Source organism: Scyliorhinus torazame, chromosome 28 (genome assembly GCF_047496885.1).
Source record: "Scyliorhinus torazame isolate Kashiwa2021f chromosome 28, sScyTor2.1, whole genome shotgun sequence".
Lineage (NCBI taxonomy): Eukaryota > Metazoa > Chordata > Chondrichthyes > Carcharhiniformes > Scyliorhinidae > Scyliorhinus > Scyliorhinus torazame.
In genome coordinates, this window is record NC_092734.1 from 4,588,745 (window position 1) to 4,660,833 (window position 72,089).

The 72,089-nt window shown below is 49.8% G+C and overlaps 1 protein-coding gene across 1 annotated transcript in view; it reads left to right on the forward strand.

The window, feature by feature from the left end:
• The window catches only part of LOC140403431 (glutamate receptor ionotropic, delta-1-like), a 1,359,932-nt gene extending 1,359,020 nt beyond the window's left edge, over positions 1–912 (forward strand). Inside the window, 3 exon segments of the mRNA XM_072491342.1 lie at positions 271–470; positions 472–628; positions 631–912. Coding sequence (XP_072347443.1) covers positions 271–470; positions 472–628; positions 631–702 — 429 coding nt within the window. The 3' untranslated portion in view covers positions 703–912.
• The last annotated feature ends 71,177 nt before the right edge of the window (positions 913–72,089 follow it).

Genomic DNA, 72,089 nt, shown 5'->3' on the forward strand with positions numbered 1-72,089 from the left:
CTCCCCCACCCTCTCTCCCCCTCCCCACCCTCTCTCTCCCCCTCCCCACCCTCTCTCTCCCGCCCTCTCCCCACCCTCTCTCCCCCCCCTCCTCACCCTCTCTCCCCCCCTCCCCACCTTCTCTCCCCCCCTACCCACCCTCTCTCCCCCCCTCCCCACCCTCTCTCTCCCCCTCCCCCACCCTCTCTCTCCCACCCTCTCGTTCCCCACTCTCTCTCCCCCCCTCCCCACCCTCTCCCTCCCCAGTCTAATGCGGTGTTTCTTGTTCAGGATAAGGAGGTGAATCTGGAGCAGGTACATCGGCGGATGAACAGCCTGATGGATGACGACATGGTGCATAAGCAGATCTCAGCCGCTTCCATTGAGATCTCAGCCCTGGATCTAGGCAGCATGCAGAGCAGCCAGGGCCTGGAGCCTGCGCGAGATTACCACAACACCCAGATCTCAGTCAGCACCTTTTTACCTGAACAGGACTCATGGACCAAGCCGGAAGCTGCCCTCTTTGGGCAGCACCAATCTCTCGCTGCCTCTCAGCAGTTCAGCCACTCTGCCATCGATACAGTGCAAACACCGCTCGCCAAATGGAGGACTCTTCCGTCAAAGCCCACTCAAAACTCCCATCTCCATGGTCATTCCAGCCTGCGTCCGGCCCCCGGGGGGCTCCCAGAAGCCATGGAGCCCTCCCACGGGACCTCCATATAATTTCAAAACGCCGCATGGCAACATTTTTAATATAAAAAATTTACAAAAAAATCTAGCATTTTCATGTAAATACTTGTAAATAATTCAAGAATGAAGTGGGGTAAAGTGTATTTTGAATATTCTCAATTTTTGAAGTCAGTAGATGATTGTATGAATGGCTTTGTAAATTCTGTTCTATACAAATAAAGAGCAAATTACTTGTGATCGTTATTGGATGTCTGTGGGAGCACGTTTATTGATCTGAGAATTAAATTATTTTCTGGTTTCGAACGTTTTTCACAGTTGTCCCTGGGACTGCAATCAATTTTAATTCTATCCCTAAAGCAATTAAACTGATTCCATTTCTTTCAATGTTCCGTGTGCACAGTTTGGAATACCGTCAGCCTGTGTCGACACACACACACTGCCCTCCCGCTCCTCCCCCACTTTGCTACATCAGCTGGAACCATTGAATTAAGCAACTCACCTTTGGGCAAGATGAATTCTTTGCACTCCCAGGATCCACGGTGGACAGAAATAGTCCTCAAGGTCAACCACCGTCTTGTTGGGGAGTGGGCAGCTTTGGGGGCAGGAAACGGGTCCAGTGGTTTGTCAGAGGACCTCTACTAACCTCCAACATGTCTGGATGAAGCTCGCTCACTGGTTAAGGTGGCAGTGGGGCCCAGCACACGCCTCTGTCCCGGAGCCATTGTCGATGGGTGGCGATATCTACTTGGTATCTTGTCCAGCAGCCGTGCAAGGCCTCATTTTACCCACCACCCTTGCCCGACTATCAAGCAGGCTGATTCTGGGAAACCCAACAGGGACCAACTTCCCTGCGATGTAGATATGCCAATCGTATTCTGCAGGCAGAGGCTTTTATCCTAACGGTGTTTCTGAGCTGATTGAGAGATGTCCACAATCTTATCCAAGCTCTTTGTGAAGCAGAAAATCATAGTCAGAGAATGGTAGAGTTTTACAGCACAGAAAGAGGCCCCTTGGCCCATCGAGCCTGTGCTGGCCCATCGAGCACCTTTTTTGTTTTATTCATTTGTGGGACGTGGGTGTCTCAGGCTGGGTCAGCATTTGTTGCCCTTGAGGGTCAGTTAGGAGTCACCCACACTCTGGAGTCACATATAGGCCAGACCGGGTAAGGACGGCAGATTTCCTTTGTGAACCAAATGGGTTTTTATGACAAACGACAATGGTTTCATGGTCATCATTAGACTTTTAATTCCAGAATTCATATTTCACCATCTGCACTGGTGGGATTTGAACCTGGGTCCCCCAGAGCATCACTCAGGGTCTCTGGATTACTCGTGACAATAGGTCACTGGTGACAATACCACTATGCAACCACCTCCCCATGTTCGAATCCCCTTTTCTGGCATTACGTCCGTAGCCTTGTGTGCTCTGGCATTTCAAGTGCTCTCTAAATACTTCTTAAATGTTGTGAGGGTTCCCGCCTCCACCACTCTTTCAGGCAGCGAGTTCCAGACTCCCAGCACCCTCTGGATGAAAAAGATTTTCCTCAAATCCCCTCTCAGTCTCCTGCCCATTATCTTCAATCTATGCTCCTGGTTATTGACCTCTCTGTTAATGGGAAAAGCTCCTTCCTATCTCCCCTATCTGTGCCCCTCATGATTTTATCCACCTCGATCAGGTCCCCCCCCACAGCCCTCTCTGCTCCAAGGAGAACAACCCCAGCCTATCCAGCCTCCCTTCACAGCTGAAACGCTCCAGCCCAGGGAACATCCTGGTGAATCTCCTCTGCACCATCTCCAGTGCAATCACATCCTATAGTGTGGTGACCAGAGATGTACACAGTACTCCAGCTGTGACCTGACCAGTGTTTTATACAGCTCCATCATAACCTCCCTGCTCTTATAGTCAATGCCTCGGTTAATAAATGCAGGTATCCCATATTCCTTCTTAACCACCTTATCTACCTGTCCAGCTGCCTTCAGGGATCGATGGACATGCAGCACAAGATCCCCCATATCCTCTGTTCTACCGTTCATTGTATATTCCCTTGTCTTGTTAGTGCAGCCAATATCATCACCTCACACTCTTCAGGGTTCAATTCCATTTGCCATTTTTCTGTCCATCGACCAGCCCGTTTATATCACCCTGTAATCAAGGGCTTTCCTCCTCACTATTTCCCACAACACCATCTTTGTGTCACTGCGAACTTACTGATCATACCTCCTGCATTCACATCCAGATCATTAATGTACACCCCCAAACAGTAAGGGACCCAGCACCGATCCCTGCGGAACTCCGCTGGACACAAGCCTCTCGTCACTAAACAACCTTCAGACAACTCTCTCTGCCTCCCGCAACTACCCCAATTTTGGATCTAATTTTGCCAGATTGCCCTGGATCCCATGGGCTCTTACCTTCTTGATCAGTCTCCCATGGGACCTTGTCAAAAGCCTTACTGAAGTCTATGTAAACTACATCAACTTCACTTCCCTCATCTACACACCTAGTCACCTTCTCGAAAAATTCAATCAAATTTGTTGGACATGGTCGCCCCTTGATAAAGCCGTGCTGACAATCCTTGATTAATCCTGGCCTTTCCAAGTGGAGATTAATTCTGTCCCTCAGAGTTTTTTCCAATAATTTCCCCACCATTGACATTAGACTCACTGGACTGTAACTACCTGGTTCTCCCCTTCTTGAATAATGTCCTCCAGTCCTCTGGCACCTCACCTCTGGCCAGAGAGAGTTTGTAAATTAGCGTCAGAGCCCCTGAAACCTCCTCTCTTGCCTCACACAGCAGCCGAGGATACATCTCATCTGGGCCTGGGGGTTTATCCACTTTTAAACTTGCTAAAACTACTAACGTCTCCTCCCTCTCAATGCTAATCTGTTCAATTATATCACCATCACGCCTCCCTGCTTTGTAACCTACATCATCCTCTCCATAGTGAACACCGATGTGAAATACTCATTTAATACCTCACCCTCACCCACATCTTTCGGCTCCACACTTTAGCTTCTCAGAGGCCTTACTCTTTTTCTGGTTACCCTCTGATAAAACACCTTGGGATTCTCCTTTATTTCCCCCAGTGTTTGTTCATGTCCTCTCTTTGCTCTCCTGATTTATTTTCTAAGTACCCCACCCCCCCTGCACTTTCTATACTCCTCGAAGGCACCCGCTGTTTTCAGCCCTCGGTATCTACCATAAGCCTCACTTTTATTTCCTGATCCAATCCTGTACTTTTGTTGAAATCCAGGGTTTTCTGGATGTTTGGGTCCCACCCTTTATTGTTACAGGAACATGTGGCTCTCTCCAATTCACTCTCCGATGTGAAGTTTCCTCTTAAGTAACTGCTCCTAGTCCACATTGGCCAGACCCTGTTTTATTCTATTAAAATTGGCCCTCCCCCAATTCAAAATCTTTATTTCTGGTTCACCTTTGTCCCTCTCCATAACTACCTTAAAACCTACTGAGTTATGGTCACTATTACCGAAATGCTCCCCCATTGACATTTCTACCACCTGCCTGGCTTCATTCCCTAAACTGTCCAGCACCTGCCCCCGCCCCCCCCCCCCCCCCCTCTTGTAGGACTTTCTACATACTGGCATAAAATGTTCTCCTGGATAAACTTTAAGAATTCCACCCCCTCTAAGCTTTTTACACATTGAATCTCCTAATTAATATTGGGGAAATCCCCGACTATTATTCTCCTATTATTCACACATTTAGGTTAGGTGGGTGTTCTTGACCATTGCTGACGCGAGGACCGGAGGGCTTTTTCTGTGCTGTGGACTTGTATGGCTCTATAACTCTATATCTGCCCTTCGATCTGTCATTGCCTGTCTGTTTGGGGACCTATATTACACTCCCAGCAATGTGATTGCCACCTGTTTTTTTAAGTTCCACCCATATGACTTAATTTAAGGAACCTTTGAAGATATAATCCCTCCTGCTTTCCTGAAGATCCCACACACCAGAATATTGAGCTGCCAGTTCAGCTCCTCCATCAACCATGTTTCTGTGGTAGCAATAATATCATATTGCCATGTGTTAATCAACACCCTCAATACATCAGCCTGACCTGTCAGACCTCGTGCATTAACATAAATGCCATCCAGCCTTGTGCCTGCCACCAGAGGTCTATAATCTCTGGCTTTCAGCCTGACTTGTTTTTTCTTCTATATTTGGCTGTGCATCACCCCTTACTCTCCCTCCACTCCATATCCCATCCCCCTGCTGATCAGCACCAGCAACATTTCCCACAAGGATGTTAGTCCCATTCCGGTTTAGGTACAACCCACCCGGCTTGCATCTTCCCCAGAAACAGATCCAGTGATCCAGGAAACTCAAGCCCTCCCTCCTATACCATCTCCTCAGCCACACATTAATCTGTTCCATTCTCCTATTCCTATATCCACTGGCATGTGGCACTGGGAGTAATCCAGTGATTACAATCTTTGAGGTCCTGCTTTTCAATCTGCGACCGTGCTCCTTAAATTCCTGTTGCAGGACCTGATCCCTCTTTCGACCCACATCATTGGTACTAATGTAAACCACAACCTCTGACTGTTTTAGAACCTTAGTTAGGCCACACTTGGAGTATAGTGTTCAATTCTGGTCGCCACACTACCAGAAGGATGTGGAGGCTTTAGAGAGGGTGCAGAAGAGATTTACCAGAATGTTGCCTGGTGTGGAGGGCATTAGCTATGAGGAGCGGTTGAATAAACTCGGTTTGTTCTCACTGGAACGAAGGAGGTTGAGGGGAGACCTGATAGAGGTATACAAAATTATGAGGGGCATAGACAGAGTGGATAGTCAGAGGCTTTTCCCCAGGGTAGAGGGGTCAATTACTAGGGGGCATAGGTTTAAGGTGAGAGGGGCAAGGTTTAGAGTAGATGTACGAGGCAAGTTTTTTTACGCAGAGGGTAGTGGGTGCCTGGAACTCGCTACCGGAGGAGGTAGTGGAAGCAGGGACGATAGGGACATTTAAGGGGCATCTTGACAAATATATGAATAGGATGGGAATAGAGGGATATGGACCCAGGAAGTGTAGGAGATTGTAGTTTAGTCGGGCAGCGTGGTCGGCACGGGCTTGGAGGGCCGAAGGGCCTGTTCCTGTGCTGTACATTTCTTTGTTCTTTGTTCTTTGTTCACTCTCCCCTTTCAGAAAGGCTTGTAGCTGTCCAGTGACATCCTTGATTCTGGCACCAGGGAGGCAACATACCATTATTATTATTATTATTACTATCCTGGAGTCACGTCTGCAGTCTCACAAATGCCTATCTACACCTCTCACTATCGAGTCTCCAACCACAATTGCTTTTCCACTCTTACTCCTCCCCTTTTGCAGCTGCGCCATCCACGGGGCGTCTAGGATTTCCCACATACGACAGGTTGTGCAAAACACAGGCCTGCGCTCCCCTGTCATATTTTAATGTTAAATTTATTCCAAACAAAAAAATATTTGTTATTTTTAAAAAGCTAGAAGCTTTAAAGCGAATGTAGCTTTAAATTGAAGGAAAACCAAACGTACCCATAGCTGCCCAATTTGCTCTCTCTCGTAGCCTCTACTCCAGGAGGAGGGAAATCAGAGAAATCCAGCAAGACAAAGGTGGGATTTTAAAGCTCTCTCCCATTGTCAAATACACTGAGAGAAATCTGGAAGTCAATCTTCCAGGACGTGGTTCAAGGTAGTAAAGACCAATAAGAGTTGATAAAACAGAGAACATTCCCAATAAACATTGGAAATCCTCAACCCTTCAGAAAGATGCAGCTACAACATTCCTGTATTTTCCAGAATCATTAAATGAAGGTCACAGGAAACTGAAGTTGATGTGAAATTCAAATTACAAACTGCTCATTAAATTAATTGGCTAAATTAATGAAATCAGATAATAATGTGTATTCTAACTGACAGCAGTTAACAATGGTGTGGAGATGCCGGTGTTGGACTGGGGTGAGCACAGTAAGAAGTCTTACAACACCAGGTTAAAGTCCAACAGGTTTGTTTCAAATCACTAGCTTTCGGAGCACTGCTCCTTCCTCAGGTGAGTGAAGGTGAGGAAGGAGCTGCGCTCCGACAGCTAGTGATTCCAAATAAACCTCTTGGACTTTAACCTGGCGTTATGAGACATCTTACTGTAGCCACGTAAAATGGCTGTGTTCCGATTAATCTGGCCAAAACCCAGTTTAAAACGGCTAACCCGAAAGACTGCTGGGAAAAGCAGCCAAGAAGACACAAGCAGGCAGCTGCAGACAGGTTTGCATATTCGGCTCTGGGAAGTTAGCCCAGATCGATACTCAGGGCTATCAACAGCCCATCAACCCAGGTATCCGCAGTTTCATTCAGGACTGTTTACACCTAATCTACTCAGACATCCACAGTTAAATCGGCTATCCCCGGGAACAATTGCAACATATTAGCAATTGAATACCGGGCCAGACCTGTCGGCGCCTGCAGTGGCCGAAACAAAGACAGGTGAACGACCGCCCCCCGATCGGGGAATCGCCTCACCATTGGACACATCGACCCCAGAGACTGGGGACAGAATCCAATCACTTGGGACTCAGGGTCAAGGGCCGCCCCGGGAGGCGGGAAGCCCCTGGGCCCTATAAAAGTAAAGGTCCAAGTTCAGATCTCTCTCTCTCTCCTCTTCGCCTGCTCGAGACCTTCGCAAGACCAGCCACCGGCAGCAGTAAGTTTGAATCCAGCGATCGCTATCCGGTAGAGACACCGAGCCACCGACCTGTAGCAGCCTTTTGAATCCCGCAGGCCAGATTTGATTGGACAAGCCATTCGTTTCCCTGACCTGGTGGGCTCTTCCTAAGTTAAGTATTGGCCAGTAGTGATAGGTTTATTATATAGAAAGTAGTATTAAGGTATTAATATTGCTTGTTGTATATAATAAATGACCGTTGTTTTAATCCTTACTAAGCGGTGTGCTGTGTTATTAATCATAACCTGAACTTGAACCACGTGGCGGTATCATAAAGATACCTGGCGACTCATGAGCAAAGGTGACCGAAACAGAGCAAATAGAATAAAGCTAGAAAGAGCAACATTACTGAGCAATTAACAAAAAACACTATTCAAACTTCAACCTACCTGCCCCCCCCCCCCCAACACTAGCCCACACCCCGGTAACCCCCCCCCCCCAACACTAGCCCACCCCCGGTAACCCACCCCCCAAAACTAGCCCACAGCCCCTGGGAACCTCTCCCCGCCCCCCTGCACCCCAATACCTGCCCACACTCCTGGGAACCCCCCCACCCCCCAGCCGATAGCCCGTGGAACCCCCCCCCCCCCACTAGCCCACACCTCTTCCACCCTCAGCAGCTACGATGCACTATCCTCCATTGTCAGGTCCTGTCTGAGAAATGGGGATGAATAGTTAAAGATATATGAAATTCTGTCTACCCCCTCTCAACCATCCATGATTAAATATGGAACACGGTCTTCTATGTCCAGCCAGGATCACGGGACACTGACTGAGAATAATGTCTATCGCTGCTCAGTGTTTGTATGGATCACCCAGGTACATGACAAATATACCCACAGAATTCCTGCAGTGCAGAAGGAGGTCAATTGGCCGATCGAGTCTGCACTGACCTTCCTAAAGAGCCCCCCCTGGCCTAGGCCCACTCCCCTGCCTTGCTCCCGTAATCCAGCACAATGACCATTGCCAACCCAGCGAACCTGCTCAGGGTATACTGAAATGTTCACATTCAGTGAATGTTGGCTGTGTCCCCCACACTGCCTGTGTTCAAATGTATTCAAATATCGCTTTATAGATTGCTGGAGATTGGGGTCAGGCTTTTCAATTGTGTTCACTTTCTGGAAACAGTCAAACAGAGGGAAAGAATTAGTTGTCACAGACACATTCTCATGAATCAATTTCCACTGTCCCCGTGTCTCAGTGAGGGGCAGGCATTCCCAAAGGGACGTGTCATCAATAAGCTTTACTACATCTGATATATTTGAGATGCCGGTGCAGTTTGCACCGAATTACATTAGCTTCAGGCTCACTAAAGAACTTCTTTAAAAAGAACTGTGCAGCAGGCACATTAAGGAACAAGCTTCAGTCTAGACTTTCCACTAAAGTCAAATTATTCAGCCCCTGAGACTGAAGCGATGGGAACTGGATCTGGAATGTGAGGGGGTGACACCGTGCAGCAGTTAACCTGGATGAGGAGATGAGGCCCTGCTGGGAATTGACTTCACTTTATTGAGTGTTTTAAAAAATCTTCACGCAATCAGAAATCCGGGGGAGCGAAACCTCGCACAATGTGACCAGGATATACCAGCGTTACATTTACTGCTTTGCATTCACGATTCCAATTGGTTGAAATTGTTGGTAGTCAAAGAAATTACTCCAAAGATCAGCAGTGGAACTCTGTCACGTGGTTTATTTCAAGTCTGACTGTGCAAAATCTAATTTAACGTTGAAATAAAATACTCTTTCCTCTTTGTTTTGATCATTGGAAGCTTGCCCTAGCCGACTCTATTCAAAAAGCCGATGGCAAATTTAACAGAGAACTTGCACTCCCCTGGCACCTTCCCCAGCTGCAGAAACACAACAGCCAGTTCACACAGAGCAAACCCAGCAATCACCAGCAGGCAAAAGGACCAATTCCCCTTCGTTAGTAACGCCAGTTAACAGAATAGCCGGGGCATGTTGCTCTTCAAGGTGAGCCACGGGATCTTTCACTTCCAGCTCAGGCGACAGGTGGAGCCTCTTATGGGAAAAATGGGAAAAGTGACAGTCCAGCATCCCAATCAGCACTACACTAAAATGGCAACATCGATTCGATGATCAAGTCTGGCAGGGCAGCATGGTGCACAGTGGTTAGCACTGCTGCCTCACAGCTCCAGGGCCCTGGGTTCGATTCCCAGCTTGGGTCACTTTCAGTGCGGAGTCTGCACGTTCTCCCCGTGTGTGCGTGGGTTTCCTCCGGGTGCTCCGGTTTCCTCCCACAGCCCAAAGCTGTGCAGGTTAGGTGGGGTTACAGGGATGGGATGAGGGATTAGGCATGGGTGCAGTGTTCGTTCAGAGGGTCTGTGTAGACTCGATGGGCCGAACGGCCTCCTTGTGCGCTGTCGGGATTCTCTGAGGTGTGAACTCTCAAGGTGGGACGGCTGTCAGAGCCAACGCTGACTATGTAATTGTGTAAGGCCGAGTGTTAACAATACTGTCGCAGAGTTCGCCAATCAGCACCCTGGAATGAGAGGATGGAATGTTGTCATTTTGGATGCTGACCTGAGAGTAGAGGTGACAGTGAGAGCCCGTCCATAGCAGCACCATTTCCGATCTCAGTCACTGAGCTCTGTCAACTGGAGGGAAGTTTCGGGACCAATTGTTTTGTCAGTTTGGTATTTCTCCAGAACAATTTCAGAAATGACCAATTCTGGACCTAACGCTGGGTGGGATCATCAGGAATGCGGTCAAGTGAGAGGGGGCGGCATGGAAGAGGATGGAGATGGCATCCTGTAAAGGAACGAGCCTGGGGGCGTTGGTGACGGAACCGCTGCCGCTCTCGCCGACAAAGTATACCACGAGCCCGGTGGTGGCGGCAACGCTAAGGACCTGGGGCCAGTGGAGACGGCACCGGGGTGCAATGGGAGCATCGGTGTGGTCCCCGATCAGGGGTAACCACCGGTTTGTCCCGGGGAAGATGGACGGGGGGGTTCCAGAGCTGGCATCGGGCGGGGATTGGAAGAATGGGGGACCTGTTCATCGACGGGACGTTTGCGAGCCTAGGGGCACTGGAGGAGAAGTTCGAGTTACCCCCGGGAAATGCCTTTAGATATATGCAGGTGGGGGGTTTTGTGAGGCGACAGGTGAGGGAATTCCCGTTGCTCCCGGCACAAGAAGTTCAAGATAGGGTGATCTTGGGTGTATGGGTCGGGGAGGGCAAGGTGTTGGAAATACACCAGGAGTTGAAAGAAGAGGGGGAAGCGCTGGTAGAAGAGTTGAAGGGTAAATGGGAGGAGGAGCTGGGGGAGGAGATCGAGGAAGGTCTGTGGGCTGATGCCCTGGGTAGGGTTCATTCCTCCTCCTCATGTGCCAGGCTCAGCCTGATACAATTTAAGGTGGTCCACAGAGCGCACTTGACGGGGGCGAGGTTGAGTAGTTCTTTGGGGTAGAGGACAGATGTGGAAGGTGCTCAGGGAGTCCGGCGAACCATGTTCACATGTTTTGGTCATGCCCGGCACTGGAGGGGTTCTGGAGAGGAGTGGCAGGAGCAATATCTCAGGTGGTGAAAGTCCGGGTCAAGCCAAGCTAGGGGCTAGCAATATTCGGAGTAGTGGACGAACTGGGAGTGCAGGAGGCGAAAGAGGCCGGCATTCTGGCCTTTGCGTCCCTAGTAGCCCGGCGAAGGATCTTGCTAATGTGGAAGGAGGCGAAGCCCCCCAGCCTGGAGGCCTGGATAAATGATATGGCTGGGTTCATAAAGCTGGAGAGGATTAAGTTCGCCTTGAGAGGGTCTGCGCAGGGGTTCTACAGGCGGTGGCAACCGTTCCTAGACTACCTCGCGGAGTGTTAGAGGAAGGTCGGTCAGCAGCAGCAACCTTGGGGGGGTGGGGTGGGGGGGGGGTGGGGGGGTGGAGGGGACGTCCTGGGAGGGGGGGGGGGAAGGGGGGACTGCCTGGGAGGGTGGATGAGCAAGAGATAACATGAAGGGTTGGGGAAACTGGCACGTACGGGTGAGGGCCAGTGTACAAAGCTGTGTAAATATATCATTTTGCCATGTATATATCTTGCTCTGCGCGATTTCCCGTTTTTTTTTGTTACGGGGGGGGGGGGGGTTATTGTTTGTAAGGGAGAAAAATTGTGTTAAAAAACTTTAATAAATATTTTTTTTTTTAAAAAGGAATGCGGTCAAGTAGATTATCTCATACCATAGGCCAGTCAGTGTAACATCAAACTAGATTGATGAGTTAAACATCTGCATGGAGCTTCCAACTGACAAGAGACGACCTCTTACAGGGAGCAAGTACGACCCAGCCATGACATTGTGGTGATGTGCATCAATGTAAATACATGTAGGCTAGCTAGACACTAGAGGGAGTACCAGAAACATCACACACACACACTCAACCAATAGATCAGTTAGATAGGAGACGACCAATGGACATTCACGCTATGCAAGGAGGTGACACGACCACAGGGGGACATTACACCAACCCATATATAAAGGACACCACACACATGATCTGCCTCTTTCCAGTGGAGACAGTCAGAGAGTACAGACACAGGGTTGATTCAATATTACACCCACCACGTGGATTGCAGCAACTGGTTAGTCAGTCTGGGTAGCTATAGTAGGATTAGCAGTAGTGTCAAACCCTAGTAATAGAAGTGTAAATAGTTTAATAAACATGTTGAAGTTATCTCCACGTCTGAACCTTCCTTTGTCAAGTGCACCACAAGGAAGCCGCTTATGTTACACCTACAACATAACAAATCAGACATGGCTCTTATTATTCATCAACTAAGTATTGTTGAGAGCGAGAGAGAGAGAGAGTGGGATCTGGGACTTCCTAAACTCCTGCATATTGGTTTGAGAGTGAAAATAGCCACAACTGCATTCTCAAGATGCTGAAGGTTGACAATTTGAGGCTGGGATTCCGTGTGTCAATAATGCTTTTGCCGTGGGCTTGGGTCCAATGGGACTTCGGCGCTGCCAGCTGTGTAAAAACTGCACCTAAAACCTGACATTGCAAACTGACAGGTGAAGAACACGCCAGCGCTGATTTATTGTGAATCCTCCTTCCACATCACCCTGCCAACGTTTCCATCCATCTTATTGATGGAATTTAATTAAGGAAAATGCTGAATGTCAATATAATTTATCCTTTCAACTGGCAATGTCATATCCCACAGGAACCATCTGAGAGGGTCGGGGGTGGACCTTTGTGAGAAAAGAATATCCCAAATTGCCTGAACCAATCTATACTTTTGATCCCAATCCACCCATTCACTCCTATCGGCTGCTGTGTCTGAAACATATTCCATTTGAACTTGCTGTATTATTAGCATAACTCTGCGAAATGTTCACTAATAAATCTCGCATGGCATAATAGCAATGCTTTTCAACTGAGGAGCTGACAATTCATTTGAAGAAAGTGTGTGTCTGTATGTACAGAGGGTCCCCGGGGAGTGCGGCAGTATTTACAGAGGGTCCCCGGGGAGTGCGGCAGTATTTACAGGGGTCCCCGGGGAGCGTGTCAGTATTTACAGGGATCCCCCGGGAGTGTGTCAGTATCTACAGGGGGTCCCGGGGAGTGTGTCAGTGTTTACAGGGGGACCCCGGGGAGTGTGTCAGTATTTACAAGGGGACCCCGGGGAGTGTGTCAGTATTTACAGGGTGCCCCGGGGAGTGTGTCAGTATTTACAGGGTGCCCCGGGGAGTGTGTCAGTATTTACTGGGGGCCCCGGGGAGTGTGTCAGTATTTACAGGGATCCCCCGGGAGTGTGTCAGTATTTACAGGGGGTCCCCGGGGCGTGTGTCAGTATTTACAGGGGGCCCCGGGGAGTGTGTCAGTATTTACAGAGGGGTCCCCGGGGAGTTTGTCAGTAGTTACAGGGGGTCCCCGGGGAGTGTGTCAGTATTTACAGGGGGCCCCGGTGAGTGTGACAGTATTTACAAGGGGACCCCAGGGAGTGTGTCAGTATTTACAGGGTGCCCCGGGGAGTGTGTCAGTATTTACTGGGGGCCCCGGGGAGTGTGTCAGTATTTACAGGGATCCCCCGGGAGTGTGTCAGTATTTACAGGGGGTCCCCGGGGAGTGTGTCAGTATTTACAGGGGGTCCCTGGGGAGTGTGTCAGTATTTACAGAGGGGTCCCCGGGGAGTTTGTCAGTAGTTACAGGGGGTCCCCGGGGAGTGTGTCAGTATTTACAGGGGGCCCCGGTGAGTGTGTCAGTATTTACAGGGGGCCCCGGGGAGTGTGTCAGTATTTACAGAGGGGTCCCCGGGGAGTTTGTCAGTAGTTACAGGGGGTCCCCGGGGAGTGTGTCAGTATTTACAGGGGGCCCCGGTGAGTGTGTCAGTATTTACAGGGGGCCCCGGGGAGTGTGTCAGTATTTACAGAGGGGTCCCCGGGGAGTTTGTCAGTAGTTACAGGGGGTCCCCGGGGAGTGTGTCAGTATTTACAGGGGGCCCCGGTGAGTGTGTCAGTATTTACAGGGGGCCCCGGGGAGTGTGTCAGTATTTACAGAGGGGTCCCCGGGGAGTTTGTCAGTATTTACAGGGGGTCCCCGGGGAGTGTGTCAGTATTTACAGAGGGGTCCCCGGGGAGTGTGTCAGTATTTACAGGGGGTCCCCGGGGAGTGTGTCAGTATTTACAGAGGGGTCCCCGGGGAGTTTGTCAGTATATACAGAGGGTCCCCGGGGAGTGTGTCAGTATTTACAGGGGGTCTCCGGGGAGTGTGTCAGTATTTACAGGGGGCCCCTGGGGAGTGTGTCAGTATTTACAGGGAGTCCCCGGGGAGTGTGACAGTATTTAAGGGGGGCCCCGGGGAGTGTGACAGTATTTACAGGGGGTCCCCAGGGAGTGTGTCAGTATTTACAGGGGGTCTCCGGGGAGTGTGTCAGTATTTACAGGGTGTCTCCGGGGAGTGTGTCAGTATTTACAGGGGGTCCCCGGGGAGTGTGTCAGTATTTACAGGGGGTCCCCGGGGAGTGTGTCAGTATTTACAGGGAGCACCGGGGAGTGTGTCAGTATTTACAGGGGGTCTCCGGGGAGTGTGTCAGTATTTACAGGGGGCTCCGGGGAGTGTGTCAGTATTTACAGGGGGTCCCCGGGGAGTGTGTCAGTATTTACAGGGGGCCCCGGGGAGTGTGTCACTATTTACAGGGGGTCCCCGGGGTGTGTGTCAGTATTTACAGGGGGTCCCCGGGGAGTGTGTCAGTATTTACAAGGGGACCCCGGGGAGTGTGTCAGTATTTACAGACGGTCCCCGGGGAGTGTGTCAGTATTTACAGGGGGCCCCGGGGAGTGTGTCAGTATTTACAGAGGGGTCCCCGGGGAGTTTGTCAGTATTTACAGGGGGTTCCCGGGGAGTGTGTCAGTATTTACAGGGGGACCCCGGGGAGTGTGTCAGTATTTACAGGGGTCCCCCCGGAGTGTGTCAGTATTTACAGGGGGCCCCGGGGAGTGTGTCAGTATTTACAGGGATCCCCCGGGAGTGTGTCAGTATATACAGAGGGTCCCCGGGGAGTGTGTCTGTATTGACAGCGGGATCCCGGGGAGTGTGTCAGTATTTACAGGGGGCCCCGGGGAGTGTGTCAGTATTTACAGGGTGTTCCCGGGGAGTGTGTCAGTATTTACAGACGGTCCCCGGGAAGTGTGTCAGTATTTACAGGGGGCCCCGGGGAGTGTGTCAGTATTTACAGGGTGTTCCCGGGGAGTGTGTCAGTATTTACAGACGGTCCCCGGGAAGTGTGTCAGTATTTACAGGGGGCCCCGGGGAGTGTGTCAGTATTTACAGGGCATCCCCGGGGAGTTTGTCAGTATTTACAGGGGGTCCCTGGGGAGTGTGACACTATTTACAGGGGGTCCCCAGGGAGTGTGTCAGTATTTACAGGGAGACCCCAGGGAGTGTGTCAGTATTTACAGGGGTTCCCCGGGGAGTTTGTCAGTATTTACAGGGAGTCCCCGGGGAGTGTGACAGTATTTACAGGGGGTCCCCGGGGAGTGTGTCAGTATTTACAGGGGGTCCCCGGGGTGTGTGTCAGTATTTACAGGGGGTCCCCGGGGTGTGTGTCAGTATTTACAGGGGGTCCCCGGGGTGTGTGTCAGTATTTACAGGGGGTCCCCGGGGAGTGTGTCAGTATTTACAGGCAGTCCCCGGGGAGTGTGTCAGTATTTACAGGCGGTTCCTGGAGAGTGTGTCAGTATTTACAGGAGGTCTCCGGGGAGTGTGTCAGTTTTTGCAAGGGGCCCTGGGGAGTTTGTCAGTATTTACAGGGGGTCCCCGGGGAGTGTGTCAGGATTTACAGGGGGTCCCCGGGGAGTGTGTCAGTATTTACAGGCAGTCCCCGGGGAGTGTGTCAGTATTTACAGGCAGTTCCTGGAGAGTGTGTCAGTATTTACAGGAGGTCTCCGGGGAGTGTGTCAGTATTTACTGGGGTCCCCGGGGAGTGTGTCAGTATTTACAGGGATCCCCCGGGAGTGTGTCAGTATTTACAGGGGGCCCCGGGGAGTGTGTCAGTATTTACAGGGGGCCCCGGGGAGTGTGTCAGTATTTACAGGAGGTCTCCGGGGAGTGTGTCAGTATTTACAGGGGGCCCCGGGGAGTGTGTCAGTATTTACAGGGGGCCCCGGGGAGTGTGTCAGTATTTACAGGGTGACCCCGGGGAGTGTGTCAGTATTTACAGGGGTCCCCCGGGAGTGTGTCAGTATTTACAGGGGGCCCCGGGGCGTGTGTCAGTATTTACAGGGATCCCCCGGGAGTGTGTCAGTGTATACAGAGGGTCACCGGGGAGTGTGTCACTATTTACAGAGGGTCCCTGGGGAGTGTGTCAGTATTTACAGGGGGTCCCCAGGGAGTGTGTCAGTATTTACAGGGGGTCCCCGGGGAGTGTGTCAGTATTTACAGGGGGTCTCCGGGGAGTTTGTCAGTATTTACAGGGGGTCCCCGGGGAGTGTGTCAGTATTTACAGAGGGTCCCTGGGGAGTGTGTCAGTATTTACAGGGAGTCCCCGGGGAGTGTGTCAGTATTTACAGGGGGCCCCGGGGAGTGTGTCAGTATTTACAGGGGGTCCCCGGGGAGTGTGTCAGTATTTACAGGGGGCCCCGGGGAGTGTGTCAATATTTACAGGGGGTCCCCGGGGAGTGTGTCAGTATTTACAGGGGGGCCCTGGGGAGTGTGTCTGTATTTACAGGCAGTCCCCGGGGAGTGAGTCAGTATTTACAGGGGGGCCCCGGGGAGTGTGTCTGTATTTACAGGCAGTCCCCGGGAAGTGTGTCAGTATTTACAGGGGGTCCCCGGGGAGTGTGTCAGTATTTACAGAGGGGTCCCCGGGGAGTGTGTCAGTATTTACAGGAGGTCTCCGGGGAGTGTGTCAGTATTTACAGGGATCCCCCGGGAGTGTGTCAGTATTTACAGGAGGTCTCCGGGGAGTGTGTCAGTATTTACAGGGGGTCCCTGGGGTGTGTGTCAGTCTTTACAGAGGGTCCCCGGGGAGTGTTTCAGTATTTACAGGGGGCCCCGGGGAGTGTGTCAGTATTTACAGGGATCCCCCGGGTGTGTGTCAGTATTTACAGGGGGACCCCGGGGAGTGTGTCAGTATTTACTGTGGGCCCCGGGGAGTGTGTCAGTTTTTACAGGGGGTCCCTGGGGTGTGTGTCAGTCTTTACAGAGGGTCCCCGGGGAGTGTTTCAGTATTTACAGGGGGCCCCGGGGAGTGTGTCAGTATTTACAGGGATCCCCCGGGAGTGTGTCAGTATTTACAGGGGGACCCCGGGGAGTGTGTCAGTATTTACTGTGGGCCCCGGGGAGTGTGTCAGTATTTACAGGGGGACCCCGGGGAGTGTGTCAGTATTTACAGGGGGCACCGGGGAGTGTGTGTCAGTTTTTACAGGGGGTCTCCGGGGAGTGTGTCAGTATTTACAGGGGGTCCCTGGGGTGTGTGTCAGTTTTTACAGGGGGCACCGGGGAGTGTGTGTCAGTATTTACAGGGGGACCCCGGGGAGTGTGACAGTATTTACAGGGGGTCCCTGGGGTGTGTGTCAGTTTTTACAGGGGGTCTCCGGGGAGTGTGTCAGTATTTACAGGGGGCCCCAGGGAGTGTGTCATTATTTACAGGGGGTCCCCTGGGAGTTTGTCAGTATTTACAGGGAGTCCCCGGGGAGTGTGTCAGTATTTACAGGGAGTCCCCGGGGAGTGTGTCAGTATTTACAGGGGGCCCCGGTGAGTGTCTCAGTATTTACAGGGGGCCCCGGGGAGTGTGTCAGTATTTACAGGGAGTCCCCGGTGAGTGTGTCAGTATTTACAGGGGGCCCCGGGGAGTGTGACAGTATTTACAGGGGGTCTCCGGGGTGTGTGTCAGTATTTACAGGAGGCCCCGGTGAGTGTGTCAGTATTTACAGGGGGCCCCGGTGAGTGTGTCAGTATTTACAGGGAGTCCCCGGGGAGTGTGTCAGTATTTACAGGGGGCCCCGGTGAGCGTGTCAGTATTTACAGGGGGCCCCGGGGAGTGTGACAGTGTTTACAGGGGGTCTCCGGGGTGTGTGTCAGTATTTACAGGGGGTCCCTGGGGTGTATGTCAGTATTTACAGAGGATCCCCGGGGAGTGTGTCAGTATTTACTGGGGGTCCCCGGGGAGTGTGTCAGTATTTACAGGGGGTCCCCAGGGAGTGTGTCAGTATTTACAGGGAGACCCCGGGGAGTGTGTCAGTATTTACAGGGAGTACCCGGGGAGTGTGTCAGTATTTACAGGGAGTCCCCGGGGAGTGTGTCAGTATTTACAGGGAGACCCCGGGGAGTGTGTCAGTATTTACAGGGAGTACCCGGGTAGTGTGTCAGTATTTACAGGGAGTCCCCGGGGAGTGTGTCAGTATTTACAGGGGGCACCGGGGAGTGTGTGTCAGTTTTTACAGGGGGTCTCCGGGGAGTGTGTCAGTATTTACAGGGGGTCCCTGGGGTGTGTGTCAGTTTTTACAGGGGGCACCGGGGAGTGTGTGTCAGTATTTACAGGGGGACCCCGGGGAGTGTGACAGTATTTACAGGGGGTCCTTGGGGTGTGTGTCAGTTTTTACAGGGGGTCTCCGGGGAGTGTGTCAGTATTTACAGGGGGCCCCAGGGAGTGTGTCATTATTTACAGGGGGTCCCCTGGGAGTTTGTCAGTATTTACAGGGAGTCCCCGGGGAGTGTGTCAGTATTTACAGGGAGTCCCCGGGGAGTGTGTCAGTATTTACAGGGGGCCCCGGTGAGTGTCTCAGTATTTACAGGGGGCCCCGGGGAGTGTGACAGTATTTACAGGGGGTCTCCGGGGTGTGTGTCAGTATTTACAGGGGGCCCCGGTGAGTGTGTCAGTATTTACAGGGGGCCCCGGTGAGTGTGTCAGTATTTACAGGGAGTCCCCGGGGAGTGTGTCAGTATTTACAGGGGGCCCCGGTGAGTGTGTCAGTATTTACAGGGGGCCCCGGGGAGTGTGGCAGTGTTTACAGGGGGTCTCCGGGGTGTGTGTCAGTATTTACAGGGGGGCCCTGGGGTGTGTGTCAGTATTTACAGAGGATCCCCGGGGAGTATGTCAGTATTTACCTGGGGGTCCCCGGGGAGTGTGTCAGTATTTACAGGGGGTCCCCAGGGAGTGTGTCAGTATTTACAGGGAGACCCCGGGGAGTGTGTCAGTATTTACAGGGAGTACCCGGGGAGTGTGTCAGTATTTACAGGGGGCCCCGGGGAGTGTGTCAGTATTTACAGGAGGTCTCCGGGGAGTGTGTCAGTATTTACAGGGGGCCCCGGGGAGTGTGTCAGTATTTACAGGGGGTCCCCCGAGAGTGTGTCAGTATTTACAGGTGGTCCCCGGGGAGCGTGTCAGTATTTACAGGGGTCCCCCGGGAGTGTGTCAGTATTTACAGGGGGCCCCGGGGAGTGTGTCAGTATTTACAGGGATCCCCCGGGAGTGTGTCAGTATTTACAGGGGGCCCCGGGGAGTGTATCAGTATTTACAGGGTGACCCCGGGGAGTGTGTCAGTATTTACAGGGGTCCCCCGGGAGTGTGTCAGTATTTACAGGGGGCCCCGGGGAGTGTGTCAGTATTTACAGGGGGCCCCGGGGAGTGTGTCAGTATTTACAGGGTGACCCCGGGGAGTGTGTCAGTATTTACAGGGGTCCCCCGGGAGTGTGTCAGTATTTACAGGGGGCCTCGGGGAGTGTGTCAGTATTTACAGGGATCCCCCGGGAGTGTGTCAGTATATACAGAGGGTCACCGGGGAGTGTGTCACTATTTACAGAGGGTCCCTGGGGAGTGTGTCAGTGTTTACAGGGGGTCCCCGGGGAGTGTGTCCGTATTTACAGGGGGTCTCCGGGGAGTTTGTCAGTATTTACAGGGTGTCTCCGGGGAGTGTGTCACTATTTACAGAGGGTCCCTGGGGAGTGTGTCAGTATTTACAGGGAGTCCCCGGGGAGTGTGTCAGTATTTACAGGGGGCCCCGGGGAGTGTGTCAGTATTTACAGGGGGTCCCCGGGGAGTGTGTCAGTATTTACAGGGGGCCCCGGGGAGTGTGTCACTATTTACAGGGGGTCCCCGGGGAGTGTGTCAGTATTTACAGGGGGGCCCCGGGGAGTGTGTCTGTATTTACAGGCAGTCCCCGGGGAGTGTGTCAGTATTTACAGGGGGGCCCCAGGGAGTGTGTCTGTATTTACAGGCAGTCCCCGGGAAGTGTGTCAGTATTTACAGGGGGTCCCCGGGGAGTGGGTCAGTATTTACAGAGGGGTCCCTGGGGAGTTTGTCAGTATTTACAGGAGGTCTCCGGGGAGTGTGTCAGTATTTACAGGGATCCCCCGGGAGTGTGTCAGTATTTACAGGAGGTCTCCGGGGAGTGTGTCAGTATTTACAGGGGGTCCCTGGGGTGTGTGTCAGTCTTTACAGAGGGTCCCCGGGGAGTGTTTCAGTATTTACAGGGGGCCCCGGGGAGTGTGTCAGTATTTACAGGGATCCCCCGGGAGTGTGTCAGTATTTACAGGGGGAACCCGGGGAGTGTGTCAGTATTTACTGTGGGCCCCGGGGAGTGTGTCAGTTTTTACAGGGGGTCCCTGGGGTGTGTGTCAGTCTTTACAGAGGGTCCCCGGGGAGTGTTTCAGTATTTACAGGGGGCCCCGGGGAGTGTGTCAGTATTTACAGGGATCCCCCGGGAGTGTGTCAGTATTTACAGGGGGACCCCGGGGAGTGTGTCAGTATTTACTGTGGGCCCCGGGGAGTGTGTCAGTATTTACAGGGGGACCCCGGGGAGTGTGTCAGTATTTACAGGGGGCACCGGGGAGTGTGTGTCAGTTTTTACAGGGGGTCTCCAGGGAGTGTGTCAGTATTTACACGGGGTCCCTGGGGTGTGTGTCAGTTTTTACAGGGGGCACCGGGGAGTGTGTGTCAGTATTTACAGGGGGACCCCGGGGAGTGTGACAGTATTTACAGGGGGTCCCTGGGGTGTGTGTCAGTTTTTACAGGGGGTCTCCGGGGAGTGTGTCAGTATTTACAGGGGGCCCCAGGGAGTGTGTCATTATTTACAGGGGGTCCCCTGGGAGTTTGTCAGTATTTACAGGGAGTCCCCGGGGAGTGTGTCAGTATTTACAGGGAGTCCCCGGGGAGTGTGTCAGTATTTACAGGGGGCCCCGGTGAGTGTGTCAGTATTTACAGGGGGCCCCGGGGAGTGTGACAGTATTTACAGGGGGTCTCCGGGGTGTGTGTCAGTATTTACAGGGGGCCCCGGTGAGTGTGTCAGTATTTACAGGGGGCCCCGGTGAGTGTGTCAGTATTTACAGGGAGTCCCCGGGGAGTGTGTCAGTATTTACAGGGGGCCCCGGGGAGTGTGTCAGTATTTACAGGGGGCCCCGGGGAGTGTGACAGTATTTACAGGGGGTCTCCGGGGTGTGTGTCAGTATTTACAGGGGGTCCCTGGGGTGTGTGTCAGTATTTACAGAGGATCCCCGGGGAGTGTGTCAGTATTTACTGGGGGTCCCCGGGGAGTGTGTCAGTATTTACAGGGGTCCCCAGGGAGTGTGTCAGTATTTACAGGGAGACCCCGGGGAGTGTGTCAGTATTTACAGGGAGTACCCGGGGAGTGTGTCAGTATTTACAGGGAGTCCCCGGGGAGTGTGACAGTATTTACAGGGGGTCCCCGGGGAGTGTGTCAGTATTTACAGGGGTCCCCAGGGAGTGTGTCAGTATTTACAGGGGGTCCCCCGAGAGTGTGTCAGTATTTAAAGGTGGTCCCCGGGGAGCGTGTCAGTATTTACAGGGGTCCCCGGGGAGTTTGTAAGTATTTACAGGGGGTCCCCGGGGAGTGTGTCAGTATTTAAAGGGGGTCCCCGGGGCGTGTGTCACTATTTACAGGGGGTCCCCGGGGAGTGTGTCAGTATTTACAGGGAGTCCCCGGGGAGTGTGTCAGTATTTACAGGGGGTCCCCGGGGAGTGTGTCAGTGTTTACAGGGGGTCCCCGGGGAGAGTGTCAGTATTTAAAGGGGGTCCCCGGGGCGTGTGTCACTACTTACAGAGGGTCCCCGGGGAGTGTGTCAGTATTTACAGGGAGTACCCGGGGAGTGTGTCAGTATTTACAGGGGGCCCCGGGGAGTGTGTCAGTATTTACAGAGGGTCCCCGAGGAGTGTGTCAGTATTTACAGAGGGTCCCCGGGGAGTGTGTCAGTATTTACAGGGGGGTCCCCGGGGAGTGTGTCAGTATTTACAGAGGGTCCCCGGGGAGTGTGTCAGTATTTAGAGGGGTCCCCGGGGAGTGTGTCAGTATTTACAGGGGGTCCCCGCGGAGTGTGTCAGTGTTTACAGGGGGTTCCCGGGGAGTGTGTCAGTATTTACAGAGGGTCCCCGGGGAGTGCGTCAGTATTTACAGGTGTCCCCAGGGAGTGTGTCAGTATTTACAGTGGGTCCCCGGGGAGTGTGTCAGTATTTACAGGGGTCCCCAGGGAGTGTGTCAGTATTTACAGGGGGCCCCGGGGAGTGTGTCAGTATTTACAGTGGGCCCCGGGGAGTGTGTCAGTTATAACAGGGATCCCCCGGGAGTGTGTCAGTATATACAGAGGGTCCCCGGGGAGTGTGTCAGTATTTACAGGGGGTCCCCGGGGAGTGTGTCAGTATTTACAGGGGGTCCCCGGGGAGTGTGTCAGTATTTACAGGGAGCACCGGGGAGTGTGTCAGTATTTACAGAGGGGTCCCCTGGGCGTTTGTCAATATTTACAGGGGGGGTCCCCGGGGAGTGTGTCACTATTTACAGGGGGTCCCCGGGGAGTGTGTCAGTATTTACAGGGGGCCCCGGGGAGTGTGTCAGTATTTACAGGGGGTCCCCAGGGAGTGTGTCAGTATTTACAGGGAGACCCCGGGGAGTGTGTCAGTATTTACAGGGAGTCCCCGGGGAGTGTGACAGTATTTACAGGGGGTCCCCGGGGAGTGTGTCAGGATTTACAGGGGGTCCCCGGGGAGTGTGTCAGTATTTACAGGCAGTCCCCGGGGAGTGTGTCAGTATTTACAGGCGGTTCCTGGGGAGTGTGTCAGTATTTACAGGGAGTACCCGGGGAGTGTGTCAGTATTAACAGGGAGTCCCCGGGGAGTGTGTCAGTATGTACAGGGGGTCCCCGGGGAGTGTGTCAGTATTTACAGGGGGTCCCCGGGGAGTGTGTCAGTATTTACAGGGGGGGTCCCCGGGGAGTGTGTCAGTATTTACAGGTGAGTCCCCGGGGAGTGTGTCAGTATTTACAGGGGGTCCCCGGGGAGTGTGTCAGTATTTACAGGGGGTCCCCGGGGAGTGTGTCAGTATTTACAGGGAGCACCGGGGAGTGTGTCAGTATTTACAGAGGGGTCCCCTGGGCGTTTGTCAGTATTTACAGGGGGGGTCCCCGAGGAGTGTGTCAGTATTTACAGGGAGTCCCCGGGGAGTGTGTCAGTATTTACAGGGATCCTCCGGGAGTGTGTCAGTATTTACAGGGGGCCCCGGGGAGTGTGTCAGTATTTACAGGGGGTCCCCAGGGAGTGTGTCAGTATTTACAGGGAGACCCCGGGGAGTGTGTCAGTATTTACAGGGAGACCCCGGGGAGTGTGTCAGTATTTACAGGGGTTCCCCGGGGAGTTTGTCAGTATTTACAGGGAGTCCCCGGGGAGTGTGACAGTATTTACAGGGGGTCCCCGGGGAGTGTATCAGTATTTACAGGGGGGCCCCGGGGAGTGTGTCTGTATTTACAGGCAGTCCCCGGGGAGTGTGTCAGTATTTACAGGGATCCCCCGGGAGTGTGTCAGTATTTACAGGGGGTCCCTGGGGTGTGTGTCAGTCTTTACAGAGGGTCCCCGGGGAGTGTTTCAGTATTTACAGGGGGACCTCGGGGAGTGTGTCAGTATTTACAAGGGGACCCCGGGGAGTGTGTCAGTATTAACAGGGGGTCCCCGGGGAGTGTGTCAGTATTTACTGTGGGCCCCGGGGAGTGTGTCAGTATTTACAGGGGTCTCCGGGGAGTGTGTCATTATTTACAGGGGGCACCAGGGAATGTGTCATAATTTACAGGGGGTCCCCTGGGAGTATGTCAGTATTTACAGGGAGTCCCCGGGGAGTGTGTCAGTATTTACAGGGAGTCCCCGGGGAGTGTGTCGGTATTTACAGGGGGCCCCGGTGAGTGTGTCAGTATTTACAGGGGGCCCCGGGGTGTGTGTCAGTATTTACAGGGGATCCCCGGGGAGTGTGTCAGTATTTACTGGGGGTCCCCGGGGAGTGTGTCAGTATTTACAGGGGGTCCCCAGGGAGTGTGTCAGTGTTTACAGGGAGACCCCGAGGAGTGTGTCAGTATTTTCAGGGAGTACCCGGGGAGTGTGTCAGTATTTACAGGGAGTCCCCGGGGAGTGTGACAGTATTTACAGGGGGTCCCCGGGGAGTGTGTCAGTATTTACAGGGGTCCCCAGGGAGTGTGTCAGTATTTACAGGGGGCCCCCGAGAGTGTGTCAGTATATACAGAGGGGTCCCCAGGGAGTGTGTCAGTATTTACAGGGGGTCCCCCGAGAGTGTGTCAGTATTTACAGGGGGTCCCCCGAGAGTGTGTCAGTATATTCAGAGGGGTCCCCAAGGAGTGTTTCAGTATTTACAGGGGGTCCCCCGAGAGTGTGTCAGTATTTACAGGTGGTCCCCGGGGAGTGTGTCAGTATTTACAGGGGTCCCCGGGGAGTTTGTAAGTATTTACAGGGGGTCTCCGGGGAGTGTGTCAGTATTTAAAGGGGGTCCCCGGGGCGTGTGTCACTACTTACAGGTGGTCCCCGGGGAGTGTGTCAGTATTTACAGGGAGTACCCGGGGAGTGTGTCAGTATTTACAGGGGGCCCCGGGGAGTGTGTCAGTATTTACAGAGGGTCCCTGGGGAGTGTGTCAGTATTTACAGAGGGTCCCCGGGGAGTGTGTCAGTATTTACAGGGGGGTCCCCGGGGAGTGTGTCAGTATTTACAGAGGGTCCCCGGGGAGTGTGTCAGTATTTAGAGGGGTCCCCGGGGAGTGTGTCAGTATTTACAGGGGGTCCCCGGGGAGTGTGTCAGTGTTTACAGGGGGTCCCCGGTGAGTGTGTCAGTATTTACAGAGGGTCCCCGGGGAGTGTGTCAGTATTTACAGGGGGCCCCGGGGAGTGTGTCAGTATTTACAGGGATCCCCCGGGAGTGTGTCAATATTTACAGGGGGACCCCGTGGAGTGTGTCAGTATTTACAGGGGGATCCTGGGGAGTGTGTCAGTATTTACAGAGGGTCCCCGGGGAGTGTGTCAGTATTTACTGGGGGCCCCGTGGAGTGTGTCAGTATTTACAGGGGGATCCTGGGGAGTGTGTCAGTATTTACAGGGGGTCCCCGGGGAGTGTGTCAGTATTTACTGTGGGCCCCGGGGAGTGTGTCAGTATTTACAGGGGTCTCCGGGGAGTGTGTCATTATTTACAGGGGGCCCCAGTGAGTGTGTCATTATTTACAGGGGGTCCCCTGGGTGTTTGTCAGTATTTACAGGGAGTCCCCGGGGAGTGTGTCAGTATTTACAGCGAGTCCCCGGGGAGTGTGTCAGTATTTACAGGGGGCCCCGGTGAGTGTGTCAGTATTTACAGGGGGTCTCCGGGGTGTGTGTCAGTATTTACAGGGGGTCCCTGGGGTGTGTGTCAGTATTTACAGAGGATCCCCGGGGAGTGTGTCATTATTTACAGGGGGTCCCCGGGGAGTGTGTCAGTATTTACAGGGGGTCCCCAGGGAGTGTGTCAGTATTTACAGGGAGACCCCGGGGAGTGTGTCAGTATTTACAGGGAGTACCCGGGGAGTGTGTCAGTATTTACAGGGAGTCCCCGGGGAGTGTGACAGTATTTACAGGCGGTCCCCGGGGCGTGTGTCAGTATTTACAGGGGTCCCCAGGGAGTGTGTCAGTATTTACAGGGGGCCCCCGAGAGTGTGTCAGTATATACAGAGGGGTCCCCAGGGAGTGTGTCAGTATTTACAGGGGGTCCCCCGACAGTGTGTCAGTATTTACAGGGGTCCCCCGAGAGTGTGTCAGTATATTCAGAGGGGTCCCCAAGGAGTGTTTCAGTATTTACAGGGGGTCCCCCGAGAGTGTGTCAGTATTTACAGGGAGTCCCCGGGGAGTGTGTCAATATTTACATGGGGCCCCGGGGAGTGTGACAGTATTTACAGGGGGTCCCCGGGGAGTGTGTCAGTATTTACAGGGGGACCCCGGGGAGTGTGTCAGTATTTACAGGGAGTCCCCGGGGAGTGTGTCAGTATTTACATGGGGCCCCGGGGAGTGTGACAGTATTTACAGGGGGTCCCCGGGGATTGTGTCAGTATTTACAGGGAGTCCCCGGGGAGTGTGTCAGTAGTTACAGGGGGCCCCGGGGAGTGTGACAGTATTTACAGGGGGTCCCCGGGGAGTGTGTCAGTATTTACAAGGGGGTCCCCCGAGAGTGTGTCAGTATTTACAGGGGGTCCCCCGAGATTATGTCAGTATATATAGAGGGGTCCCCGGGGAGTGTGTCAGTTTTTACAGAGGGTCCCCCGAGAGTGTGTCAGTATTTACAGGGAATCCCCGGGGAGTGTGACACTATTTACAGGGGGTCCCCGGGGAGTGTGTCAGTATTTACAGGGAGTCCCCGGGGAGTGTGACAGTATTTACAGGGGGTCCCCGGGGAGTGTGTCAATATTTACAGGGAGTCCCCGGGGAGTGTTTCAGTATTTACAGGGGTCCCCGGGGAGTGTGTCAGTATTTACATGGGGTCCCCGGGGAGATTCTCAATATTTACAGGGGGCCCCGGGGAGTGTGTCAGTATTTACAGGGATCCCCGGGGAGTGTGCCAGTATTTACAGGGGGCCCCGGGGACTGAGTCAGTATTTACAGGGGGTCCCCGAGGAGTGTGTCAGTATTTACAGGGAGTCCCCGGGGAGTGTGTCAGTGTTTACAGGGGGGTTTCCGGGCAGTGTGTCAGTATTTACAGGGGGTCCCCGGGGAGTGTGTCAGTATTTACATGGGGTCCCCGGGAGTGTGTCAGTATTTACATGGGGTCCCTGGGGAGTGTGACAGTATTTACAGGTGGTACCCGGGGAGTGTGTCAGTATTTACAGGTGGTCCCCGGGGAGTGTGTCAGTATTTACAGGTGGTACCCGGGGAGTGTGTCAGTATTTACAGGTGGTCCCCGGGGAGTGTGTCAGTATTTACAGGTGGTACCCGGGGAGTGTGTCAGTATTTACAGGTGGTCCCCGGGGAGTGTGTCAGTATTTACAGGGGGTCCCCGGGGAGTGTGTCAGTATTTACAGGGGGTCCCCGGGAGTGTGTCAGTATTTACAGGGGGTCCCTGGGGAGTGTGACAGTATTTACAGGTGGTACCCGGGGAGTGTGACAGTATTTACAGGTGGTACCCTGGGAGTGTGTCAGTATTTACAGGTGGTCCCCGGGGAGTGTGTCAGTATTTATGGGCTGGTACCCAGGTGGCACCAAAAGTGCAAGGCAACCCCTGCCCAAAGGATATGAAACTGTGGGCCTCCAATCCCCTTGGGGACATTGCGAATGCCGTTCCGTCTGGTTTCTGTGTGTGGGGACTAGTGCCAAACAGCGCTCGGTTCTGGTTCCCGAGGCGAAGGGATTGAATCCCAAAACTTCTGGTACCTCGGGAATAAACCGATTCGGCCCAGTGTGGGCGGGATTCACCTCGCAATGTCTCGCAAGATAACATTGAATCTCACAAGGCATTGCGAACCGGGTAGATCCCAGGAGCGGGGTCTCGTGGCTTTCACTGGCCACGCTGCGTGGTGGAGAGCTGCTTTTACAGGGCAGCGAGGCTAGAGGGTCACACCCGCTGTCGCATTCCACATTCTAGTAAAACCTATCAAATTATGGGACAGGATTGTTTTTTTTGTTCATTCACAGGATGTGGGGGTCGCTGGCTGGGCAGCATTTATTAACCATACCCTTGAGAACTTGGTGGTGAGCTGCCTTCTTGAACCGCTGCAGTCCACGAGGTGTAGGTACACCCACTGTGCTGCTAGGGAGGGAGTTCCAGGATGTTGCCTCAGCGACAGTGAAGGAGCGGCGATATATTTCCAGGCCAGGGTGGTGAGTGCTTTGGAGGGGACCGTCCAGGTGGTGGGGCTCCCAGGTATCTGCTGCTCTTGTCCTTCTAGATGGTAGTGGTCGTGGTTTTGGAAGGTGCTGTCTAAGGAACCTTGGTGAGTTACTGCAGTGCATCTTGCAGATGGTACACACGGCTGCCACTGTTCATCGGCGGTGGAGCGTTTGAATGTTTGTGGAAGGGGGAGCAATCAAGCGGGGCTGCTTTGTCCTGGATGGTTGAGTTTTGTTTGAGCTGCACTCATCCAGGCAAGTGGAGAGTATTCCATCACACTCCTGACTTGTGCCTTGTAGATGGCGGACAGGCTTTGGGGGGGGGGTCAGGAGGTGAGTTACTCACAGTAAGATTCCTAGATACTGACCTGCCCTGGTAGCCACAGTATTAATATGGCTAGTCCAGTTCAGTTTCTGATCAATGGTAACCCCCGGGATGTTAACAGTGGGCGATTCAGCGATGGTCAATGTGAGAAAGTTAATAATCAGAAAGGTTACATTATCAGGGCTAAAGGAAGGAATTATTGTGGAATTGTATTAACCAGGGAATAAAATGAATCTGATTATTGTGGGAGAGTTTTCACTGCTCCAATAAAAATTGGAAAGAAAGAACTGGGATTATAGACAGAATGCTGAGCTGTTTCCGCATCGTCCAACAATGAAGGAAGACCTGCATTTACATAACACCGATCATAACCTCGCTCCATCTCAAAGTGTTTCCCAGCCAATGAAATGGACTTTTGAATATAGGTATAAGAAACGTCACTACAACTAATATTTAGCAGTGACCCAGGAAAGGACTGCGGGCAGCCTCGTTGGATTCTCTATTGTGGGAATGAAGGACATAAAATTGAATCACTAGATGTAAAAACAACCTATTTCCAAACCATTAAGTGTGAGATGTGTGGGGCGGGGGAGCCTAATACGGATAGAGTGCTTTCCCTTGTTTGTAATAGAGAGATGGCAAGTGGAATATATCTGGAAGAAACACATTAATACTTTAAACCTCAAGCTAAATGAGAAGACAGATGATAATAAAAAAAACACAAACAGATGTTAGGAAACTGAAAAGGGGAAAGAGTGGGAGAAATCGAATTCAAGTTCCAGCGGTCATTGCAAGACTCGGAAAAAGCCAAAGTTAATGCAGCCGCAAATTACATTCAAAACTGAGGTCGGGATAGAGAAGAAAAGAGTTAGAGAGGGAGAGAGAGAGAGAGAGGAGAACAGTACAGCACAGGGACAGGCCATTTGGCCCTCCAGGCCTGCGCCGACTACGCTGCCAGTCTAACCCAGGACCTTCCACACTTCCGGGGTACATAACCCTCTGTTCCCATCCTATTCAGGGGTTTGTCAAGGCGGCCCTTAAATGTCGCTATCGTACCTGAGGGAATGAAACAATAAACGGGCATCTTAAAGGGAAGAGTTGAGATTGGGGCGTAAGAGGCAAGATGGAGAAAGCTGACTGGGCCTGTGGACCTTCGCAGAGATCTGGGGCAGGTCAGTTTCTAGTTGTTGGGAGGAATTTGAAAGAAACGCTTCCACATTTATAAACTAAATATTGTTAAGAGAATGGTTCAAATATTGGAGTGATTGTGTGAATGCTGATGTGACAATTGCCCAAAATGCCATGAATAAAAGTTTCCAAGTATCGGGGGCGGATTGGAAGCATAGGGAATGGTACATAATCCTTCAGTAAATACTGGAAAAAATAGTTAACAGACAACACAGAAACAATCATAAACGGATATCCAAATCGAAAAAGGTCATCATCTTGAATTCATCCCGTCATTTACAAAGTCCAGTTTGGGTGAAAAAAACGTTCCCTTTGAGGAAAGCTGATTGATTGAAGCAGCTTTTGCTTCTCGGAGGGATTGTCAGCTCCAGAATGTGGAGGTGACTGAATCTCGGTTTAGGTTGTTGGCACTGGCCAATCACATTGCGGTGGGTCTGGAGTCACAGATAGGCCAGACCAGGTAAAGGTGACAGATTTCCTTTGCTGAAGGACATTAGTGAATCAGGTGGGTTTTTGCACAATTTTATGATTTCATGGTGACCATTATTGTTCTGAACATTTTATTTCTGATTTACTAAATTAATTGAATTCATATTGTCATTTGGTAGGGCAGAATTTGAGTACAGCTGAAAAGATTCAGGCTGTTGAAGCTTTTTATCTTGTACTTATCAGGACAGCTTCACAAGAATACCAATAGTACAGGGAACGACAATTTAGAGGAGAAAGTGTTGGTTGGTTGGCAAGTGGACTTTGATTGATAGAGATATGCCATGGACAATGCAGCAAGGAACAGTTAACTGCCAAACCTTGTTAAAATTCAAACCAGGCAGGTTGACTGATTGGTCACGGCATTGCCCTGAGGAATGAACCAGAAAATGGCTGTGCCTGCCAACATTCACCCCCCCACTCCCTCTACAGTCTCATCTCTTACACCTTTACCCACCAACAACCTCACCCACTTAACATCCCTCACACATTTAGCTAAATTTAAAGTCACGTTCCTTTTCAGAATCAAGACTGATCCACCAATAATTCATTCTCCAATTGCTCGATCTTTCAAATTAAATCCCCAATATGGGTCCTAACAGTAGTGACAGATTCCTGTGGGACAAGAAACACAGCAAACAGAGACTCGTCTTTCCAAAGTCACACAAGTCGTTCAAGGAATTTCTGTTGACTGAATATTCAATGTGGGATAGAAGGAAAGATTACGACGGCAAATAGAACCTTATCACACCAAGAGAAGTCCATTCTGAACAAACTACTTCAAACTCCTTTACCAGAGAGAATTGTATAAAGTAGTTGGATGAATATTCTCTTAATCGAGAGAAGGAAGGAGCTTATATGAAGGGATTTGAAATTCATACAACAGTACAAGTATTTTGAAATCTGAGATTCTGCTACTGTACACATTCTGAAGCTGGACCAGTGTAATTCTCTGTAAATAAGATAAAGTACCCAGTCTAAATCCTTTAATAAATCAACCTGGTTATGCTGAGTAAAGGTTTGCAGAGTTGATAGTACAGTAACAGTACAAGGCAGTGGTCTGGGAAACAATTAAATATACATTTCTCACGGAGAGTGAAGTTTGGATATGGCTTCAAACATAAATATGACCATTGCGGTGTCCGGGGGTAACGGTGAGATTGAATCTACACTGTCAATCAAATATCTGGGCAAGATAAAGTAGGACTGTGTTCCTTTTATATTAATTTCAACAATTTGTTTCTGTTGTCAATATCAGGCAGTACAAATCCAGAATATAAAAACCGTCTCAGTAATGACAACCATAAACCATTGTCGATTGTTGTAAAAACCCGTCAGGTTCAATAATGTCCTTTGGAAAGGAAATCTGCCGTCCTTACCCGGCCTGGCCTACATGTGACTCCAGACCCACAGCAATGGGGTGGACTCTGAATTGCCACAGCAAACCACCCAATTCAGGACCGTTAGGGATGGGCAATAAATGCTGGCCCAGCAGCGATACCCACACACCATAAAATAATATCTAAAAATAGGGCCTCAGATCCAATGCTTCTGTCCTCACGGGGGCGGGATTCTCAGTGAGACGACTTCGGAATCGTGAAATACGATCAAGCGGAGAACACAGCGTCAGCCGCATTCCGAGGTTGAATGCCACGCATAATTTGTAAATGTTTGGAAATGGGGACGATGAGGAAGTTCAAAACCAGCAAAAATGAACCTGTATAGAAATATCCGACAGTGCGGCACTCCCTCAGTACTGACCCTCTGACAGTGCGGCACTCCCTCAGTACTGACCCTCTGACTGTGCGGCACTCCCTCAGTACTGACCCTCTGACAGTGCGGCACTCCCTCAGTACTGACCCTCTGACAGTGCGGCACTCCCTCAGTACTGACCCTCTGACAGTGCAGCACTCCCTCAGTACTGACCCTCTGACAGTGCGGCACTCTCTCAGTACTGACCCTCTGACAGTGCGGCACTCCCTCAGTACTGACCCTCTGACTGTGCAGCACTCCCTCAGTACTGACCCTCTGACAGTGCGGCACTCCCTCAGTACTGACCCTCTGACAGTGCAGCATTCCCTCAGTACTGACCCTCTGACAGTGCGGCACTCCCTCAGTACTGACCCTCTGACAGTGCGGCACTCCCTCAGTACTGACCCTCTGACAGTGCAGCACTCCCTCAGTACTGAGCCTCTGACAGTGCAGCACTCCCTCAGTACTGACCCTCTGACAGTGCGGCACTCCCTCAGTACTGACCCGGTGACAGTGCAGCACTCCATCATCTTTCATGAAACAAGAACATTCAGTCTGGGTGAGTGAATCACGTTTTCCAATTCTTTATTCCACAGGGATGCTTTGGCTCTTTAAGGGGAGGCACGCAGGTGATTATTTCTGTAGCCAGGCACTGAGCTGGAGAAAGGTTGAGGGAAGTGTTTGGCTGAGTGAGTGTGTTCATCCAGATGGATTAAATTCCCAACCGCGATCACATTACTGAGAGACTAATCGCAATGCACAGTTTGAAGTGTTTTTAATGAAATTCCTGCTGTTCTCCGGCTGTGATTCACTTTCGAGTCTCAGCTAATCAGAGTTGTGTACAACATTTGCCAACATTTGTTCAGTTCAAACCTGGAGGAATGTCATCCAAAGGTGTTGATCCTCAGGAGCAATGGGGAAATACAAGGCAATATCCATCTTGCATTTCGAAAGCACCTTTACTGACCTGCGGTGCTCCAGTGCGACACAACAAACAGGGCACTTTGCAAGACACGAGACTGCAATCATTTGCTGCCAAATTGGGCCCAGCATTGAGATAATGACTGGGTCAATGGGTTAATGATACTGCTTTGCAAATGAAGACCAGAAGAATTAATCCGCTCCAAAATAGTGACTTAAGATTTCCATCCAGTAACCCTGTCGAAGGATTAGTAACGAGGGAGAGCTGCACTGTCAGAGGGTCAGTTCTGAGGGAGTGCTGCACTGTCAGAGGGTCAGTACTGAGGGAGTGCTGCACTGTCAGAGGGTCAGTACTGAGGGAGTGCTGCACTGTCAGAGGGTCAGTACTGAGGGAGCGCTGCACTGTCAGAGGGTCAGTACTGAGGGAGTGCCGCACTGTCAGAGGGTCGGTACTGAGGGTGTGCCGCACTGTCAGAGGGTCAGTACTGAGGGAGTGCTGCACTGTCAGAGGGTCAGTACTGAGGGAATGCTGCACTGTCAGAGGGTCGGTACTGAGGGTGTGCCGCACTGTCAGAGGGCGTGCTCCAGTCCCGGACCGGGAGTTCCCATTAGTCCCGGGCTGGGAGTTCCTGTTAATCCCGGACTGGGAGTTTCCGTAAATCCCAGACTGGGAATTCCTGTTAATCCCAGACTCGGAGTTCCTGCTCGTGCCAGACTGGGAATCCCGTTCCCGGAAGGGGAGTTCCTGTTAGTGCCGGACTGGGAGTTCCCGTTAGTCCCGGACTGGGAGTTCCTGTTAGTCCCAGATTGGGATTTTCGGTTAGTCCCGGACTGGGAGTTCCTGTTAGTCCCGGACTGGAGTTCCTGTTAATCCCGGACTGGGTGTTCCTGGTTAGTCCCGGGCTGGGAGTTCCCGTTATCCCGGACTGGAAGTTTCCATTAGTCCTGGACTGGGAGTTCCTGTTAATCCCAGACTGGGAGTTCCTGTTAGTCCCAACTGGGAGTTCCTGTTAGTCCCGGGCTGGGAGTTCCCGTTATCCCGGACTGGAAGTTTCCATTAGTCCTGGACTGGGAGTGCCTGTTAATCCCGGACTGGGAGTTCCTGTTAGTCCCGGACTGGGAGTTCCGTTAGTCCCGGATTGGGATTTTCCGTTAGTCCCGGACTGGGAATTCCTGTTAGTCCCAGGCCGGACGTTCCTGTTAGTCCCGGACTGGGAGTTCCTGTTAATCCCGGGCTGGGAGTTCCCGTTATCCCAGACTGGGAGTTTCCATTAGTCCCGGGCTGGGAGTTCCCGTTAATCCCAGACTGGGAGCTCCCGTTAATCCCGGATTGGGAATTCCCGTTAATCCCGGATTGGCAATTCCCGTTAATCCCGGATTGGCAATTCCTGTTGTTTGTTGAGGATAAAACTTTACTTTTGAGTTGAAATACATTTGGTCTAACCGTTATCTTCGTGTTTCCTGGATTCCGACGACCAATGAAACTGAATTTAAATATGTCCTGGTGTAAACATGCTCCACATTTACAAGCCCACTTGGTACAATCAAAATAAGAGTGAGGGGTTAAAACCAAATGGGGAGTTCCAGGAAATAATTGGGTGATGTAAGAAGCAAAGTGATAACCACGAATCCTCGAGCACAGGGGACTGAGCATGTGGAGGGTAAACTGTCACCGCGAGCAGTTCAGGAAAACAGCCGGGATCTGTCGCTCCAGATGCGAACAGCCGACATTCTTCTGGTGTCTCTGAGCCAGCCCTGTTTACTCAGCACGTCCTCAGTCCCTCCATCTGGGCCGCTGAATTTCCATTAACCCTCCTGCCACCACATCAGAAGGAAGGTGACATGTTTGGCACAGGGGGGAGATGCACTTTGCCACACATGGCGGGCAACCCATTGACACTCTCCGAGTTACTGCCCAACAGAAGGAGCACTGAACACTCTACAAACATGGCCATCATGGGCAGGTGGACAGCGTGGGGACAGTGAGCCTGAGCATTGGCACAGGGTGACTGGGCATTTTTATACTTAACCCTTTGAGACGCACAGAGCCGAGAGAGGTCAGTGATCTCGCCATGTTTATATCCTAACACTTTGCTCTCTATTGTTTTCCTGTCAATCTGCCAGGTTCGTCACTCAGAACAAGACAGGTTGATGATCACTGACTCTGATCCTTTTTGGCAGCGAATCAGCACCCTGCTAATGTAGAGGAAGCTACATTGGACCCAATGGAGACATGACCCTGGAGGAACAGTCCCTGATGTCCGGCCCACCTTCCAGCTTTTCTGAGGTCAGATGGAGACCTGCGGACCCAGTATCTGCTCATCAGAAACCGCTGAGCGTATTCTGTTTGTACCAGAATTTCCACAAACCATGAAAGATGGCATCAGGCTGTTCCCAATCCCGACACCGAGGTCACTATTGGCCTGTAACCAGTTCCTGCCTCCACAACAATCCGAGATCTCTGTGCCCCTTGAATTCTGGCCTCTTGCACATCCGCCAATTCCCATCGCTCCACCATTGCCGGCCGTGCCTCCAGCTGCCTGGGGTCCTAAACTCTGGAATTCCCTCCCCAAACCGTTCCACCGCTTCTTCTCGACCACACTCCCGAACCCAACCTTCTGCTCACTGATCCTAATATCGTCTTTTGCAGCTTGCTGTACCCACCGGGGTGATCAGTCACGGGCGGGGGTAAATAAAGAACATAGAACAAAGAACAACACAGCACAGGAACAGGCCCTTCGGCCCTCCAAGCCTGTACCGGTCATGATACCAATCTTTGCCAAAACCCTCAGCACTTCCTTGTGCCGTATCCCTCTATACCCATCCTATCCATGTGTCCACTTCCACAACCTCCCCTGGCAACACGTTCCAGGCACTCACCACCCTCTGCGTAAAAATCCTGTCTCGCATATCTCCTCAAAACTTTGCCCCACGGACCTTAAACCTCTGCCCCCTGGTGACTGACCCCTCCACCCTGGGAAAAAGTGCCTGCCCATCCACTCTATCCATGCCCCTCATAATCTTGTAGACCTCTATCAGGTCACCCCTCAACCTATTCAGCCTCTCCGCATAGCTAACGCCCTCCAGACCAGGCAACGTCCTGGTGAACCTCCTCTACACCCTCTCCAAAGCCTCCACATCCTTCTGGTAGTGTGGCGACCAGAATTGTGCGCAATATTCCAAGTGCAGCCTTACCAAGGTTCTATACAACTGCAGCATGACTTGCCAGTTTTTATACTCGATGCCCCGTCCAACGAAGGCAAGCGTTCCGTCCACTTCTGTTGCCACTTTCAAAGATCTGTGGACCTGCACGCCCAGATCGCTCTGATTTTCTATATTCCTCAGAGTTTTGCCATTTCCCCTCTACGTTAGACCTCCAAAATGTAAGCTAAAGGTTTGTAACCTTGGCTGGGCTGCGAACATCTCGCCCACTGTATAAATATAAATAAAAGCTTTTATTGGAGATAAACATAGACCTTTCAACTCATTCTTCAAACTAATGTAATATAATCCTTATGGTCACAAGTAGGCTGACATTAACACCTAATGAAGTTGCTGTGAAAAGCCCCTAGTCGCCACATTCCGGCACCTGTTCGGGTACACAGGGAGAATTCAGAATTTCCAATTCACCGAACGGCACGGTTGGGATTCTCCAAAAATGCGGCTAAATGTTGACGCCGGCGTAAACACCGGAGTGTTTCATGTCGGCATCAAGGGGGCCAAGCGATTCCATGGCCCACAGGGGGCCAGCACGATGCCGGAATGCTCCGCGCTGCTCCAGCTGCCGTACTGCACTGTACCTCCTGCACTGCCGGCGCGGACCAGAATTGTCGGCAATATTCCAAGTGCAGCCTTACCAAGGTTCTATACATCTTGTATAGCATGCACGCGGCGGCCACTTCCCCGCCGGTGCCGCGCAACATGGCGGAGCCACACAGCGGATCGGCGCAGAAGAATGTAGGCCCCCCCAGATCGCGCGGGCCTGCCGATCGGTGGCCCCCGATCACAGACCTGGCTGTCATGGAGGCCCCCATGGAGACTGATTCCCCCCCCCCCCCAACCAGGACGGCCACCGCAGCCGCGACGCCAAGCATCCACTGGGTGGAACCTTACGAGGACCATGCCGGTGGGAACTTGGCCAGTTGACCGCGGAAAATCGGCGCGGGGGCCTCTTTCAATGGCCCCCGACCGGCGGCGCGGCGACCGCGCGCGACTGGCGCCGATTCTCCAGTCGCCAGAGAATCGGGTCCCGGCGTCGGACCCGATCGTGGATCTGAGGCCCCATTCACCGCCCCCGCGCCGAACGCCATTTCGGCACGGAGGCTCGGAGACTCCAGGCCCACATCTTTCGGGGCTTGTGGGAGGAAACCGGAGCACCCGAGGAAACCCACGCAGAGACGGGGTGAATCCCGCACAGACAGACCGTGGGAGCAGTTGAAAAGGAGGTTTCCAGCATGTTACTGCTACGTTCAGTCTAATTATTACCACTCACATTTTTGACATTGCATTAAACCTTGCCAGAATGTTCTTCAACACACAGCTGCTCATTTTGAGATTTTAGGCACTTGTTACTCTGCACAAGATCTGCTCAGTTAAGAGATAATCACAAATCCTTTCTCCACAACACATTGTGCGTTCTTGGCCTGCTGCAGACTGAACTTTGGCTGCATTAATATATTTCTGGGTCAACAGTAATTATTAGTTGTTTATTTTGGTGGATAGTATTTCCACCATCCGTCATATGTCAGCTTTGTTCAGCTGGTATGTTCATCAACGTCACGTTGGAAAGTTATTGATTTAAATCCCGTGCCAGGAGTGAGAGCCAGGGTGCCAACGAGGATGAATGGAGTGAGGCTCTGAGGGAAGGTGGTAAAAGAGGGGGAGGGGTGGCATTGTTAGTCAAGGACAGTATTACGGTGGCAGAAAGGACGTTTGATGAGGACTCGTCTACTGACGTAGTATGGGCTGAGGCTAGAAACAGGAAAGGAGAGGTCACCCAGTGGGGGTGTTCTATAGGCCTCCGAAAAGTTCCAGAGATGTAGAGGAAAGGATTGCAAAGATGATTCTAGATAGGAGCGAAAGCAACAGGGTAGTTGTTATGGGGGACTTCAACTTTCCAAATATTGACTGGAAACGCTATAGTTCGAGTACTTTAGATGGGTCCGTTTTTGTCCAATGTGTGCAGGAGGGTTTCCTGACACAGTATGTAGATAGGCCAACGAGAGGCGAGGCCATATTGGATTTGGTACTGGGTAATGAACCAGGACAGGTGTTAGATTTGGAGGTAGGTGAGCACTTTGGTGATAGTGACCACAATTCGATTACGTTTACTTTAGTGATGGAAAGGGATAGGTATATACTGCAGGGCAAGAGTTATATCTGGGGGAAAGGCAATTATGATGCGATGAGGCAAGACTTAGGATGCATCGGATGGAGAGGAAAACTGCAGGGGATGGGCACAATGGAAATGTGGAGCTTGTTCAAGGAACAGCTACTGCGTGTCCTTGATAAGTATGTACCTGTCAGGCAGGGAGGAAGTGGTCAAGCGAGGGAACGGTGGTTTACTAAAGCATTCGAAACACTTGTCAAGAGGAAGAAGGAGGCTTATGTAAAGATGAGACATGAAGGTTCAGTTAGGGCGCTCGAGAGCTACATGTTAGCTAGGAAGGACCTAAAGAGAGAGCTAAGAAGAGCCAGGAGGGGACATGAGAAGTCTTTGGCAGGTAGGATCAAGGATAACCCTAAAGCTTTCTATAGATACGTCAGGAATAAAAGAATGACTAGGGTAAGAGTAGGGCCAGTCAAGGACAGTAGTGGGAAGTTGTGCTTGGAGTCCGAGGAGATAGGAGAGGTGCTAAATGAATATTTTTCGTCAGTATTCACACAGGAAAAAGACAATGTTGTCGAGGAGAATACTGAGATTCAGGCTACTAGACTAGAAGGGCTTGAGGTTCATAAGGAGGAGGTGGTAGCAATTCTGGAAAATGTGAAAATAGATAAGTCCCCTGGGCCGGATGGGATTTATCGTAGGATTCTCTGGGAAGCTAGGGAGGAGATTGCTGAGCCTTTGGCTTTGATCTTTAAGTCATCTTTGTCTACAGGAATAGTACCAGAAGACTGGAGGATAGCAAATGTTGTCCCCTTGTTCAAGAAGGGGAGTAGAGACAACCCTGGTAACTATAGACCAGTGAGCCTTACTTCTGTTGTGGGCATGGTCTTGGAAAGGTTGATAAGAGATAGGATGTATAATCACCTGGAAATGAATAATTTAATTAGAGATAGTCAACACGGTTTTGTGAAGGGTAGGTCGTGCCTCACAAACCTTATTGAGTTCTTTGAGAAGGTGACCAAACAGGTGGATGAGGGTAAAGCAGTTGATGTGGTGTATATGGATTTCAGTAAAGCATTTGATAAGGTTCCCCATGGTAGGCTATTACAGAAAATACAGAGGCATGGGATTCAGGGTGATTTAGCAGTTTGGATCAGAAATTGGCTAGCTGGAAGAAGACAAAGGATGGTGGTTGATGGGAAATGTTCAGACTGGAGTCCAGTTACTAGTGGTGTACCACAAAGATCTGTTTTGGGGCCACTGCTGTTTGTCATTTTTATAAATAACCTGGACGAGGGCGTAGAAGGATGGGTGAGTAAATTTGCAGATGACACTGAATTCGGTGGAGTTGTGGACAGTGCGGAAGGATGTTACAAGTTACAGAGGGACATAGATAAGCTGCAGCGCTGGGCTGAGAGGTGGCAAATGGAGTTTAATGCAGAAAAGTGTGAGGTGATTCATTTTGGAAGGAATAACAGGAAGACAGAGTACTGGGCTAATGGTAAGATTCTTGGCAGTGTGGATGAGCAGAGAGATCTCGGTGTCCATGTACATAGGTCCCTGAAAGTTGCCATCCAGATTGAGAGGGTTGTTAAGAAGGCATACGTGTGTTAGTTTTTATTGGTAGAGGGATTGAGTTTCGGAGCCATGAGGTCATGTTGCAGCTGTACAAAACTCTGGTGCGGCCACATTTGGAGTATTTGTGCAATTCTGGTCGCTGCATTATAGGAAGGATGTGGAAGCATTGGAAAGGGTGCAGAGGAGATTTACCAGAATGTTGCCTGGTATGGAGGGAAGATCTTATGAGGAAAGGCTGAGGGACTTGAGGCTGTTTTCGTTAGAGAGAAGAAGGTTAAGAGGTGACTTAATTGAGGCATACAAGATAATCAGAGGATTGGATAGGGTGGACAGTGAGAGCCTTTTTCCTCGGATGGTGATGTCTAGCACGAGGGGACATAGCTTTAAATTGAGGGGAGATAGATATAAGACAGATGTCAGAGGTAGGTTCTTTACTCAGAGAGTAGTCAGGGCGTGGAATGCCCTGCCTGCAACAGTAGTGGACTCGCCAACACTAAGGGCATTCAAATGGTCATAGGGTAGACATATGGATGATAAGGGAATAGTGTAGATGGGCTTTAGAGTGGTTTCACAGGTCGGCGCAACATCGAGGGCCGAAGGGCCTGTACTGCGCTGTAATGTTCTATGAGTGAGGCACTGAGGGAGTGACACTGAGGGAGTGAGGCTCTGAGGGACTGAGACACTGGGGGAGTGAGGCTCTGAGGAAGTGAGGCTCTGAGGGAGTGAGGCTCTGAGGGACTGAGGCTCTGAGGGAGTGACACTGGGGGAGTGAGGATCTGTGGGAGTGAGACACTGAGGGAGATTCACTGAGGAACTGAGGAACTGAGGGAGTGTGACATTGAGGGGGTGAGACTGAGGGAGTGAGACTGAGGGAGTGACACTGAGGGAGTGTGACACTGAGGGGGTGAGACTGAGGGGGTGAGACTGAGGGAGTGACACTGAGGGAGTGTGACACTGAGGGGGTGAGACTGAGGGGGTGAGACACTGAGGGAGTGAGACACTGAGGGAGTGAGACTGAGGGAGTGAGACTGAGGGAGTGAGACTGAGGGAGTGTGACACTGAGGGGGTGAGACTGAGGGGGTGAGACACTGAGGGAGTGAGACACTGAGGGAGTGAGACTGAGGGAGTGAGACTGAGGGAGTGAGACTGAGGGAGTGTGACACTGAGGGAGTGTCACACTGAGGGACTGAGACTGAGGGAGTGAGACTGAGGGACTGAGACTGAGGGAGTGAGACTGAGGGAGTGTCACACTGAGGGACTGAGACTGAGGGACTGAGACTGAGGGACTGAGACTGAGGGACTGAGACTGAGGGAGTGTCACACTGAGGGAGCGAGACACTGAGGGAGTGAGACTGAGGGAGTGAGACTGAGGGACTGAGACTGAGGGACTGAGACTGAGGGAGTGAGACTGAGGGAGTGTCACACTGAGGGAGTGTCACACTGAGGGAGTGTCACACTGACACTGAGGGAGTGTCACACTGAGGGACTGAGACTGAGGGACTGAGACTGAGGGACTGAGACTGAGGGACTGAGACTGAGGGAGCGAGACACTGAGGGAGTGAGACTGAGGGAGTGAGACTGAGGGAACGAGACACTGAGGGTGTGAGACTGAGGGAGCGAGACACTGAGGGAGTGTCACACTGAGGGAGTGAGACTGAGGGACTGAGACTGAGGGACTGAGACTGAGGGAGCGAGACACTAAGGGAGTGAGACTGAGGGAGTGAGACTGAGGGAACGAGACACTGAGGGAGTGAGACTGAGGGAGCGAGACACTGAGGGAACGAGACACTGAGGGGGTGAGACTGAGGGACTGAGACTGAGGGAGTGAGACTGAGGGACTGAGACTGAGGGACTGTGACATTGAGGGAGCGAGACACTGAAGAGTGAGACTGAGGGAGTGAGACTGAGGGAACGAGACACTGAGGGAGTGTCACACTGAGGGAGTGTCACACTGAGGGACTGAGACTGAGGGACTGAGACTGAGGGACTGAGACTGAGGGACTGAGACTGAGGGAGTGTCACACTGAGGGACTGAGACTGAGGGACTGAGACTGAGGGACTGAGACTGAGGGAGTGAGACACTGAGGGAGTGAGACTGAGGGACTGAGACTGAGGGACTGAGACTGAGGGACTGAGACTGAGTGAGTGAGACTGAGGGACTGAGACTGAGGGAGTGAGACTGAGGGAGTGAGACTGAGGGAGTGAGACTGAGGGAGTGTGACACTGAGGGAGTGAGACTGAGGGAGTGAGACTGAGGGAGTGTCACACTGAGGGAGTGACACTGAGGGACTGAGACTGAGGGAGTGAGACACTGAGGGACTGAGACTGAGGGAGTGAGACACTGAGGGTGTGAGACACTGAGGGACTGAGGCACTGAGGGTGTGAGACAGAGGGAGTGAGACACTGAGGGACTGAGGCACTGAGGGTGTGAGACACTGAGGGGGTGAGATTGAGGGTGTGTGCACACAGGACCAAATGCTGCCTCAAGGAAGGTCGAGGGTGACTGATACAGATAACGCGACTAGAGAATCTGAAATCACATTGTGGCCACCTTCACATCAATTTCCTCGGCGTTATTTTGAGGAGGGTCTCAAACATTCCACAAAAAACATCTTTTCCTTTCCAACTGAAGAGCTGAATGTCACAGACAGTTAATGAGGTGAGTATCGGGACTGGAATACTCCTGTGTGGTGGTATGTATTAGGGGTAATACGGTACACCATGATGCCGACGGGCTATTGGTGGACAGATACTGGGTCCTGATTGGATCTGCCTCCTACTGGGCTCCACCCAGAAAGGCGGGGTATAAGAACCCAGGTTCTCCCAGCAGCCGCATTCTGTAACTGAGCTGCTGGGGAACAAGTCTGCTCAATAAAGCCTCGATTGAGTTCTCTACGTCTCGCCTCGTGTCTTATCGATGGTGCCACATCCTGCAAACCTGCTTTGATGCAGTGACCTTCATTGCTTGTATCATCACAAAGAAATATCACAGAGATATCATACACGTGTCATACAAATATACAAATATCATACAAGTGTCATTCACTGACTGTCTGTGTGGAGTCTGCACGTTCTCCTCGTGTCTGCGTGGGTTTCCTCCGGGCGCTCCGGTTTCCTCCCACAAATCCCGAAAGACGTGCTGTTAGGTGAATTGGACGTTCTGAATTCTCCCCGTGTACCCGAACAGGCGCCGGAGTGTGGCGACTAGGGGCTTTTCACAGTAACTTCATTGCAGTGTTAATGTAAGCCTACTTGTGACACTAATAAATATTATTATTATTACAAATATCATGCAAATGTCATGCACATTTCATACACATACCATACAAATATCATACAAGTAGCATACACATATACAAATATCATTGAAATATCATACAAGTGTCATACAAACATGATACAAATATCATACAAGTATCATACAAATATCACACCGGTATCGTACAAGTATCATGCAAGTGCCATACAAAAATATGATTCAGCACAGACCATTTAAACATGTAATTTTGCAATAAATACACAAACTACAATTTCAAATCTGTCTCAACCTGGAGATTGTCACTTTCAGCATTGACTGGAGCTGCTAAATATCTTATTGAATCTATCAGTACATCAATAAGCATCTTCCAATATGCACCATAATTACCCTGATGAGGCTCAAATTGAATTCTAACAAAAGCTGAAAAGGAGGAAAACAACTTGATTTAAATTGTGCTTGTAATTAAAATCATTTTTAATATCCTGGGTCTGATCTTTGCTGTCATTTGTCATTTGAAGATTGCAGGGGTGAAGTCTCTTTGCAATCTGAAACTTCTATTAACTATTGATAAAAGGTGTAAATAGATGATGATAATAGCTAGCCGAGAATGAGTTACAAGCTGGTAATGAAAACAAGAGGTTGCAATGGTTTGTGCCATGAATAATGGGTGCCTTAGACAGAATGCAAGACAAGAATCTGATGGAGACTGGGGAATAATACCAAGCTGGGAGGCAGCCCAAGATAGGAATGAATTGAAGGTGATTTGTACGCTATCAGTACAAATCAGTCAAATAGAAATCTCCACAGCATTCATTCCCCTGTTTTCCTTTTGAAGAATTATATACACAGTTTAGGTGATAAAGTGGCGAGGTCTAGCTCCACGAGATGATGAGTATCGCCATGCACACTGCTCCCTCTTCCACTGATGACGGGATGTTGAGCTACAGCGAGGTTCACACGTGTAAGGCTGGGATAAAGAGGGTAAATGACAGCACGTCCCAGGGGCACAAGAGCAGTGGTTTGTTATCGCCTGACCTGAGACCCAGCAGAAATTGCTGGTAGTTGTTCAGCTTTTGGCTTCAGTTGGGTTTTATTGGTTTCTTTACAAAGCTGCAGATGTTCCCAGCACAGAGGAGGCTGTTCGGCCCAACATCTCTGCACTGACTCTAAGAATCATCTGCAGTTATGAGGCCATGATTAAAACAGCATGACAGCAGGGATGAGAAATTGTGTTTGAAGGAGAGGCTTGGGCAGAGAAGGGTGGCAGAGATTTGTCCAATGCTGCATGGATTTGTACAATTTTCATTGAAAGGTCCCCAGGCTCAATCAATCTCAGCTCTAACAAACCTCGGAGAAATTCCTCTTAGTTCTTTCCAACATTCTTCATGTTACATTTTTAAATTGGTGATCTCACTGATTCCACAATCAGAGGAAATCATCTTCCTCGATTCACTTAATCCAAAGAGGAAAAGAAAGACTTGAGTTCCAATAATATCCTTCACTACTGCAGGAGGTCCCAAAGAATTTTAAGCCAACAAAATAAAGTCATTGGCCATCAGGATTGCTACGGTAAATGATTTGTGCAAAACACAGCTCCCATAAACAGCAGTGAGATAAATGACAAAATAATCCGAATTCAGCTGCTGAGCGGTACTCTACAGATCGTCCTGAAAATATTGCCAGAGAACACAGAACAGTACAGCACGGGCTCGTTTCTGTGGACCTGGAAGGACAGATGGGGCCTCAGTCTATCTGAAAGGCAGCACCTTCAGCAGTGCAGTGCTCCTGCAGTGCGGCACTGGAATATCGGCCTGCATGTTGTTCTCAAGCCTCTGGAATGTGACATAAAGCCGCAGCATTGTCTCCGAGATGAGAGTGCGGCCTCAACTGAGACGCTGCAACATTTAACAATCTTCAAATTCAACCTTCTCTTAGGCTTGGTGCCGCAGTGTAAACAGTTCAAGGATTTCAACCCTCCCTCGATTTCCTATCGCCGGCTTCATCGCAGTGAATCTGTCCGCTCTCTGTGGTTTTAATAGTGAATCTGTCCGCTCTCTGTGGTTTTAATAGTGAATCTGTCCGCTCTCTGTGGTTTTAATAGTGAATCTGTCCGCTCTCTGTGGTTTTAATAGCCTCGATCAAACACTCGTCGCAAACTGCGGCCGAAATCATTGCTTTGGACAAGTTCAGCTTCACTTCTCTACTCTTGCACTTTATCTGCAATTTATAAAACAGAAAGGTGCCTTTGGTCTTTGCGATGACTTTATCGGATTGTGTGGCGATGGTTATAGATTTGTTAATAATTGGATATTGGCAATGTGATCTACCAGAGTCCTGGTGTCATTCAGGAATCCGGTCAGACATCCGGCTCAACCTCTGTTTGTGAAATGGTTTTAGGTGCACGAGGGTAAATGTCAAACTGATGAAGCAGGAAAGTAAACTGAAAGCTGATCTGGCGTGGGGAATCGATGGCAGGCAGGCTGTACGGCTCAGTTAGTGCAGACTGAGGCTCCGAAGGGATTGTGGGATCTAAGCACAAGATTTGATATAAATCTAAAGTAATTGGTCATGACTGAGGTGAGTCGAGTGTAACGGTTTAAACACTTACTGCGTTTCAATCTTGCTGTGGCCATTAAGAAAAGATCAGCAGCTAAGGCTGGAACATGGCTTCCGCTCCACACTGGGGCAATTATTTCTGTTCACATTATAACTGAGAATTACCTGCCCAGAGTCCTTGTTCAAAGTTCTTCCCATCAACTGTTACCAGTTCCCTTACAATTTCACTTAATTCTTTGCGATCCTACTTTTAACTTGTCATTTTGTTTGTTGTATTTTTCTGTAACTTTTTTTCTTCCTCCACAGTCTCCCTCTCTGTCTCTCTCTCTGTCTCCCTCTCTCACTCTCTCTCACTCTCTGTCCATGTTTATTCCCAACAACCACTTCCCATCAAAGGTGGCTCCTCATGAGGATGAATGTACAGCTTGCTCAGCCAGTGACCATGGTAACAGTGGACAATTGCTTCTCAACTATAAACACCAAGGGTGGAATTCTCTGTCCCACCAGCCAAGCTTTCCTGGGCGACGAGCCCTCGCCGTTCTCCATTCCCGTCACCTGCCAAGGGCAGCACGGTAGCACAAGTGGATAGCACTGTGGCTTCACAGCGCCAGGGTCCCAGGTTCGATTCCTGGCTGGGTCACTGTCTGTGCGGAGTCTGCACGTTCTCTCCGTGTCTGCGTGGGTTTCCTCCGGGTGCTCCGGCTTCCTCCCACAGTCCAAAGAGGTGCAGGTTTGGTGGATTGGCCGTGATAAATTGCCCTTAGTGACCAAAAAGGTTAGATGGGGTTATTTGATTACGGGGATAGGGTGGAAGTGAGGGCTTAAGTGGGTCGGTGCAGACTCGATGGGCCGAATGGCCTTCTGCACTGTATGTTCAATGTTCAATGGGGCTGCGCATTGTGGCCATCCCACGCTGCTGGGAAACCTGGGGGTGCTGCCGCTGCAATGGAGAATCCCGCCAGAGGTGAATCCCACAGCATGTTCTTTGTGGGATATTCCCCATCTGGGACTGTCCTGGGGGAGGGGCAGGAAGGGGAATTGGCGGGAAAACAAGCCAAATCCTCCAGCCCCAACCTCATTAATTATGCAACTGGGTGTTTGCCACCGTGTTCCGTGGTAGGGCACGCCTGACGGGCATTGTCCACCATCATGTCCAGGTGCTATATCGAAAAGCGTCCAACATCACGGACCCACGATTGAAGAACGGAGATAGACCGCCTGAAAATTAAGATAGATCTGCGGGAGAACTCTTGAGATCAGGAGATGGGCCTGCTGCGGATGAAGATGGATTTTCAGGAATGTTCTGATGTTGGACAATGGACATGCTTGATGTCAATGAATCTGGATGGACCACTTTTGGATGTTCCCCAGGCGCACTCCTGTGGTGTTCCGGGGTCCAGAGTTGCTTTTTTATAATTCATTTATGGGATGTGGGAGTCGCTGGTTAGGCCAGTATTTATTGCACATCCCTAGTTGCCCTTCAGAAGGTGGAGGTGAGATGTCTTCTTGAACCGCTGCAGTTCTTGAGGTATAGGTACACCCACTGTGCTGTTAGGGAAGGAATTCTCAGATTTTGACTCAGCGACAGTGAAGGAACGGTGATATATTTCCCAGTCAGGGTGGTGAGTGACTTGGAGGGGAACCTCCGGGTGGTGGGCTTCCCAGGAATCTGCTGCACGTCTCCTTCTAGATGGAGTGGTCGTGGGTTTGCAAGGTGTTGCCGAAGGAACCTTGGTGAGTTCCTGTAGTGCATCTTGTAAATGGTACACACGGCTGCCACTGTGCGTCGGTGGTGGAGGGAGTGGATGTTTGTGGAAGGAGGAGCAATCAAGCGGTGGAGCCTTGTCCTGGATGGTGTCGAGCTTCTGGAGTGTTCTTGGAGCTGCACTCACCCAGGCAAGTGGAGAGTATTCCATCACAACTCCTGACTTGTGCCTTGTAGATGGTGGACAGGCTTTGGGGAGTCAGGGGGTGAGTTACTCGCTGTAGGATTCCTGGCCTTTGACCTGCCCTGGTAGCCACAGTATTAATGTGACTGGGTCCAATTCAGTTTCTGATCAATGGTAACCCCCAGGATGTTGATTGTGGGGATTCAGTGATGGTAACGCTATTGCATGTCAAGGGACGATGGTTCGATCCTCTCTTGTAGGAGATGGTCATTGCCTGGCACTTGTGTGGCACGAATGTAACTTGCCATTTGTCAGCCCAAGCCTGGATGTTGTCCAGGTCTTGCTGCATTTGGACATGGACTGCTTCATTATCTGAGGAGTCACGAATGGTGCTGAACATTGTGCAGTCATCCGCAAACATGCCCACTTCTGACCTTAGGATGGAAGGGAGGTCATTGATGAAGCAGTTGGTTGGGCCGAGGACACTGCCCTGATTACCTCCTGCAGTGATGTCCTGGAGTTGAGATGATTGACCTCTAACCACCACAACCATCTTCCCTTGGGTCAGGTATGACTCTAACCAGAGAAGGGATTTTCCCTGATTCCCATTGACTCCATCCTGAACAGAGATAGCCCCAGGAATTGTTCAGCTGAGTCCCAACATTTGCACGTCATGTTGTTTGAGATGCATTGTGGACCTGCGTGTGCCCCCACCCCCACCCCCCACACCCCCCCCCCCCACACCCCCCCCCCACACCCCACACCCCCCACCCCCCACACCCCGTGTTGCAGAGAATCGGGCGTGGGTGCAAGATTCCGATCAGGCCTTCATCTACATCCCCCTAGTGGGATAAAATCAGCTTCCCGCCGGCCTCCAGAGGATTTTCCTGAACCACGGGCACCAGTGGAAGATACTGCGGGAAAATCACGCTGGCGTGAAATTGATTTGTGTACTCCTGCCAAATTGATGTTGAGCCCAGGGAGAATTCCATCCTCGGTCATCAAGACTGAGCATCTGTGGAGAGAGAAACAGCATTCGCGCTTCAAGTTGAATTGTACTCATCTTCAGAACTTCAATTGAAATGAAGTTGATCCACAAATCAACCTGATCAAATGGAGGAATAGGGAGGAATGCTTATAGTGGAGCTTCCCAGGGATTTCTGTTGGGACCCCTGCTCTTCCTGATATATATCAATTATCTAGACCTTGGCGTACGGGACATAGTTTCAAAATTTATGGATGATACAAAAATTGGAGACAATTGTGAACTGTGAGAAGGATATTGTAGAAATTCAAACGCACATTGAAAAGTTGGGCAGACAAGTGGCAGCTGAAGTTAAATGCAGACAAGTGCAGAGTGATTCATTGTGAATGCAGAACATGGAGTAACAATATACAAGAAATGGCATCATTGGAAAGGAGGTGCAGAGGCAGAAGGACCTGGGTGGCTATGTGAAGAGTTTGAGAAGGTAATAATAGGTGGAATTTTCATTCCGCTGCCTCTGCCCTCCTATGCCCTCCTCCCAGCCCCACACTCTGAAATTCTCTCCCTAAACCCTCTCACTTCTCCTTTAAGATGACCCTGGAATCGACTCTCTGACCAAGATTTGGGTCGAACATTCTCATCCCGCTGACCAATTTTTCTATCCTGCTGTGTGAAGCACATTTTGCGAAATTAAAAGTGCAGCATAAATTCAAAAAAGGTGAACAAAAATCACAATTTGTACAGTCGACAATATGACTGTTATGAGATGGAATGAAACACATTCTGGGTGAGGAAGGAAACCTTTCCTGCCAGTAACACTTCCGTTCCAGATCACTGAAGATTATTAACAACTTAGTTGCTGCTTTACTTCAAGCAGTTATCATAACATAAAAGAAGCGTTATGGTATATGATAAAGCTATAAGATAAAGAAACTCTATGGTATATGGTAGAGCTGTATGTTAAAGAACCATGGTATATGGTAAATTAGCCTTATGGTATATCGTATATGATAACAAACCTTGTGGTATATGGTGAATCCATATGGTAATGATATTATGGTATATGGTAAAGCTATATGGTAAATATGCCTTATGGTAAATGGTAAAGGAGTCATAATATATGGTAAAGCTATATGGGAAAGAAGCCTTATAGTATATCATAAAGTTATATGGTATAGAAGTCTTGTTGTATATGGTAAAGCTATACAGTAACAAAGCTATGATATATGATAAAGTTATATGGTAAAGAAACCTCATGGTATGTGGTAATGCTATATGGTAAACAAGCTATGGTATGTCATAAAACTATATGCTAATAAAAAAATATGGTAATGCTATGTGGCAAAGAAGCCTTATGGTATATGGTAAAGTTCTATGCTTAAGATGGTAAAACTGTATTGGAAATAAGCTTTATGGTAGATGGTAAAACTATATAGTAAAGAAGCTATGGTATATGGTAAAACTATATGGAACAAAAGTTATGGTATATGGTAAAACTATATGGCAAGAAGCCATATGGTAAAGCTATATTTTGAAGAAGATACGATTTGTGCTAAAGCTATATGGGAAAGAAATGTTATGGTATGTGGGAAAGCTATATGTTAAATAAACTATGGTATAAACCCCAATGTGTGGAATTTCAATATTCAATTCTGGAACAAGTACCCAAAGTCCCAAATCAGGAAGTGGTGGTGTCCATGTAAAGCCTTTCATCTTCAAAATCAGCAAGGAGGAAATCTGACTGTCTCATCCAAAGACCCATGTTGATCACCAGTCTCATTTTCCAAAAAGGGTATCACGTCTTCCAATTCTGGCCTCATTATTCGGAAGCATACTGCATCCATGTATTATATACATGGAAATAAATAACAACTAACAGTTTTAGCCTGTTTGTGTTGGTCTAGTTAAGAATCGCACTGTACACCTAACCATATATTCTCCAGTATAAACTCCAACAGGAGCCAGGGCTGATTATTAAAGTGAAGTTAATGAACCTGTTGAAGGGTTAAACGGGGTTCCATTCATGAGGGAGAAAAGGTGGACTTTTTGTGAAGAATGATGAAATGCTGTTGAAATGCTGAAATGGTGATGATTCATGTCCCTCTCACTGCTCCTCAGCTCACTCACTCACAGATTAATCTTGAACTATTTCACTTTCTCAAATCCTTCAGAAGTTCCACTGAGTCAGGTGCAAAGTGACTGAATGATGGAAGGTTCAGCTGTCTCAAATCACTGAAGCTCTGCTATAAATGTTCTGTTAACAAGTTGTCTTTCATGATGAAAACAACATATATTCTCCCCTTCTTAATCCGACACTGACTGTCTCCAAATATTCAAATCGTAGAAGTCCCTAATTTGCATCATAAGTATCTTCCTCTCAAAATGTCATTAATCTATCAACAATCGGTCTGGATTTTACACCTTTAATTGACGGTGAAGGTCAATGTCATCACCAACACAATGTCCTCCCCTTTATATCCAGTTCTTTCTGTTATTCTGGGCTGATACACCAGCACAGTGTAACGATGCATTATTGAAGAGGTTTTTGTTTGGAGTAATGTGTTTATCTTGTCCATGTATCGTTCCAATGCTGAGGTCTCCCTGGGGAGGACTTTAAATGCTCTCAAGTGTTGTTATTACTACTCAAAAGATGGGTTGCTTGCACCAGAGCCTGAATGAAGTTATAGGGCGGGATTCTCTGATCCTGGGGCTAAATGCCGTCGCGTTTTACGACGGCGTCAACAGGCCCCCAGGATCAGCGATCCTGCGCCTCACAGGGGGCCAGCACGGCACTGGAGCGACTCACGCAGCTCCAGCTGCCGATACCGGCGTCAGGCGGGCACCGCGGGTCTGCGCATGGGCGCTGCGGCCAGCGTGAATTCAGGCATGCGCGTTATGACCAGCACGAACCCGCGCATGCGCGCTGGTTGCCTTCTCTGCGCCGGTCCCGGTGAAACATGGCGGAGAGCTTCAGGGGCCTGGCGTGGAGTAAAATAGGCCCCCACCAGGAGAAGCCGGCCCGCCAATCGGAAGGCCCCGATCGCGGGATAGGCCACGGCGGAGGCACCCCCCACTGTCTGATCCCCGGGAGGATTTCCCCCCCGCAGACCTCACATGGAAATTGATGGAATAACGTCAAAATTTGCTTTTAAAAAAATCCTAATTGGGGTCAAATCTGGAGAGACCAAAACAAGAAGATCAGGAATAGGAGCTGGAATAGGCATTCACCTGTTTGAGCCTGCCTTATCATTCAATAATCCCAGATCATCTTTTACCACAACTGGACCTTCTTGCAATATCCCCACATCGCTTCTGTCAATTCATATCCAAAAATCTATCGAGTTCTGTGTTGAACACACTGAAGATTGAACCCCCCTCTCCCTAACCCACCCCGCTGGCTGAATGGAAGAGAGGATTCCCAATGTTTGCTTCCACTGACTGAAGACATTTTTCCTCACTTCTGTGAGAAATTGGACAGCACGGTGGCACAGTGGTTAGCACAGTTGCTTCACAGCTTCAGGGTCCCAGGTTCAATTCCCGGCTTGGGTCACTGTCTGTGCGGAGTCTGCACGTCCTCCCCGTGTGTGCGTGGGCTTCCTCCGGGTGATCCGGTTTCCTCCCACAGTCCAAACGTGTGCAGGTTAGGTGGATTGGCCATGATAAATTGCCCTTAGTGTCCAAAAAGGTTAAGTGGGGGTTACGGTGATAGGGTCGAGATATGGGCTTGTAAGGGCCGGTGCAGACTGGATGGGCTGAATGGCCTCCTTCTGCATTGTAAATTCTATGAAATGACCAATTCCTCTTTCTCGGACCAAGTTAAAGCTGAGACCACCCTGCAGCCTGGGCGAATCCTGGGTGGATACAGCTCTGCCAGATGGATAGACATTTGCTCTTGAAATTTGGTGGAAAAAGTTTATTTTGATGGCAATCTCGGGCTGCAGAACATTAATTTTCTTTTTCTAAATAACAACATTTCCCAGACTTCAGCAGTGAATCCTTAGCTGTGACATCTCCAGTGAGAATGGTCAGTTATATACAAATAGAATTTAATTTTTTCTATTAATATTTCCCAATTTACAGCGGAACACGATATTTGAGATTAAAGTGCTGGGATTGGCTGTTCCATCGAAAGCTGTAATTCCTGACATCTCAATAACATTCGCTGGAAAATAGAAAGATGGGATTTTGGCAGTTAATGTCCCCAAGGATCCAATTTTCTAGTTAATGACCGACAACAATAGTGTTACTATCTTTATCAATTCTGTTTCCTGTTTATAATGGTAAATATGGAAAAGCTAAAGAATAAAATCTCCCTTTGCACTTTGAGAATAATGAAGGGTGCTGACTTCAGAAGAAGAGGGGTCAAGTTATACCTGGTACTCCTAACTACGGTGTGTTAACAACTATCACAATTGTAAAAGTACCACACACACTGACTGTCCCTGGTGTACGGGTCCCACACACACTGACTCTCACTGGGGTACGGGTCCCACACACACTGACTCTCACTGGGGTACGGGTCCCACACACACTGACTCTCACTAGGGTACGGGTCCCACACACACTGACTCTCACTGGGGTACGGGTCCCCCACACACTGACTCTCACTGGGGTACGGGTCCCCCACACACTGACTCTCACTGGGGTACGGGTCCCCCACACACTGACTCTCACTGGGGTACGGGTCCCACACACACTGACTCTCACTGGGGTACGGGTCCCCCACACACTGACTCTCACTGGGGTACGGGTCCCACACACACTGACTCTCACTGGGGTATGGGTCCCACACACACTGACTCTCACTGGGGTACGGGTCCCACACACACTGACTCTCACTGGGGTACGGGTCCCACACACACTGACTCTCACTGGGGTACGGGTCCCACACACACTGACTCTCACTGGGTTATGGGTCCCACACACACTGACTCTCACTGGGGTAGGTGTCCCACACACACTGACTCTCACAGGGGTATGGGTCCCACACACACTGACTCTCACTGGGTTATGGGTCCCACACACACTGACTCTCACTGGGGTAGGTGTCCCACACACACTGACTCTCACAGGGGTATGGGTCCCACACACACTGACTCTCACTGGGTTATGGTCCCACACACACTGACTCTCACTGGGGTACGGGTCCCACACACAGTGACTCTCACTGGGGTACGGGTCCCACACACAGTGACTCTCACTGGGGTACGGGTCCCACACACACTGACTCTCACTGGGTTATGGGTCCCACACACACTGACTCTCACTGGGGTACGGGTCCCACACACAGTGACTCTCACTGGGGTACGGGTCCCACACACACTGACTCTCACTGGGGTACGGGTCCCACACACACTGACTCTCACTGGGTTATGGGTCCCACACACACTGACTCTCACTGGGGTACGGGTCCCACACACAGTGACTCTCACTGGGGTACGGGTCCCACACACACTGACTCTCACTGGGGTACGGGTCCCACACACACTGACTCTCACTGGGGTACGGGTCCCGCACACACTGATTCTCACTGGGGTATGGGTCCCACACACACTGACTCTCACTGGGGTACGGGTTCCACACACACTGACTCTCACTGGGGTACAGGTCCCACACACACTGACTCTCACTGGGGTACGGGTCCCACACACACTGACTCTCACTGGGGTACGGGTCCCACACACTCTGACTCTCACTGGGGTATGGGTCCCACACACTCTGACTCTCACTGGGATACAGGTCCCACTCACACTGACTGTCACTGGGGTATGGGTTCCACACACACTGACTCTCACTGGGGTACGGGTTCCACACACACTGACTCTCACTGGGGTACGGGTCCCACACACACTGACTCTCACTGGGGTATGGGTCCCACACACACTGACTCTCACTGGGGTATGGGTCCCACACACACTGACTCTCACTGGGGTATGGGTCCCACACACTCTGACTCTCACTGGGGTACGGGTACCACTCACACTGACTGTCACTGGGGTACGGGTCCCACACACACTGACTCTCACTGGGGTATGTGTCCCACACACACTGTCTGTCCTTCATTAACCTCTTTGTCTGTCCCCTTTTATGTGCCAGTCTAGACCACCAATCCTGTCAGGTTATTTGAACCTTGCTGAAATCCCAGGCATACCACTGTGTCCCTCATTCGATGCCAATAAATTTGCCGAATCAGTTGGCTGAAGGGACTACACCCAGAGTGGATTCTTGCGTTGCTCTTCCTATCACAGACAATGAGATCCATTGCAACACCTTCACGACTTGAGATATAGGCAGTTATTATTCTTTAATTCAGTCTCCCCTGAACATCACAAACTCTAAACTATAGAAGCTTTTAGTGACCTGTTCAATCTCTTCTTAATCAGTCGAAAACATGTTCGGATTCAATCCTGGTGGGTTCAGAAAGTTTAAAGCAATTTCACATTTCCACGATCTCACCCTCACTTAATGAACAGACCTCTTTAATGTAACAATGTTCGGAGCGGAAGATTCACCTTGAGCAGTAATTCACATTTCCCTGTGCGTCAGGCTGTGTAAACTAAATGGGAAGTGTTAAATGAAAGATTTGTCCACAGAGGGTTTTAGAAAAGACTGGTGTTCCAGGTTGAAATGCAGCCTTTGTGTTTGGATCTAAGTTGAGTTAACTGTGCCTCAGTGCCTGTGATGACTGACCTTCCCACCCCCAGAGAGGTGGTCATTCACTCACTCCCCTTTGGGATGTGCTGCGGTTCCCACCAACTGAACACTAGATGGCCCCCTGATGGGAGTGAACACATTCTAACATGTCCCTATTCGGACACAACAGCCTCTTTAAGGTCAGGTGAGTCAGTGTCATTCCTGCAATTGGTCAAAACCTTGAACTTTCATTGAGGGACAAGCTTCAGATGGAAAAGCAGGTTAGAGAATGGGGAGGTTCCGGCTGGAGCAGGCAAGGCCCAGGACCCATGGTGATGCTGTTGAGCAGAGCAACTGGAGGCGTGTGGAATGACCCAGGAGAAAATCACCAGAGACTGGCTGGATAGAGGAGGGTGGAATGGTGATGTCGGGCAAGGTGGAGAAATCAGAAGTAAGTCATTTGCTTTAGTTCTATGCATTTTGTTGACATGTTTCACCTTTATGAAATGAAAAATGAAATGAAAATCGCTTATTGTCACAAGTCGGCTTCAAATGAAGTTACTGAGAAACGCCCCTAGTCGCCACATTCCGGCGCCTGTTCGGGCCGCCCATCCTGTTCTCGATGATTGCGTTGTGGAAGATGGGGTGCGTGTTTATAAGCCTCACTGCTTCACCTTTATTGAACTGCCCTCATTAAACTGCCCCTGCCAAGCTCCGGAAAAACACCATAAATAGTGGATAACAAGACTAAGCCAAGACTACTTTCTGACTGATATAATTACTCAAAAACTGCTCAATATTCTTTATAATGTTAAAAACCACTTAATGCACAAATCACTTGCAGCACATTAAAGGCAGGAAAGACACTCCAGGAATTTGTAATGTTTGAGTGTTTGCAGAATGTCAGTGACATCTATAAGGATGCTGGAGTGTTGCAGTCTGCAGTGAGAAGCTGGGTGGGGAATGTGAGGGCTTGCTGAAATCCTCATTACAATAATCAGACAACCACTCCCCAAAGTCCCAGTGGTTGATTCAGAATTGGGGATTAACCGTTCCAAACAAACGTTTTCATTTTGCTCCTTGTGATATCCATTCCCGTTGGAACGGGCCGTGATACGTTAATGAGCTCGTTCTCCTGCCTTTGTAATTCTCCCGCAAAGAGGGAAATGGAACCTAAGCTGGCAACGCCCCCCCCCCCCCCCCCAGATGACAGATGAATTGGGCGGCACGGTAGCATAGTGGTTAGCACAGTCGCGTCACAGCTCCAGGGTCCCAGGTTCGATTCCCGGCTTGTGCAGAGTCTGCACGTTCTCCCCGTGTGTGCGTGGGTTTCCTACGGGTGCTCCGGTTTCCTCCCACAGTCCACAGATGTGCAGGTTAGGTGGATTGCTAAATTGCCCTGAGAGTCCAAAAATGTTAGTTGGGGTTACTGGATTACGGGGATAGGTTAGAAGTGTGGGTTTAAATGGGGTGCTCTTTCCAAGAGCCAGTGCAGACTCGATGGGCTGAATGGCCTCCTTCTGCACTGTAAATTCTATGATTCATCTATGATGAATAGGCTGGTCCCAGATGCATGCTCCATGAAGTCTATAAGTTCAGACCCTCCCCACCTTTTTTTCACCTCCACTTGGCAGCTTTGAAGGAGGTTTGGGGGCATTTTCATTGCAGTGACCTCCTCCAGTTTGGTTCTGCTAAGAGTTTTAATCTTTCACAAGCAGAGAAACAGCGAACAAGTTTGAAAGATTAGCACAGATACTAATTCCTGTTCTGCAGCCCATAATCCACGTGAGAAGGTGTCCATGCACGATTTAGATGGTTTGTCAATATTGGGAGAAAGTTTGAAAGATGAGTACCTTTCTCAGCTGGAATGTGTGACCTGGCGATGGAAGCTGAGTGCATCCATCGTTTAAAAGAGGAATTTGACAGCAGGTGCTTGAGGGTGAGGGCTAGGGACAGAAAGCAGGACTCTGTATTAAAGGCTGAATGGTCACCAATTGTTCTGTGATGAGTTGTTGAGTTACAGGCACGAGCTGCTGCTGTACACAGACTTGGGTGAGTATGTTCTGAGTGAGAGGCCATAATCTGTGACACATGGATTCTTCCTGCTTTGTACAAGGTTCTCGTGATCAGTGTAACCTTGGTTACCATCTCTGCTGACCCCTCTGCAGGGTGGTAACTCTCCCTAACTACCCACTCTCGACGCCACACCTTGTATAAATTAATAGCAGCAAGTGGAACCTTGCTGCAAAAACAGCTTCACAAATCAATGAAAATAAAAGGAATTTATTCTTTAATATTTCTGAAGTCTAGGTCAGTTGCAGCACAATTACAGGTGAAATCATGTTTAATCAATTTATTGGAGTTCTTTGTCGCAGTAATATGCTGTGGATAAAGGGGAACCGGTGGATGTACTGGACTGAGATTTCCAAAGGTATTTGATGAGGTCCTACCTCAAAGGTTATTGCTGAAAGTAAAAGGTCATGGTGTAGGGGGTAACATGTTGGCATGGAGAGAAGATTAACTAGCTAACAGGAAACGGAGTGGGCATAAATGGATCTCTTTCTGATTGGCAGGATGTGACGAGTGGAGTCCTGCAGGTATCTGTGCGGGGGCCTCAACTTGTACAATTTATGTCAATGACTTGGATGAGGAGAGTGAAGTTAAATTTGCAAATGACACAAAGATAGGTAGGAAAGTATGTTGTGAAGAGGACATAAGGAGGTTGTAGGCAAATACAGATAGGATGAGTGAGTGGGCAAAACCCTGGCAGATTGGGTATAATGTGGGAAAATGTGAAATTGTTCACTAAGGCTGGAAGAATAAAAAAGCAGAGTATAATTTAAACTGAGAATGATTGAAGAATTCCGAGGCGCAGGGGGATCTGGGTGTTCTAGTGCATGAGTCACAAAGTTAATGTGCAGGTACAGCACGTAATCAAGAAGGCCAATGGAATGCTATCCTTTATTACGAGAGGAATTGAACTGAAAAGTAAGGATGTTATATTTAAGTTATACATGCATTGGTGAGACCACATCTCCGTGTGTGCAGTTTAGGCCTCCTTATTCAAGGATGTGATTGCATTGGAGGATGTTCAGACGAGATCTACTAGATTGATACCTGAATGAGCGAGTTGTCTGATGAGGAAAAGTTGGACAAACTGACTTTGTTTCCATCAGAGTTTAGAAGAGTGAGGAGTGACTTGATTAAAGATCCTGAATAGTCTGAATAAGATGGACGTAGAAAAGATGTTTCCTCTTCAGGGCTAGTCCAGAACTAGGGGTGCACAGTTTCAAAATTAGGGGTCGCTCTTTCAGGACCGACATAAGAAATTGTTTGTCTGAGGGTGGTGTAACTCTGGAACTCTCTGCCTCAGGGGGGAGGGAGGTATTTGAATATGTTTAAGGTGGAGGTGGATAGATTCTCGTTCGGCAAGGGAACTAAAGGTTATTGGGATTGGATGAGAATGTGGAATTTGAAACACAAACCAATCAGCCATGATCTTTTGAATGGGATAGCAGGCTCGAGGGGCTGAATGGTCTACTCCCATTTCATATGTTTGTATTAATTATTCTGTCTTTACAAAAGTGCAGCTGGATAATTATTCATGCATGGATATTTATTGAATATTAGGCGAATGTGTTGTGCTGTCTTGGGAGAATATTGTTGATTTTTGGTGATCACAGAAACATCGGGCTGGATTCCTCGGCCTTGCCCACCGCACAAACGTCACGGGCAAGCCGCAGACAATGGAGAAGTGCATTGACCTCGGGCGAGATTCTCCAGTCCCTAGGCGGGCGGGGCCAGAGAATCCCACCCATTGGGTCCAAGTGGAAAATGGCACAATCTGCAATGTTTGGGAGGAATCCGAGGGAGTTTTTTTGGAGGTTAAGAGTCAGATTGTACTGAGTCTGTGATCGGAATGGTCTCTGAGGTGTACATTAATAGAGTTCCGCTACAACAGTATAGATGGTGTAAGATATTTGTGATGTTCTGAGTTGTTATAGGGAAGCTCAAGTGATTAATGAAAATTGGGAGGTCTCTGGAATTGAATTAACGTTTAAAATTACTTCAGCTGGAATAAATACTTTTGATTTTGATTTTTTTTGTACTTTGGCACAGGGATCAGGTGCGTACTGCTTGATCAGCAATGAAAGATGAATCGGGGCGGCACAGTGGTTAGCACTGCTGCCTCACAGCGCCAGGGACACAGGTTCAATTCCGACCTTGAGCCATTGTCTGTGTGGAGTCTGCACGTTCTCCCCGTGTGTGCGTGGGTTTCCTCCGGGTGCTCCGGTTTCCTCCCACAATCCAAAGATGTGCAGGTTAGGTGGGGTTACGGGGATAGGGCAGGGGGGCCTGTCTAGGTCAGGTGATCTTTCAGAGGGTCAGTGTGGACCCGTTGGGCCAAATACACTGTAGGGATTCTATGATTGAAGTTGCTGGCGACGCTGTAGCATATCCCTGTATACGATACGGTTTCGTATTAGCAAATACCTCAATACAAATCCTCAATACAAAGGATTAATTGTCCCTGCATGAGGAAATGCTGATTACGTTATTTGCTAACTGTTATATTTTAATCCTTTAGAATTGAATCCATGCTCTTTTCACTCTTTACAATGTTATCAGCGTGTTCCTGTTGTGGATTTTAGATTTCTGTATTCCCAAATCGACTTTCCGCTCTACTCCATTTCGCTTCATACTTTTCAAGGATTAAGTGATATTCTGAACCACCTCACACTTTGCTGGATTGAATTGTGTTTTCCATTCATCCTCTTACTCTACAAACCTGGTTGCTTCTGTCAGTATTTTGCTGGCTGAGGCTAACTGACTGGAGTTTTTTCTTATCGATTCCGCGAGTCTCTTATCTTCTCTCAATCTGATCTTTCTGTCACTCTGGCTGGGATTCCCCCCGCCCCCTCCCCGCCCCTCGGTGGCAGAGACAGCCCGTCATTGGCTGGCTGTGGGATCCTCAGTCCCGCCACTGTCGATGGGTTTTCCCGTTGTTCCCACCCTCTCCCTCTCGGAATCCTGCAATGGAGCTCACCATCGGCGGGGATGGAAAATCCCACCCACAGGCACAGCCTGAACAGGTTGACAATAGGCCCAAAAGGCAACGGGGCACGTGCAACGTGACCAGTAGGTGCCAGGAGATTCCTCTCTTGAGCGAGATCCCGTCTCAGCAAATCTGCACATTAGAGCGAGGCGGCTAGTCTCACTTTAATATACATTCCCACGATCTACATGCGTGGGATCTAACTCCTTCCTTCGCCTTGGTCACCTCGGGCGAGCGCCGTTCGATGTTAGTCTCCACCAACCGAGACCAGATGGACCGGTTGTGGGGGTGTCTCCCAGGTCATTGGCAGCCCCCAGGTGCTTGTCCTTTGGGCAGGGTGGTACCCTGGCGGTATCCCCTGAGTGCCAGCCTGGCACTGCCCATACACCAAGCTAATCGTGCATTGTGCTTGCTACGGGACTCCGTTCCCATTCGGGTAGATTGCAATATATCATTTTCTGGATCTGGTTTGACTCTTTAACTTGTCCAATTTTCTTCTCTGGTTCCTTTGTTTCTTTCTCAAGAGAACTTCGAGAACCTAGTGGAGTTGTGTAACGACAACAATCTCTTATTCAATGTCAGCAAAAAGAACAAGTTTGTAATTGACTTCAGGAAGCAAAGTACTGTACACACCCCTGTCAGCATCAACGGGGCCGAGGTGGAGATGGTTCGCAGTTCCAAATTCCTAGGAGTGCACATCACCAAAAATCTGTCCTGGTCCACCCACGTCGACGCTACCACCAAGAAAGCACAACAGCGCCTATACTTCCTCAGGAAACTAAGGAAATTCGGCATGTCCATATTGACTCTTGCCAATTCTTACAGATGCACCATAGAAAGCATCCTATCAGGCTGCATCACAGCCTGGTATGGCAACTGCTCGGCCCAGGACCGCAAGAAACTTCAGAGAGTCGTGAACACCGCCCAGTCCATCACACGAACCTGCCTCCCATCCATTGACTCCATCGACACCTCCCGCTGCCTGGGGAAAGTGGGCAGTATAATCAAAGACCCCTCCCACCCGGCTTACTCACTCTTCCAACTTCTTCCATCGGGCAGGAGATACAGAAGTCTGAGAACACGCACTACCAGACTCAAAATCAGCTTCTTCCCCACTTACCGGAATAATCCTCTTATGGGCTGATCTGATCTCTCCACACATCTTCTCTACTGAGTAACAATACACTCCTGAATGCTTCACCCGATGCCTCTGGCTATGTATTTATAGTGTGTCCTATATTTGCATGTATGGAATGATCTGCAATACTTTTCACTGTACCTCGGTACACGTGACAATAAACAAATCCAATCCAAAACTCGTTGTTTTAAGAGATAAACTTGGTCCCATCATCACCAAGGTCCCAGCTGTCCCGTTATCCTGGTTAAACTGTTACCAGCTTTAACTCCAAGCAGGTTACTGAACTGAGCAGGAATTAACTATTGCTAACAACCCGAGTTCACACAATGGAGGGTAAATATCCTGAATCTAATCTGGCGAAAGGTCGTCATCCTAAAGTCTCTTCTATCCTGACACAGCCTGCACTGAGTATTTCTTGAACTTCATTTATATTATAAATCTAAATTTAGGTCTGGTCTGAAAACGCCAGAGGAAAATAAATTTCTGATTCTGTTTGTTTGACTTGAGGAACTTCCCAGAACATCAAACCCATTGGCCTGAGAACAAAATGAAGGCTCCATGCGTCTGTCAGTCACTGGAAAAATAAGCTTTCTATTTGTTTCCCAGATCTGTGCTTCACCTTCGCAACCACACTGACACAGCGTAAATCATGGGAATTGTGATAATGCCCAGAGCCAGGGTGTCCGGAAGATTCACCTGCCGTGTCTCTAGTCTCAGCTCCTTCACTCAATGATTCTTCTGAGGCAGCACCAGAACTCAGAGCTGAGCCTCTGTGACTGTAAAAGCTATATGACTCTCTCTCTCTCTCTCTCTCTCTCTCTCTGTGAACCTTTAAAATTCCCAGTTCTCGTCCTCCTACAGCAAATCCAGAGGGAAGTGACAAACGTGTTTTACCCGAATACTGGAGCCCAATCCCTGGGCGGTTTACACGGGGATAGTTAACATTTATACAGAAATGTCAATCCATTCAATCCCTACAGAAAAACATGTCAATAGAAATCACTTGTAACGATTAGAAACTGTTCCAATTGAAGTTGAGAATGTTCCTGGAGTTGTTGATCTGCTTTCTCTCAGGACAGACACTAATGCACCTGTTGTTTTCAACATAGCCAATCCAATCTTTTTTTAACTGATTCAGAGCAAAGTGATGATATAAACAAGAGAAACTGGTGGTTTGTGTAAAGGAGGGACCGCGATAACTTGGAGAGATCAGCAACGAATATTGCAAAACCGAGAGTAGACAAATCCGATCAGGAAACAACTTCTAAAATAAAGCAGGAATTATTGGAACTGGAGATGGAATCAGACCAGGGCTTAGGAATTTTAATAAAAGCAAAATACCGCGGATGTTGGGAAGTTGAAACAAAAACGGAAAATGCTGGAATAACGCGGCAGGTCCGGCAGGGTCTGTGGAGAGAAACGGAGTTAACAGTTTGTGTCTGACTGAAGAAGATTCATACGGACTCAAAACATCAGGCGCGATCTACCGTCCGCGTACCACCCAAATCTGGGAGCGACGTGGCTGGTAGCTGCTGCGAGAGGCCTCTTCCAGGATTTACCTGGCTCGCCACACCTCGCAAGATCTAACAGCACTTCGCGGGACGTCGCGATCTGGGTCCCACCCATTGTGGACAGGATTGGTATTTGGCAAATCTGCATATTAGAGTGAGTAGCTAGTCTCACTCTAATATACAGCTCGCCTGATCTACCCAAGGCTTTGAGATTTAACCCCATCGCTTCGGAGACCTTGGGTAATGCCATTAAGTATGGTCCCACAAACGGGGACCAGGCATAATGGCACATGGGGGGAGGGGGGTCTCCCAGGGCATCGGAGGCAGGAGGAGGTGTCATGATTAGGAACTTGGGTCTAGAACTGGACCCTGTAACAGGCAATTTAGGGGTGAAACAGACTGAGGGGAAAGACTGCTAGCAGCAGAGTCAGAGGGCTAAGCCCACAGCCTGAGTTACCGTGCCCCATTCGGACCTAACCTCGTTAGTGGGAATACACAGGATGCCCCGGTTTAGCCAGGATAATCCAGTCAAGATCCATTGTCATTTTGGACAACCTTGTTTGACCAGCCATCAGCCCATCACAGAGTCGGATGACAAATTTGTCCATGGCATAGCTCTGTTCTTTTGTATAAATGGGAGTGGGCAATCAGCCAAGACATCGAGAATAGATCAAGTCTGACCACCTCAGGGGAGAACCTTTGTTCGAGGCTGTGGACACAGCTTCGAGAGAGAGACCGGAAATGCTGTTTTAAACAGTTACAGCAGAAGGCTTTGGAAATTGACTAAGGAGCCACTGAAAAAGGATATGTAAACTGACCAGAGAGGTCATGAAAGGCAGGGTTTGGAAAGGGGTTCAGAACGAATGTCCCTACCAGATGGAAAGTTGCCTTGTAAATACAGGTATTGCGTTTGACTGTGAAAGTGGTACGAGAGCTGCATGCTCTGTTACAGTGTTGTCAAATGGGAACTAGTGTGTTAAAGTTAAGAAACTGCATGTAATCTATTGGTGTTCGATCTAAAATAAGTTTAAATACTGTTTTATTTTCTTTTGTTTCAATGCAGTTTTGTTTATAAAATAACATTATGACATTTGGTCTAATCTACTATAATAATCTTTATTATTGTCACAAGGAATAAATGTGCATTTCTGACACTTTTCATGACCCCAGGATGCCCCCACTGCATTTAATAATAATCTATATTGTCACAAGTAGGCTTACACTAACACTGCAATGAAGTTACTGTGAAAAGCCCCTCGTCGCCACATTCCGGCGCCTGTTCGGGTCACAGAGGGAGAATTCAGAATGTCCAATTCACCCAACAGCACGACTTTCGGGACTTGTGGGAGGAAACCGGAGCACCCGGAGGAAACCCACGCAGACACGGGGAGAACGTGCAGACTCCGCACAGACAGTGACCCAAGCTGGGAACCGAACCTGGGACCCTGGACTGTGAAACAACTGTGCTAACCACTGTTCTACCATGCCAGTTGTTAGTACAATGCGTATCCAATTTTAATGGTGTTAGTGGGTGCGCTGGCCACTGGCCATTCAGCACAAGGCTGCCCAATCCTGGCTGTATAAGAACCGACAAGGGGGTGGGGAGGGGGTGCGGGGGCAGGGGGTAGTGAGGGGGAGGGGGTAGTGAGGGGGAGGGGTGGGGAAGGGGTAGTGAGTGAGAGGGGGTGGTGAGGGGGTAAGGGTGGTTGGCGAGGGGGTGGGGAGGGGGTAAGGGTGGTTGGCGAGGGGGTAAGGGTGGTTGGCGAGGGGGTGGGGAGGGGGTAAGGGTGGTTGGCAAGGGGGTGGCGAGGGGGTAGGGAGGGGGTGTAGGGGGGTTGGTGATAGGTTGAAAAGCAGCAAAGGTTAAATACAAAGAGATGATGAGAGAAAAGAGATTGGCAATGGGACAGAGATTGTGTCGACAGGAGCTCGAGGTAAATACAGCAGAAAGATGGGCCCTCGCTATCTGGTCAAGGGAGACAGACCCGGGTTTATTTAATGTTATGTCGCCAGGCAGTGGGCATTGTTAAACATCCCATTGAAGCATCTGACATTTGCTGCTGCATTGGATTCTTCAGCCTGGAGCACGGGGAGTGGGGTCCTTCCGAAAGCACTTGCCCTCCTTGGGGCCAGACGGCTGTGGGTTTGAACCTCACTCCTGAGATTTGAAGAGCATGCTGGACTGAGACCACAGCACTGAGAGAGTGCTGCACTGCCCACAGTGCCAACAGGGCAGCACTGAGAGAGTGCTGCACTGCCCACAGTGCCAACAGGGCAGCACTGAGAGAGTGCTGCACTGCCCACAGTGCCAACAGGGCAGCACTGAGAGAGTGCTGCAGTGCCCACAGTGCCAACAGGGCAGCACTGAGAGAGTGCTGCACTGCCCACAGTGCCAAAAGGGCAGCACTGAGAGAGTACTGCACTGCCCACAGTGCCAACAGGGCAGCACTGAGAGAGTGCTGCACTGCCCACAGTGCCAACAGGGCAGCACTGAGAGAGTGCTGCACTGCCCACAGTGCCAACAGGGCAGCACTGAGAGAGTGCTGCACTGCCAACAGCTGCTGAATGAGTTGTTAAACGCAAGCCCCTGAATCCCAGTGCACTGTCTGGAAGAAGAGCAAAGCGAGCTCCTGCCCCTGGTCAATATTGATGATCAGCATCATACTAAAACATTCCGCCGTGACCAGATCACTGCTTTTGGGATCTTGCTATGCACAAATTAGCTGCTGTGTTTCCTACAATGCAACTTTAAAAAATACTTCACTAACTGTAAAGCACTTTGGTGGGATGGGGGATTCCTGAGGTTGTGTAGGCTGCTATATAAATGCAAATTGGATGCTGAGATTTACAGCAGCTTGTAGGTAGAGCAGTGCGTGCCAGTGGGAGAGTTTGTGATCATTTCCAGACTGATTGACTGCCTGGAGGATAGGTAACGAAATAAGGTTGAAGGTTGCGTGAGGCTGGTGCTGCTCTCTGCTGGTGCCTAACAGTTTTACAATGTTCCTGGTTTCCTCCTCTGACATCGCCCGGGATTTCAGACGCTTTGGAAATACGTTCTGCGCGTTTAATTTCAGGTGGAATATTAATATTATAGTTGTTCTATAATAACCATTATCATTGCTCAGAGCTGGAGCTGTTTCCTGGGCTAAACATTTAAACTACTGCCATGAGAGCTGGTTAGTAATTCTTTAGTTAAAGATGTTCTAATTCATTTATAACTCGTAGTTACCGTGATCCAGGATGAGGGAGACTTGGCCACCTGATTATATGACCAGTCAGTCAGACCAATCGTTTGAAGGAACCTTGTTTTAAATCTATTCACAGCTAAACAGGGGCTGGTTTAGCACTGGGCTAAATCGCTGGCTTTGAAAGCAGACCAAGGCAGGCCAGCAGCATGTTTGAATTCCCGTACCAGCCTCCCCGAACAGGCGCCGGAATGTAGCGACTAGGGGGCTGGGGGCAACCCTGCCCTTCCTATCAGCTCTTCTGACGGTCCCCCATAGGAGGATGATCAAGAAGGTCAAGCCCATGGAATCCAGGGCAATTTGGCAAACTGGATCCAAAATTGGGTTGGGTTAATGACTGGGGAGACCTGTGTCCAGCGGAGTTCCGCAGGGATCGGTGCTGGGTCCCTTACTGTTTGGGGGTGTACATTAATGATCTGGATGTGAATGCAGGAGGTATGATCAGTAAGTTCGCAGTGGCACAAAGATGGTGTTGTGGGAAATAGTGAGGAGGAAAGCCCTTGATTACAGGGTGATATAAACGGGCTGGTCGATGGACAGAAAAGTGGCAAATGGAATTTAACCCTGAAGAGTGTGAGGTGATGATATTGGAGGGAATATACAATGAACGGTAGAACAGAGGATATGGGGGATCTTGTGCTGCATGTCCATCGATCCCTGAAGGCAGCTGGACAGGTAGATAAGGTGGTTAAGAAGGAATATGGATTCCTGCATTTATTAACCGAGGCATTGACTATAAGAGCAGGGAGGTTATGATGGAGCTGTATAAAACACTGGTCAGGTCACAGCTGGAATACTGTGTACATCTCTGGTCACCACACTATAGGATGTGATTGCACTGGAGATGGTGCAGAGGAGATTCACCAGGATGTTCCCTGGGCTGGAGCGTTTCAGCTGTGAAGAGAGGCTGGATAGGCTGGGGTTGTTCTCCTTGGAGCAGAGAGGGCTGTGGGGGGGATCTGATCGAGGTGGGTAAAATTATGGAGGGCACAGATAGGGGGGATAGGAAGGAACGTTTCCCCTTAGTGAGGAGTTAATAACCAGGAGCACAGATTGAAGGGAAGGAGAGGGAGGGAATTTGAGGAACGGTTTCACCCAGAGGGTGATGGAATGCTGGAACTAACTGCCTGAAAGGGTGGTGGAGGCAGCATTTAAGAAGCATTGAGATGAGCGCTGGAAATACCGCAGCAGGCACGGCTGCGGACTAAATACTGGAAAATGGGATTCAAATAACTAGGTGCTTAATGGTCAGCGTGAGACAAAGGGCCGAAGGGGCTTTTCCTGTGCAGTAAAACTCTGACCCATAACCTCCTGGTTTCCCAGTCTTTAGGGGGTATCCCAATGAAGAGCTGGGGAATCCCTATCGGACGTTCTCTGGCAAGGGTTTATCCAGCAATTATCCTGAGGAGCTGACTGCCTCTGGACCAATGCGCTGGGCTGGGAATCATCTGACAGAAGCAATTTAAATCGCTGACTTCGGGTGGTTCAGTCAGTCTGATAGTTACTCTGAAAGCCGATAGTTACTCTGAAAGCCGATAGTTACTCTGAAAGCCGATAGTTACTCTGAAAGAGCGATAGTTACTCTGAAAGCCGATAGTTACTCTGAAAGAGCGATAGTTACTCTGAAAGAGCGATAGTTACTCTGAAAGAGCGATAGTTACTCTGAAAGCCGATAGTTACTCTGAAAGAGCGATAGTTACTCTGAAAGAGCGATAGTTACTCTGAAAGCCGATAGTTACTCTGAAAGAGCGATAGTTACTCTGAAAGAGCAATAGTTACTCTGAAAGCCGATAGTTACTCTGAAAGCTGATAATTACTCTAAAAGCCGATAGTTATTCTGAAAGAGCGATAGTTACTCTGAAAGAGCGATAGTTACTCTGAAAGAGCGATAGTTACTCTGAAAGCCGATAGTTACTCTGAAAGAGCGATAGTTACTCTGAAAGCCGATAGTTACTCTGAAAGAGCGATAGTTACACTGAAAGCCGATAGTTACACTGAAAGCCGATAGTTACTCTGAAAGCCGATAGTTACTCTGAAAGAGCGATAGTTACTCTGAAAGCCGATAGTTACTCTGAAAGAGCGATAGTTACTCTGAAAGAGCGATAGTTACTCTGAAAGCCAATAGTTACTCTGAAAGAGCGATAGTTGCTCTGAAAGAGCGATAGTTGCTCTGAAAGCCGATAGTTACACTGAAAGCCGATAGTTACTCTGAAAGAGCGATAGTTACTCTGAAAGCCGATAGTTACTCTGAAAGAGCGATAGTTACTCTGAAAGCCGATAGTTACTCTGAAAGCCGATAGTTACTCTGAAAGAGCGATAGTTACTCTGAAAGCCGATAGTTACTCTGAAAGCCGATAGTTACTCTGAAAGAGCGATAGTTACTCTGAAAGCCGATAGTTACTCTGAAAGACCGATAGTTACTCTGAAAGCCGATAGTTACTCTGAAAGAGCGATAGTTACTCTGAAAGCCGATAGTTACTCTGAAAGAGCGATAGTTACTCTGAAAGCCGATAGTTACTCTGAAAGAGCAATAGTTACTCTGAAAGAGCGATAGTTACTCTGAAAGAGCGATAGTTATTCTGAAAGCCAATAGTTATTCTGAAAGCCGATAGTTACTCTGAAAGCCGATAGTTACTCTGAAAGAGCGATAGTTACTCTGAAAGAGCGATAGTTACTCTGAAAGCCGATAGTTACTCTGAAAGCCGATAGTTACTCTGAAAGAGCGATAATTACTCTGAAAGCCGATAGTTACTCTGAAAGCCGATAGTTACTCTGAAAGAGCGATAATTACTCTGAAAGCCGATAGTTACTCTGAAAGCCGATAGTTACTCTGAAAGAGCGATAGTTACCCTGAAAGAGCGATAGTTACCCTGAAAGAGCGATAGTTACACTGAAAGCCGATAGTTACTCTGAAAGAGCGATAGTTACTCTGAAAGAGCGATAGTTACCCTGAAAGAGCGATAGTTACACTGAAAGCCGATAGTTACTCTGAAAGCCGATAGTTACTCTGAAAGCCGATAGTTACTCTGAAAGCCGATAGTTACTCTGAAAGAGCGATAGTTACTCTGAAAGCCGATAGTTACTCTGAAAGAGCGATAGTTACTCTGAAAGCCGATAGTTACTCTGAAAGAGCGATAGTTACTCTGAAAGCCGATAGTTACTCTGAAAGAGCGATAGTTACTCTGAAAGAGCGATAGTTACTCTGAAAGAGCGATAGTTACTCTGAAAGAGCGAGAGGAAGAAAATCACTGCTAACTTCAGAGAAACTATTGAAACACCCGGACCCAGCCCCGCACGGGACACCCCCCACACACATGACCCTCCCGCCCCCCCCTGCGGAACCCCACAGCACCCACACTCCAATCCAAGCCCCTTCCTGGACTGGACCCCCCCACCCACACACCGGTCTACTGATCCCCATCCAGTCCGACACCCCCCCCCCACCCACGACTGAGCACCCCACACCCTACACCCACCCCCCCCCCCCAAGCTCCTGACTGAACCCTCCCCTCCCAGACTGACTGGTCCCCCCCCCACTCTGTCCTGACCCCCACCCCAGAATGACCCTCCCCCTCCAGTCCAACACCCCCCAGATTGGCCCTCCCCAACCACTCCATTCTGACCCCCCTCCGCTCTAGACTGACCCCCCCCCCCCCCTCCACAGGGGAAAGAATACATTTTAAAAAGTGGTTGAAGCAGAGTTTTGTGGAGATGATTGCTGATCCCTGGGTTTGTGCGAGATCAGGATCACACAGAGCCCATGGAGGGATCTAACCAATCAGGACCAACAGGATGGTGATCCCTGGAGATCAGTGTGACCCAGTCTGAGGGGCAGGACCAGTTGAGTTGGGTTTTATGGAGTGTGGGATGTCAGGCCGGGAACATCCAATCTCCCAGGCGGTGGAAAGCTGGGAGTTTGGGAAGAGTCTTGCTGAAGTGGAGTTCAAAAGTCAGTGTGGCTCAGGATGAAGCGCCGTTGGTTTTGTTGTTTTCCTGTCAATAGCTCGGAAGTGGAAATATCTGAAGCACTAGAGGTAGCTGAACAGGATTGACGGACTCCTGGTTAAAGATGGCAACGTAATCCATTTATAAAACCACACCTGTGGCTTGGATTGCAAGTTTCCAGTTATTTTGCAGTTATTTTTGTACTTTATAGTAAAGGCTGAGCAGCCACTGTCTTTGGATTGGTTTATTGTCACGTGTACCGAGGCACAGGGGAAAGTATTTTTCTGCGAGCAGCTCAACAGATTATTAAGTACATGAAAAGGAAGAGGGATAGGAACAGACAGTGTGGGAAGGTATTTAATTGGGGGAGGGGAAATTATACTGCTATTAGACAGGAGCTGAGGAGCATAAAGTGGGAACAATTGTTCTTGGGGAAATGCACAACAGTAATGTGGGGGTTGTTTAAGGAGCACTTGCTGCGAGTGCTGGATAGTTTTGTCCCACTGAGACGAGGAAGGAATGGTAAGGTGAAGGAGCCTTGGATGACAAGAGAAGTGGAGCTTCTAGTCAAGAGGAAGAAGGAAGCTTACGTAAGGTTGAGGAAGCAAGGATCTGGCATGGTTCCAGGGGGTTACAAGGTAGCCAGGAAGGAACTCAAAAATGGACTGAGGAGAGTGAGAAGGGGGCATGAAAAGCCCTGGCGGGAAGGGTTAGGGAAAACCCCAAGGCGTTCTACACTTATGTGAGAAATAAGAGGATGATCAGAGTGAGAGTAGGGCCGATCAGGGATAGTGGGAGGGAACTTGTGCCTAGAGTCTGAGGAGATAGGGGAGGCCCTAAAAAAATACTTTGCTTCAGTATTCACTATTCTGAGTCCCTCTCTCAGTATTCACTAGAGAGAGGGACCTTGTTACGCATGAGAACAGTGTGAACCAGGTTAATAGACTCAAACAGGTTATATTAAGAAGGAGGATGTTCTGGAAATTTTGAAAAGCATCAGGATAGATAAATCCCCTGGGCCTGACGGGATATACTCGAGGTTACTACGGGAAGCGAGGAGGAGATTGCTGCGCTATTGCCGATGATCTTTACGTCCTCACTCTCCACTGGAGTAGTACCGGATGATTGGAGGGAGGCGAATGTTGTTCCCCTGTTCAAGAAAGGAAATACGGAAATCACTGGGAATTACAGACCCATCAGTCTTACGTCTGTGGTGAGCAAAATATTGGAAAAGATTCTGAGAGATAGGATTTATGATTATTTAGAAAAACATAGTTTGATTAAAGATAGTCAGCATGGCTTTGTGAGGGGCAGGTCCTGCCTCACAAGCCTCATTGAATTCTTTGAGGATGTGACGAGACGCATTGATGAAGGTCGGGCAGTGGATGTAGTGTATATGGATTTCAATAAGGCATTTGATAAGGTTCCCCATGATAGGCTCATTCAGAAAGTTAGGGGGCATGGGATACAGGGAAATTTGGCTGTCTGGATACAGAATTGGCTGGCCGAAAGAAGACAGCAAGTGGTAGTGTATGGAAAGTATTCCGCCTGGAGGTCGGTGACCAGTGGTGTCCCGCAAGGATCTGTTCTGGGACCTCTGCTGGTTTTTATAAATTACTTGGATGAGGAAGTGGAAGGGTGGGTTAGTAGGTTTGCTGATGACATGAAGATTGGGGGAGTTGTAGATAGTGTTGAGGGTTGTTGCAGGTTACAACAGGACATTGACAGGATGCAGAGCTGGGCTGAGAAGTGACAGATGGAGTTCAACCTTGATAAATGTGAAGTGATTCATTTTGGAAGGTCGAATTTGAATGCTGAATACAGGGTTAAAGGCAGGATTCTTGGAAGTGTGGAGGAACAGAGGGATCCTGGGGTCCACGTACATAGATCCCTGAAAGTTGCCACCCAGGTTGATAGGGTTGTTAAGAAGGCGTGTGGTGTGTTGGTTTTCATTAACAGGGGGACTGAGTTTAAGAGCCGCGAGGTTTTGCTGCAGCTTTATAAAACCCTGGTTAGACCACACTTGGAATATTGTGTCCAGTTCTGGTCGCCTCATTATAGGAAGGATGTGGATGCTTTGGAGAGGGTACAGAGGAGATTTACCAGGATGCTGCTTGGACTGGAGGGCATGTCGTATGAAGAAAGGTTGAGGGAGCTAGGGCTTTTCTCACTGGAGCGAAGAAGGCAGAGAGGTGACTTGATCGAGGTGGACAAGGTGATGAGAGGCATAGGTAGGGTGGATAGCCAGAGACTTTTCCCCAGGGTGGAAATGGTTGTCACGAGGGGACATAAGGTGATTGGAGGAAGGTATAGGGGAGATGTCAGAGGTCGGTTCTTTACAC